Here is a 66,064-nt window from a genome sequence, read left to right as displayed (position 1 = left end):
GGTGATTAAGGATACTGACTCCAGTACTCACCGATATGGTTTCGGAATCGGAACAACTCTAGGTAACGTTAAAAGGAAAGAAGTGTGCGAGACAGCTTTGGAGCAACTTATTTGATTCACAATACTTAGTGACTCCAGTACTCACCGATATGGTTTCGGAATCGGAACAACTCTAGGTAAAAGGAAAGAAGTGTGAGACACAGCTTTGGAGCAACTTAGTTGATTCACATTTCACAACACTTCATAACGGGTTCTCACTCTGCGTGTGTTTCGCGCTGGATGACGTTCGTGCTGAGCGGTGCAGGTACAGAGAAGTAGAAGAAGAGAAGAGGATGACACCATTAGCTAAGCGGGGCCAGGGATGTTTTCATTTTCATCCTTAACACATACATTTTAAACCACAAACTACGGAGTATGTTTTGGACATTATTTAACCATGTCAAAGACGACCAAAATTTTAGAATAACAACATTTCTCGCCCATGAGGTCCACCATCTGATCTGGATACGGCCCGGATCTGGCTGACTTCAGTAGACCGGGGCGGCAGTGGCTCAGTGGTTCATATAGGTTGTCTACAAACCGGAAGGTTGGTGGTTCCATCCCCGGTTCCACCTGACCAAGTGTCGAGGTGTCCATGAGCAAGACATCTAACCCTAGTTGCTCCCGACGAGCTGGATGGCGCTTAGCATGGCTGACACCACTGTTGGTGTATGAATGAATGAATGGGTGAATGTGAGGCAATATGTAAAGCGCTTTGGTGGCCATGGGTGTCACGACACGCACACACGGGGAATAGAGATCCAAAAAAGCAGTTTATTTAAAAGGGTAATCCGTACTCACAACCAGTCCAAGCAAAGGTCAAATTCCAAAAAGGCAATCAAAAAACATAAAAGACAAACACTAGAAATAGGCTCGAAAAGACCACGGAAGTGTGGGGACAATATACAAGGACTCCGTGACAAACACTGAAACAGACAGGGTATATATACACAAGTGCAAACAAGGTGACGAGAAACAGCTGTAATGCAATGAACAATCAGTGACAGACAGGATCATGGGAAGTGTAGTGAGTATGCATAGACACCGTGAAAACTGAGGACCTCTAGTGTTTAACCCAGGGAATAACCAGACACTGTGACATAACCCCCTCCCTACGGAGCGGCTACCAGACGCTCCATCCGACCCGGGTGGTACAGGAGAGACAGGCCAGGGGGGAAAGAGGAGAGACAGACCAGGGCAAAACACACAACACGAGAGTTCAGGAGGGAGGTGGAATGGTGGAGGATCAGGGGGAGGGATGGGGGGCCAGGTCCATGAATGGGAACAGAAACAGGGGGTAATGGTTTAGCCGGGGGCAAGGGCGAAGCAAACAGTCCATCGGGCGGCCAGGGCGAAGCAGACAGTCCATCGGGCGGCCAGGGCGAAGCAGACGACCCATCGGGCGGCCACGGCGAAGCAGACGACCCATCGGGCGGCCACGGCGAAGCAGACGACCCATTGGGCGGCCAGGGCGGTGAAGACCCCTCGGGCGGCCAGGGCGGTGAAGACCCCTCGGGCGGCCAGGGCGGTGAGAGCTCTGGGCTGGACGGAACCAGTGGTGGATGGAAGTCTAGGCTGGATTGCACCACCTCAGGTTCCATGAAGGATCGAGGAGGAGAGTGATACCTGGACTCCCCTCTAGTACCTCCTCTCCTATGACCTCCGCGGTTCCCGGAATATTTTGCCAGCCGGGTTCCCTCGAATGACTCTCTGGGATGATCTGAAGGGGGTGTGGAAGCTTCCTTCAAATCAGCTTCCTCAGTCAATCGGGCCCACAGTGCAAAACACTCAAAGATGTTAATGCGAGGAGGAATCTCTTTAGGTTGAGAATTCCCCCTCTGCTGTTTCTTCCCCCTATCAGTGGCTGGAGACTTAGGAGACCCCATACCGCTGGATCTCTGCATGACGGAGTCCTTGTGTCACGACACGCACACACGGGGAATAGAGATCCAAAAAAGCAGTTTATTTAAAAGGGTAATCCGTACTCACAACCAGTCCAAGCAAAGGTCAAATTCCAAAAAGGCAATCAAAAAACATAAAAGACAAACACTAGAAATAGGCTCGAAAAGACCACGGAAGTGTGGGGACAATATACAAGGACTCCGTGACCAACACTGAAACAGACAGGGTATATATACACAAGTGCAAACAAGGTGACGAGCTGTAATGCAATGAACAATCAGTGACAGACAGGATCATGGGAAGTGTAGTGAGAATGCATAGACACCGTGAAAACTGAGGACCTCTAGTGTTTAACCCAGGGAATAACCAGACACTGTGACAATGGGTCTGTTGAAAGCGCTATGTAAATACAGTCCATTTACCATGTCCATTTACAGTCCTCATTTAAACCATTTAAACCCCTATTTAGTCCCTTCCAGACAACACATTTACATCACCAATGTAACATAACATGTCTTTATTTTCCTTGGCATTTAAATTCAACATCACTGAGCAAGGCAGCAGGCATCATGCAGATCACTATTTTTGAAACAGTTCTGACTAAGTCCAACTAAAATCCAACAAAATAAATAATGAACAAATGAAATATAAAACAACATGAAATTAGTTTATTGGCAGCCTTATCTATTAAGAATATATTACACCAAACACTTTCATATTTTTAGAAAGGATGTGAATTAAAACCACTACAGCAGGCAATAAATTGATAAATTCTGTTAAATTAAAATTTTAATTTACCGAATTATCCATTTGTTTTCTGACAGGGAACACATGGAACGAATCACCGCTCAACATTTTGATTGACAACCTACTAGTGACCGTGTTTACTCCTTTCTTTTCAACCATTGGATATGATTTTAAAAACGGCTGTTGTATTTGTAGGCTACTTCCGACGAAGTGCTGTTAAATATAGGTGAAAAACTACGGCGCAAAAATAATAAATAAAATGCTTTCTTAAAAAGGCAAAAGAACGCATGCATATTTTCTTAATATGATAATTAAAAACAAACAGACTAATACAAATGCGGGACATTTTCTCAGTATGCGATGTGGGGGACAAGGGGTGAAAATGCTGTGCGAAACAACACAAAGCGTGACGGGTGGTCACCCTACTCACACAACAGAAAGAATATGTTGAATCTCACATACATTCAGCGTTAGGAAGGTTACTTTGGAAATGTAATTGCTTACTGTTATAAATTACCCCTTATAAATGTGGTTTGGATTATTTTATTTGGATTACTTTATCAATGTAAATCAATTTCCTTTGAATTTGATTAGTTACTAATTAGATTACACATTTTACCTCAGTAATACAACTAAATACAATTACATTCATTTTGTAATTAAATAACATAATTTCATTACAGTTAACTCACTCCTCAACCCTGTATACGTTTTGTTCTAATATATATATATATATATATATATATAAACAAATGTCCACATAAAATTGTTTTTTTTTCTTCTAAAGATTTACGAAAGTAATTCTGGGAGTCATGTTCTATCATGTTCTGAGTCATGTTCTATCATGTTCCACAAAATTACAATTACAATAAATCAAACTTAATTATTTGTTCTGTGACTAGAGCTTTTAACATTCATTGCTGGGGGAAAATAGTTCCTGTTAATGTAATCTGTATAAGTAGTTCAGACTAATATCATTTATAGAATATGTAATGCAATCATATCTGACATATACTGTAAAGCTTCATTGTTAAACACTTCACTTAAAATATCTATATGAATTTCTTAGAATTTGTTTTGAATTGCAATTCTGCTTCCTTTAATTCAAAATGTAATTCTAGATCCTGTTTTTGACATAAATTCAAATTCAAGAATTGAATTGGAATTTGGGAGTCATTCTCAATTCAATTCTGAATTGTGCACAAGCCTGCTGTCTGAACAGAGAGTGCCAAGAGGTTAGGCTCTTTGTAAACCTCCTTGGAAGATGGCCTGAATACAGAATATAGTTTGGCCTCCTGTTGAGGCCTCCGTTCTTCAGAAGCTCCGGTCTATGACTATATTCCCTTAAAGGTGTTCTTAGGAATACCAAACTCTTGAGCTTTGTCTGTAAAGGGTTTTATAGCTTGGGCTCCTGCCGTAGGGAATTTGTAATGATGCTGGTGTTTACCTCAGGGATGGGGACTCCTTTAAGTCTTGTCTTTATGTCAGCCAATAAGGCACTCATCCCTTCAGCATGGCGGCGTGGGTATTCATTCCCCAAAGTGTCCTCTAGGGGCTGCAGTGCGAGTTCCCTTTCAAAAGGGAACGTCTCAGGTTACACATGCAACCACGGTTCCCCTTCATTGAGAGGCGCTCACAATGCACGCAAATAGCCCCCTCAAGGCTTGAGTGTGCATGCTCCTGACCCAGGCAAATAACACACATATCTAGGTGTTATCGGGTGACCGATAACGCTGACATGGATGAACACACTTGCGAAAGTTTTTAGAGCTAGTGCTTGCCATGGTTGCTTCTTTTAGATGCACGTTCATACAAATGGTCTCCTGAAGACAAGAAAGAGGATGACGTATTTCAACAGGTACCCCTTTTATACTCACGGTCACACCTGTAGTGACGTTATCGGCTGTCGCCAGCCAATGTCAAGTTCATTGTCGTGTTTTTGACTCAGTTCTCAGGGAACCATGGTTACATGCGTAACATGAGATGTTCTTCCTGGTTCTGTTGGCTTTCACACAGCAACATTGATTTGCCAAATCCAGGTGATTTGTTCCAATCACCTGGATTTCCTAATTAGCACAGTTTTTCAGCCAGGAGATAGAACTAATTAGTGAAATCAGCTGGCTGAGTTAATGGGTAGAATAAACATATGGCAGGACTTTTACTTTCTGACCCCTGGAATTGACACCTCTGAACATTTCAAAGAATATACGATTGATCACGGAATGGGGATGTAGTAACATTGCCGGGATCAGTCCCAGAACGCGTCCCTGTGTGAACAAAAGGCAGGGATAATGCCATAAGGGGTGTGTCGTAGGGATGACGCTGAAGCTGAAATCATTCGCCAGCTTAGTGGAACGGTACGCAGTGCGATAGTTTATTATCGAATCAGAAAAAATGCACAAGTATGGTTTCTTGAAAGAGAAATCGCAGATCATAATCAAACTTAAGACGCTGTGGAGACATTACACATCACAGAAAATCACTGCCAGTGTGAATTAACCAAAATCAAACGATTCCGGGACAAATCCCAGGACACATTATCAGTCTATTACTCATACAAAATACAATAGCATTGTACAATTAAATGTACAGCACCGTCATAAATTTAATAAAAAAGTAAACTTTTGTATATTCTTTATTCATCATCATTTAGTAGAAGTAGTTTAAAAAAATTGTAAAAAAAAAATCTTGCTCCGACCAAAGTGGAAGTTCACGTCATAATTACAGCTTCCCCACTTGTAAATAAGAACGGGAAGGTTTGAATGCACCATTAGTACCACTAATCAGTCCCACTATATATATATATATATATATATATATAGAGAGAGAGAGAGAGAGAGAGAGAGAGAGAGAGAGAGAGAGAGAGAGAGAGAGAGAGAGAGAGAGAGAGAGAGCTCAACTGATCTCAGACTAAAAAAACGATCTAAGGGAGGAAACGTGCCAGGTTCTGAAACAAACTGGTAACACTTTACCGAATAACACGAATGTGCGGCAACTATGAATGTGCCGGTGGGCAAATATGTTGTATGCACCCCTTCAATGTCAAATTTGAATAGGAGGAGAACATTTGGCATCTAACTCAAAATAACTGCTTTCAACAGATCAATCTTTATCCATAATAAATGTGTTTATGTATAACAAAGAACATTCCATGCAAACCCCAAAAAAGCTGCATCTAGCTTATAATCTCTTGTTTAGGATAAACCAAACAAACAACAAATTTGTCTTGAAGTATTGGAACACAGTGCAGAAAAAGTGCAGCTATTGAGCTATTGTGTATCAAAAATTTAAAAAAGTTAATGAAAAAATATAAAAAATAATTCAATAAAATAAATAGAACTGTTGAGTGCCTAGCTGTATGTAACATAGGGATCCACTGGAGGCAAGTTTGTAGAACCCAAGTGCAGTTTATTCAGAAGATTCAAAACATAAAACAACATACAAAACAAAGACCAGGGGCCAGGGTGGAGCCGGCAGTGTAGGGGACCAGGGCGGAGCCGGCAGTGCAGGAAGCCAGGGTAGAGCCGGCAGTGCAGGGAGCCAGGGCAGAGCCTGCAGTGCAGGAAGCTAGGGTAGAGCCGGCAGTGCAGGGGGCCAGGGCAGAGGCTGCAGTGCAGGGGACCAGGGCGGAGCCGGCAGGGCATTAAGCCAGGGTAGAGCCGGCTCGGCCTCTGAGGCCTTAATCAGGTACCTACTGCCCCTCCCCAAAATGTTCTTGGCACGAGACTCTGGCGTGGCGGCAGCCATCACGGGACGAGACTCGGGAACGGCGGCGGCGGCCATCTTGGGACGAGACTCTGGAACGGCGACCATCTCGGGACGAGACTTTGGAATGGCGGCGGCCATTTCCTCCGAAAACACATACACGGCAGGCATGACGTGAACAGTTTCTGGCTCAGCAGGACTGATGTGAGCAGTCTCTCAGATCAGGCATGATGTGAAGATCAGTCTGGTCAGGCATGACGTGAAGGAACTCAGGCTCGGCAGAAATTATATGAAGAAACTCAGGCTCAGTCGACATGACATGAAGAAGGTCAGGCTTGGTCGGTACTGTGGAATACTGTGGTTCGTCATCCGCAATACCCACAGTAAATGAGGAACCACTCAGCAACAAGGCATAGTCAATGTATTGGGTTGGTAATCGAGACCGTACCGGTTCGTTCAGCCCAAAACCAAAAATGTCCTTTAGAGCCACATCATTAAAATCTACCTGATGGCTGAGTCCACAAAAGTCCTGAAAATAGGACTCGATGGCCTGGTCGCCTTGACAGAGGTTCAAAAGACAAAGAACTGTAGCATGGCCACCACCACTTCCAATCCAGATGCCAATCCATTCAATAGGTCATTATGAAAGCAAAATCACTAAACAAGACCAATTTTTATTTATTATTTATTTATAGAGGTTTATTAACCTCTTAACACAGTATACCCCATTTCCCCATGATATATACTTACAAGACATTTGCCCACCGGCAACTATAATTACCGCTTGGACTTGACTAAGTATACAAAAAACTATAGATCTCTTGTAAGATTTGTTTTGTTTGGATGATTCTAGAGATCTTCATTAATAATGTAGATACATGTCAACCAAAAATACTTATTAGTAAAATGAAAATTACCTTTTTTTTGGGGAGGGTTTGCCTTCGCCATGTTTCTTGGAAGAAGAGGTAAGTTGACAGCTTCATGTGACAGGAAGGAAATAAAACCTTTTTTTATCCTTTATTTGGTTGTTTGAAGAAATAAAACATGGATAATATCTATAAAAAAATTCTTAAAAAAGGAAAATAACAACTATACACTGATACACTATACACATAGTTGCCGGTGGGCTTAAATGGATTCCAACCCTATAATCAAACACTAATCAAGGTCTTCAGTATTACTAGAAAGTTACAGGTATGTGAGTTTGACCATTGTTGGAGCTGAACTCTGCAGGAAAGTGGATCTCAAAGACCAGAGAAGCCCTGCTTTTCAATAAGTTCCACTCGTTAACATTAGTTAACGACATTAGTTGCATTTACACACAAATGCAATTATTTTAGTCATCCACACACTGGTCGCAATATTCTGATACTCAGTACTATTACCTGTTGTTCCTCTACTCGTGTGATTCTTATTCAGTGCCCTTGCATATGTTGTTAAAACTTCTAATCTAGAACATTGCGTATTAGCATTAGCAAACATCGTAGCAATATTAGGACCAGATATATGAGTAGTCCTATAGAGTCTCATTTTAAACAAGTTGGCCATTACGTCAGTGCTTTACAATACATTGGTATAGAGAAGGTAAAACAACCCTTAAGAGGAGGTGATTATGAGAAGTTGTTAAAAAGAGAATGTTTTTGGATTTATACTTTAAATACTTTGTCACCATCAGGGCTGAATGAGGATTTTGATATTAAGCCTTTTCTATTGTGATTTACTTATTTATTCACCTGCTGTTAATATTATTACTAAAGTTTAACAATTAAGATCTTGTAAAACATTTTTATACAGCTTTATAATGTATTATATCTTACTAGTAAGAGAATGGAATATCGAAAAATAGTATTTATTTATGTTTACAGTGTTTATTTACCCTTGTGGTTTATGTATACAGGTCCTTCTCAAAAAATTAGCATATTGTGATAAAGTTCATTATTTTCCATAATGTAATGATAAAAATTTAACTTTCATATATTTTAGATTCATTGCACACCAACTGAAATATTTCAGTTCTTTTATTGTTTTAATATTGATGATTTTGGCATACAGCTCATGAAAACCCAAAATTCCTATCTCAAAAAATTAGCATATCATGAAAAGGGTCTCTAAACGAGCTATTAACCTAATCATCTGAATCAACTAATTAACTCTAAACACCTGCAAAAGATTCCTGAGGCTTTTAAAAACTCCCAGCCTGTTTCATTAAGGCGGGCATACACTGTGCGAATTTCGTCCGATTTTGAGCCGAATTCTGACTCGTGCGACTCTTTTTCGGGTCGGGCCGATTTTCAGCTTTGTCGCGCGTCGTTTGTCGTGCAGTGTTCGTGCAGTATACAAGGGGAAACGAGAGGCGATTAACCTCTCCCGATCGGCAATCGGATGGTCGGATGAATTTCTGGCATGTCAGAAATTTTGGTCGCTCCTCGTGACTATATCGCACAGTTGAAGCAGAGCTACGAACCGATTGCCCTAAACTCAGTGTTTTGTTCCATCACTGCGCCTGCGCGACAACAGATTTTAACCATTTCAATCTGCAGAAAGAAAAAAAAAACGAAAAAACTAGCTACAAATTATTGTTGCTTACCTCCAGTTTGTCCAGTTATTACCCACGTCTTCCAAGCTGCGATGTAGCACCGTGCCTCTTTTATTAATTTGTTAAACAATGTTTTTGAAATAAACCTGTTTTTATTTTTCATTGATGACTAATTATTGCAGTGTTCGGACATATTATAGACTGCTAATATAATTATATGCCTATTCATTGTAATCGACCTAAATGTTTTAGTCAATTTTCAATGAGGATCCTCATTGAAAATTGTCTAAAACATTTAGGTCGATTACAATTAATTATAGGCATATAATTATATTATTATTATTTTATTATTCCTCGAGGAGTAAGCTTCTATGTAATATTTTATTATCCTCACAGCGCATTGCGGTGATGTGCTGTGAAATTACTGCGTGGCAATTTAATTCTAATAGCAGATCAATTTAATAATAAAATTAGCCTTCCCTAATACAATAATACTAATAATAATTTAATACATAAATTGGAAGTGCTAAATCATATTCATATTCATATTGATAGCTGATGCTTGTTTTGACAATATCTCTGGATAGCCTACATGACATCGTCTAGGCACAACCCAGCACGGGGGTTTATAGCACATATTTCACACGTATAGTGTGAGCAGTCAAGTCGCAGCTCGACGTTCGGACCGTATAGTGTGAGCACATAAATCCCGAGCTTTGGCTTTACATCGCATGCGATTTACTCGTTCAGTGTGAGTAGGTACCTTGCTGAAATCGCAAAACTGCCTTTACTCAAAACTGCAATAATGGGTAAGACTGCCGACCTGACTGCTGTCCAGAAGTCCATCATTGACACCCTCAAGCAAGAGGGTAAGACACAGAAAGACATTTCTGAACAAATAGGCTGTTCCCAGAGTGCTGTATCAAGGCACCTCAGTGGGAAGTCTGTGGGAAGGAAAAAGTGTGGCAAAAAACGCTGGACAACGAGAAGAGGTGACCGGACCCTGAGGAAGATTGTGGAGAAGGACCGATTCCAGACCTTGGGGGACCTGCGGAAGCAGTGGACTGAGTCTGGAGTAGAAGCATCCAGAGCCACCGTGCACAGGCGTGTGCAGGAAATGGGCTACAGGTGCCGCATTCCCCAGGTCAAGCCACTTTTGAACCAGAAACAACGGCAGAAGCGCCTGACCTGGGCTACAGAGAAGCAGCACTGGACTGTTGCTCAGTGGTCCAAAGTACTTTTTTCAGATGAAAGCAAATTTTGCATGTCATTCGGAAATCAAGGTGCCACAGTCTGGAGGAAGACTGGGGAGAAGGAAATGCCAAAATGCCTGAAGTCCAGTGTCAAGTACCCACAGTCAGTGATGGTCTGGTGCCATGTCAGCTGCTGGTGTTGGTCCACTGTGTTTTATCAAGGGCAGGGTCAATGCAGCTAGCTATCAGGAGATTTTGGAGCACTTCATGCTTCCATCTGCTGTAAAGCTTTATGGAGATGAAGATTTCATTTTTCAGCACGACCTGGCACCTGCTCACAGTGCCAAAACCACTGGTAAATGGTTTACTGACCATGGTATTACTGTTATCAATTGGCCTGCCAACTCTCCTGACCTGAACCCCATAGAGAATCTGTGGGATATTGTGAAGAGAAAGTTGAGAGACGCAAGACCCAACACTCTGGATGAGCTTAAGGCCGCTATCGAAGCATCCTGGGCCTCCATAACACCTCAGCAGTGCCACAGGCTGATTGCCTCCATGCCACGCCGCATTGAAGCAGTCATTTCTCCAAAAGGATTCCCGACCAAGTATTGAGTGCATAACTGAACATAATTATTTGAAGGTTGACTTTTTTTTGTATTAAAAACACTTTTATTGGTCGGATGAAATATGCTAATTTTTTGAGATAGGAATTTTGGGTTTTCATGAGCTGTATGCCAAAATCATCAGTATTAAAACAATAAAAGACCTGAAATATTTCAGTTGATGTGCAATGAATCTAAACTATATGAAAGTTTAATTTTTATCATTACATTATGGAAAATAATGAACTTTATCACAATATGCAAATTTTTTGAGAAGGACCTGTTTAATGTTTATTGTAAGAATTCTTTTGTCACATGACTTGAATTATTTGTCACCTGCTTTTGAGTGAGTCTAATTAAGGTGATCACCTGTTTTCTATAAAGAGTTGATTTTATTCCACATGGGTTTTGTGCCTGATGAAGACCTGAAGGTTGAAAAATTGTGCAATCAATACAATTTGTGGAGGTGCTATTTTCAGTGTGTGGACTTCTTTTTACTTTATTAATGTTACCCAAACACCCTCACTTTGTAGATAGTGTAGGCAAAATTGTGCTACATCAATTGTCAAAATTTGATGCAACATTGCATTAATATTTTAAGGATAAAGTAACGCCATAATGCACTGAGATGAGCTCAGTGAAGGTGACAAATGGAGAGCGAGGAAATTTAACTGTATTTAGTAGAGAAGTGTCAATATTTCAATATTTAGATGCATTTAAAAATGCATTTTTTCATCCAATATTTCTGTTTAGATAGTTATGTTTCACAGAGTAATGAATTAACCTCAGATATATGCTAACTTTATAGCTATGCTAGCTGAGAGGTTGTATCCACTTGCCTTCTGAGGGACAGTTAGAAAAAACTCTGCCTAAACAACCCCAATGATATTTATGAGCAGGACCAGGTGGTATCTGCCAACTTTCTTTCTTTTTTTTGGATTTTGGAGAAAATAAATATTCAGAATGGATTTTAAAGGCAAAATAATAGAGATAGGAGTACTACAGCTCTGGGATAAGAAAGAAAAATAATAAATCAAGTGACATGGGGTATGTTTAACTTTGCAAATCCACAGTATGGACCTAATTACAAATATGTTTTACTTTAGACAGAATATTTATAGACAGCTGTCCACATAGGCATTAGAAAGTCAGTTTGAGTACGCAATCCATTAAAACTCCCGGGTGGTCCATGAAAAACGAGAGTAAAAAAATCCACAATAAGGCTGTCAAAGTATAATTATTGTTGTCCTTTCACAATATAAATGAGTCTGCATTAATACAATTTATAGCTGCCTTAATATTTTTGTATTCTTTCGTATCACAATCTTTGAAATGTGTTCAAGAGGAAGAAAGAGAATATGAAGACAATTCCTTAGAAAAAGATAAAAAATAATAATTTTAATAAAAAATACATTTATGTATTTATATTATATACTATAAATTTTGCATCATTATGCTTTTTTACAAATTTAGGATACCAAGTTTCTAATTTTGAAAGCTATTTGGAAAATGGAACTAATGAACATGTGAACGGGAACACAGGCTTATCGGACAACTCACTTTAAATTACAACAGCATAAATGTAAGACTAGGACTAGCTTCCATTCTTGACTGAATCTTCAGATGATCAGCAGCAGGGTGAAGAATGGTGTTGCATCATGCACAATACAGAATTTGCCAGGGTAACAAATACTATAAGTCCTGTTCTCAAATTGCCAGGACAAAGGAGAGGACGGTGGACAGCGTACCATGATGAACACCCACACATACGATATTGAGCATTCATAAAGTAAGGGTGCTACAGTCAACACACAACACAGTTAGACTGACATTCAGTTATACAGGCTGTCTTATACTTTTAACATTTTTGTGGACTCTTTTACAGTTTTTTTGTTATTCGTTGGTCACTGTTAAAGCAGATCTATTCATGTAGAGAAGCAGTTTGAAACACCTTACTGCGGATCTTTAAGATCTTTTGCATGTGTTGTTGCAACAAAACGTTATAATGCTTTATGAAACTTTATAGGAGAAACTAATTGATTCTAGTGCTGTGCCAACCACATTGAAACAAACAAGTTAACAGTTGTGATTTGTAAAAAATTAAAAGGTTCAGTCACTTTAATTGTGCTTTGGAGGTCTCCTGATGCATTTTCAAGCGTTTTGTCTTTAACTTTCAGATTGGAAGCATTGTGCAAATAATAATACAAATAATAAACTGTTTTGTGATTTTACTGCCACGACAGCAAAATCAATTGGTTTAAAATGATTCGTGAGCAAAGTACAAAAATATTAATACTAAAGGCAGAGAGAGGGTCTTAAGTCTGTCAGCATGGGGACAGAGGAGGATAGTTCAACATGAAGGGCTTTAACATAATACATCAGTTTAACATACTGTACATACATTTGAAATAGGTCAGGTTTCAATAACTCTTATTCTGTTACAAGTGACCCACACAAAACAAATTAAATAAAAAAAACAAATGTAAAAGGAACTATTTGAATCAGATGCACATACCTAACCAAAGCATCTGACAATATATTCATACATACAGCTTTCATAAGTCTATCTATTCACCTCTCGTATAAAATTATGAAAAATGACAAGCAGCACCTTGTTTTCCATCTGTTGCTATCCACTGGAAAATAAAAAACGGGTTCCTTAAAATTTGACCTGTGTGAACCTGTATTGCACCCCAGAGAGACATTTGTGGAGGAACAGTCACTGTCTTCTGTCTTATGCTTGTATCACACACACACAGACACACAGACACACAGACACACACACACACACACACACACACACACACACACACGATCAGGAGGTAAAATGTGCTAGGATAGATTCCTGGTTGGCCCTTAGTGTCCCCTCTGTGCTCTCAACAGTCTTTTAGAGCATGAGGATTTTTTCCAATCCATCATCGTCTGCAAAAAAGAAAATAAATAATTGATGCATAGACATTTTGACAAAAACTTAAACTAAACTAATGCACAGGCAAGATAACAATAAAGGACTTCAATACGATATAATCAAAAATGGGAGCGATGAATTAAATTAAAAAATAAACATCATAATTAAAACTACACAAAAAATTGCAGGAAAGCAACTTGTAATGAAGCCCTGCAAAACTAAGTAGTGAAGGTGTAAAAACTTTTTTTTCTTTTACAGGCAGCAATAAATCAAAATGTGCTGACTTTGGAATAACACACACAACACTATTTTTTTTTTTTTTTTGTAGACTGAGCCCCCTCTCGGGATGTTTTCTTACAGCAGAAATGTCTACAACAGATGGACATTGAGTATAGGTACTGAAAGTGATTAAATTTAGTATGAGCATTCCCTGGGGCATAAATGTTACATTTAAGATTATTGACTGAAATTAATTTAGAGTTAATGCACCATCTCTGTACAGGTATCAGGAAAACTGCCTGAAGGCTCAGCAAACATATTTGTCTCTTCTTCCGATTCGAGGGGTTATTTTCTCTGTAGTCTGAGTACAACTCACTCAAATGTTGTAACTAATGGCACATTAATTCCATGAAAGTTTTTAAGCACCATGTGACATGGTGTTGGACAGCATTACAAACTGTTTGATGAAACAGAATGAACATTTGTGAGGTATAGAATAGGCCTTGCCCAGGTATAAAATATGATTAGTGTATGGCAAATCCATTTTTGTCATCTGCTGAATGGAAATAGAATAGTTTGGAATTTGGTGCTATGAACATAAGCTTTCTGGAAATTTACAGACTCATGCTGCAGATGAGGAGTTTATAAGGGAGAGGTTACATATTCAGTAGGAGGCAGCACAGAACAACAAAAAAGAAAGACTGTCCTACCTTAGCTTGACCGAGCCATAGGAGTCCAACAGTTGTGTACTAGCTAACTCCAGATTCCAGTCACACATCTCTAGAATCGTATGACACTCCACCCTCGTCTTCAGCCCCAGACAGAAGAGCTGCTCCACCTGGGAACCAAAGAAGGGGAAAATGAAGAAGAGTAATTTAAGGCATTAGGTTCTAAATGAACATTATGGATATATTTTCAAGGTTAATTACTTACAAATTAAATTACAAATACAGCTGCAAGCAGCAATTAAGGGGCCAATCACAAAGAAGGCACAATAAGTCATGCAAGCATGGCTAAGCATTATGGAAAAATCCATTATGTTTTGCCGGCATAGTCTGAACATGATGCGATTCGATTCGGTCTAAGAAGAGTTTGAAAAAGTAGGGTTTTAAAGAAAATCAAAATGGCAGATAAGAAATTCCGCCAACTATGCAAAAATCGGTATTTATGTTGTCGGCATGACCTAAGGAATCTATCTATTAAGACCTCCAATAAGCTAATTTAATAAAAAGTTATTAGCATTTTTGGAAATGTAATTATAACTTTTGACCACAAGGTGATGTTGCCACGAAACGTTTTGAGTACCTTCAGGGCATGGTGCCAAAGACACATACGGAGTTTCGTAACGATAAGTCAATGTGTTCGTAAAATATAAAATTCTGTGACATAATTCAAAATGGGTGATATGGGAAAATTGGATATCGTTCGACTCAGCGTGTCCATATCTAAATAGAACAGTTTTGTGATTTTTAGCCAAACTGTCCTGAAGTTATAAGCAAAAATGTACATTTTTCATATCTCCTGACCACTAGGTAGCACAGCGCCGAAACACTGCAGGTATCCTCAGGTCATGGTTGTCATAATACAATAGAATAGATATGCGGAGAATATAGCCTTACATTCATTTTGGCAAGCTCTTCTTTGAATTTGTTTTTTATCTTATTCGAAAACAGTTTGACGAATCAACTTGAACTCCATAACTTTTTGTCAGCCTGGTCTAAAGATGATTCAATTTTCGGGAAAATCGGCCAAGGAGGAGTTTGGAAAATACAAAATGGTGGAATCCAAATTTGCTATGGTGACTGTTCAGACTGTCCTCTATCTGTGTGCCAAATTTCATAACTTTCCCACAAGCAGTTATATGGGCTGCCATAGACTCAAGAAAGAAGAAGAAGAGGACCTTTGGTGCTTGGCCACTAATTAGATTACAATTAACCAGCCAGTGAATCAAGACAGCTGTGATGGCTGTTACCTTCAAGTAGTGTACAGCCTTTTGCACATTCCAGCTGTGATTCTGTAAAGCCACCTGACATTCTTCAATTGTTACTCCATGGACAGCCTCCTGCACCTAAACAGGGCAAATCCAATTTATGACGTCAAATCCATAGATTGCCAGTAAGATTCCAGTAAAGGAGTGTTTTGGAATAATCAGAGAGAATAAATGTGAGCCAAATTCAATATTACTTAATTATATAATCAATTTTTTTAACAGACAGCTCTGTTTCAAAACCGTTGAACTACTTTTCTGTGCTACAGCCTATGCTGGCAGTCACTAAGGCCATTTCACAAGTTCACACTTACATATAATCATATAAAGTAAAAAATATGCGTATTGGGCGTGCTGTCTGAGGAGAAGGCTGCAAGCTAAGAATTTCGCCTGAATCCAGAGCAGATGTAATTTGCAAAACAACGCAGAGCATAACGAAAACAATTTTAATTGAATTAAATAACAAAGAAACCAGTTTGACCACTGGTAGAGTGGTGTGGAGAGTAAAGACAGTGTATTTAGCGTTTAACACGATTTAGAATTGTATACGCGTACAAAAAACGCATACAGCCTCTTCCCAAATATAATTACCATTTTCTTCTGCTGTTTTGGATACATTTTCTCAGGGAGCACACTGCTAAGCATTCTGGGACTGTCTTCGCCCAAAATGATATCTTGATATCTATAAACAACTAAATAAGCCTAAAGCATTTTTTTTTTTTTTGCCGTAATGAAGTTATCCATGTAGAAAACTCACTAGGTTATGGAACAGAATTATGGGCTATCTGCTTGCGGCACTATTATTAGATAATTGCTCTGGTCAACAAGAAGTTCTCTCAATTATGATCCCATACTTGACAGCCCAAGTCACTCATGAATCACTATTCTGACATTCAAAAAGAACATGACTGCTTATGTTGGAAGCACACAACTTTTTCTAAAAGTTCTGAAAGAGAACCACCAGTAATAAAAAGGATCTGTTTAATATAAACCTCAAAATCTCTCACCAGTCTGACTCTGTCGTGGTTGCTGGTGCTGTCAGCCCTGTTAAATGAGCCATCAGAGCTTACTCGGCACAGGCTGTGAGAGTTCTTTAGCCCACCTCTAAATCCAGAGCCTGTCAAACTGCTGTTGTTATTGGAGGAGAAATTGGACTTGAGCTCCCCTTGTTGATGGACCATGGGCTTAACAGTGGCTGTGTTTATCTGCTTCTTCTCCTCACCGCTCTCTGCCTTTTTGAAGAACTTATCGTAGCGGTCCAGATACGAAGGCCTCTCAGGCAGGAGGTAGTAATGCGTGTTGCTGACCTTCTTGCCATCACGTACAATAGGCAGAATGCAGGGCCCTTTGGCTTGCTCCTTATCTTTGCCCTGTGCCTGGATGACCTTGGGAGCAGCATATTTGGGATCAGAGGCGAAGCTCTGAGTGGTTGGCATGAGTTTGGCAGGTGAGGTGGAAAGGTAGGATGGGCCGCAGATGGAGGCGGCTGAGCAGAGGCTGCTGCGAGTCTGAGGGGAGCCCACATGTGGACTTGGTGTGCGTGAGCCCGACTGAGAAAGGGGGTCTCGAGGGGGAATCTGGGGTGGACGCTCCATATCCTCAATTCCTGAGACTGGGGAAAGCTCACCAGACCAGCGGGCATAATCGCCACCAGCACGTCGGACTGGACGGGGTGGTATGGGGATTCGTGGAGGTATCTGGGGTTTGTCTTCAGAAAATGTTAGGACAATCTGGCGGTGCGTCTCCAGACAAGGGCTGGTAGAGCTCACAGGTACATTGAGGTGCCTCATACACTCCTGCTGCAACTCTTGGAAGATCTCAGCAGACTGAGAGAATGTGCAGGCATTACTCTGCCTGCAGGGCAAAAATAAATTGTCTTCTACATGAGGTTTGCACTCACTGGTAGGAGTGCAGGGAGTACGTGGAGAGCATGGTTCATCAGCTCCACGTTCCACACTGTTGATAGAGCTCACTTCAAAATCATCCTCATCTTGTGCTACATCGTCATAGGCTGGGGGTGGAGGAAGGGGCCGGGCGTCCCAGTCCACCACTGGGGTAGGGTGAAGGGGACGGGGTAGAGAGCGTGAGGGGCTCTGAGGAGGAGTTCTGTCCAAAATGTTCTCTGCTTCAAGTGCCAGTTTAGCAAGGGTTGGGATCTGGATTTCCATCACAGGAGAGGGTGAAGGTGTGATCGATGGAAACTCCTCTCCAAAGTCTATGAGAGAGACTTCTGTGGGAGTGCTACCCCCTGGAGTCCGCACACCGTATGTCGAACGATCACCTAATTTGGTAGCAGAGACCCAGGTGGCTGGTTTGAGCTTAAGGCCCTTCTTCTTCAAAGAGAGTCGCCGAAGACCTGATGAAGTTTGGTCCTCATCCTCAGCAACAACATCATAGCACGGTTCTGGTCACATGACAAAAACACAGGCAAACAAATTTGAAGTGTTGAGCATGAAATGTAATGTAATGACAGATGAACTGTTATAGAGATAAATATTGAGCATACACGATGAAGAGCCATGAAGGTGATAGTATATGTCACATTCCTTCAGAGAAACTAATAAACACGTGGCATACCCCTTTTTCACCAATATTTGGGTGAGAGCCAGTACTAAGCGATTCAACAAAGGGTCTAGGTTTGGCAGGTCTTGTTGAATGGGAATGCTAATGTACAGACCTCTTTGGTGTATACATAAAAAAATGGCTGTGCTAGAAATATCCGTTCCAAAACGAGTCCAAAAGTGCTATTAAATCAGTAACTAGTAACAAAAAAACAACAACAACTATTTGCACCCACTATAAATCAAGAAAATGTTCTATATTTTAAGGACCAAATGTAATATACATTCAATCTTCATTCCACAAGCTTTTTGCCGCAGGTACTCCAGGCACTTTACTTTCCATGTTTAATTGACAAATTATTCTGTTTACTAATACTATAATTGAATTAAGGGCTATGATTAATCATATGATTTTTTTTACTCTATATTTAATGACAGTTGACTGATACACCAAAGCTTGTGACGGCATTACAGTATCTTTATGCCATTTTTTTTTTATTTTATTTTTTTTATTAGGACGACTCAACAGGGGAAACAGGAGTAGGGCTCAACGCTAAATATTTTTTCGGTCAGGCCAGTGGTTAAAATTTTCAAATGCCCTGTCAAAAATGTAAATGAAAATGTCAAAAATGTTCATCACAAAAATAATAAAAAAATATAATAGTTATTGTATTTGTTGTTTTTAACCCATGTAACCTTGTATTCTGATAAATAAGGCAACGATACCAAAATGGTATAACCATTTTGACAGAGACAAATCAGACACAAGTATTTGTTATACTTAACAAATAATCTGTAAAACCCCTCACCAACAACAAAACAAGGTGTCTGTGACAACCCCCAAAGTAATAGAACCAGGCATCTGGTAGCCATTGTTTTATGACTTAAAAGAATGCAGAGCTCCAAAGTCATTTTAATTAGGCCATAGGAAAGACCCATAGCCCTTAAAACAGAATTTCCTGCATTCAGTTAAAAATTAACAAATCTATAAATGAACATGCATCCAGGACATTGTGTGTATGATTATTACGTTCTTGTGTAGTGTCTCTTGAATGTTATCTTGTTTTATGCATGTTTTACAATAGAACCAACAGTTAATGTAACCCCACTCATATCGTGTCTGCTATCAAATGTTTGCTCATTTAACGACTCACATTTTGGTGGACCCCAACACCTCAGAATGCAGTGTGTGTTTGTTATATTAATCTGAGTAAAAATGGACACAATCTGCCAGACCCTTTCTAGCCATGCTTCATAATGGCCATAAAACCTCCCAACCTTTCTCATTGGTCAAGCCAACACTGAGAGGTGTGACTTTTCCTAGGCTTTATAGAGCATCAACATAAGTTCCTCTCTCTCTTCCTTCTCCTAGTTGCCCTGTGTGGCCTCTCCAGCCCAGGGCAATCTGCACTCCAGCCATGTGCTTCCTCAGGAGAGAGAGCTCTCTCTCAACTATAACAGTCAAACTAACCACGCAAGTATGTCATAATTTCTTTAATCGACGCAGCAGAAATTGATTGCAACTTCCATCGGACCAACTCAAGGAATCATCAAGACCCACTTCAGAACAACAAAGTCCTTCAACTTCAAAGGCAATGCAAGTGTCGCATATTTTAACTAAACAGAGGGTTAAGCACTAAAATCCTCTTAACAAGGTGCTTTCAAAAAATAAGCTGATGGTTCTTTTCATGGTTAAATTACTCTTTTCATAGCTTCATTCCTTGTTTCCGTTTTTGGTTCCATTCTGTCACTTTCCATTTTACCCATGTATTTGTTATTGTGTGCGTGTTTGTTTAGATTAGTTGTGTTTGTGATTGAGTAATTAAACTTGTGCATAATACATATTTGGTTCTGATTCTCTGCTCGCAGCAAAGTTAATGCATGGTGTTGTTAGACGCTCTAAGTGCTGTACATGCCAAGAAATAATTATTTTTCTGTGGCCATGAAGAATACCCTTTTCTTAGAATTAATAATCAATACTAAGTGTTCACTGGAAGAACTGATTAATTGATTGCAATATTAATTAGGCTACATTAAGTTAATCAGATTAACTGATCCAAATATTCATAATTAATCATAAAAAGTTATGATTAATTATTCATATTTCCTCTTTGAGCTAATTTTCTACACCAGTGTAATTTCACAATTCTTGATTCGGATTTCGAGCATTTCGATACAGATTTGCAGATCCTTGTTGAGCACCAGCTCCGTAACCAGCATTATTTTGGTGAAAAATAGGTATTATGGGATCAGACATTTACCAAAAATCATACAAAAAACAGATAAGAACTGAAAAGCTGAAGCAATTGGGATAGAAGCAGAGGGAGAAAGGGGGCAAAAAAAACAACAGCAACATACAATACAGATGTGCAGTAACTTTGAGGAGGGGTGCTAAGAGTGAACTGAACTGAGGGTCCACACTTACTTTTAACCAGCAAAGACGGCTGAGGGGGCCGAGGGGGAGGCTCCTCTGTAGAGCAAGCAACCAAGTGAAAGATAGAAAGCATAAGCAAAGAAATTTTGCAGGTAGGAAAAAGAAAAAAAAAGAAAAGAAAAAAAACAGAACATAACAGAAGTGAAAGTGCCCAAAGCATGATGACCTGTATAGAAGAAGCAGTTAACTGAAAAAAAGCAAACATATTTTTGTTTGGGAATTGAGTTATTTTAGAGTCAATATTTTTAAAGTAGGGTTTTGGATTACAAGGATTCCACACATTTCTTTCTAGCCATTTATGATTAATGGATAAGACGTATTATTATTATCATTATTTTTTAATTAGAGTCAAACTAATACATCATTAAATTATTCAGAGCATTTTCAGATCTGTTTATATGCTGTTTATGTTCTGGAGTTTAGCTCAGCAGCATTTACAAATTTAATGACAGATGACAGGGCTCTACAGTGCAACCATTTTGTTCGCATATGCCCCTAAAAATCGATACGTGCGAACCGGAAAAATGATTAACGAGCACAATGTGCGAGTAACTACAAACTACCATAATCCCCCCACCTCGCCCGCTGCACAGTACACCTCGCTGCAAATCGTTCAAAACACCCCGCCCCGAGTAGCGGGCAGGATGCGACGCAAAGCTGGTGTCAATCATATGAAAGTTGTTGAAACTCTGGCAGGGAAAAAAGCCAACTAGTCACCGGAGCACCGGGAGAGATCCCGGTGTGCGGGTTGCTCGGTGGACGCTTGAGCAGCTCATCACAAAAACAAAGACAGAGATGTCAGCAGCTGGAGCGGTGAAACAGAAGACAGCAGGGAGAAGATAAAGAGGTTTTGAGTTTGCTAGCTGGCTATTTAGCTATATCAGGTGCCTTTTGTTTAAACATGTTCAACTTTTCATAAAATTGACGTGCTCGTCAGTTTCACTTTTCGTAAACTGACCAATCACAGCCTGGATGGGGCATTAAAAAAAGTTTGACGTGCTACAGTAAACTTTCAAATGTTGAACTGAAGATGGTAGCATTAACAAATTAGAGACCAATTTAGGCCATTTTTCTTGCACAAGGATTTAATGAATGAAAACAACTCACAAATATGAAACTGCTGTTTTGTCCGACTGGAATAAATATTATACCTGTGTTGAGCTATATAGCATATTATTACATAAAATTACAATGCATATAGTAAAATTAAATCATGAATATATTAACATACTAACAGTATACTATTAGATTAAAATTTAACTTTTTATCTAATGTTATTATAATAATATAAATACTAATACACACATTTAAAGTAGTTTCTCCTCTATGTTGTGGAAATAGCCTCTGCAGTGGAAAGATGCAGAGATGCTGGCTATCGGCCATTCTTTCGGGCTTGGACTGCTTTCTCAACAAGAGCAAACCATTCGAGAGTTCACTCAAAATTGAGGTGGTCTCATTTAGTGTGGATAGGAGGACAATTTCCATGTTCATATATGCCTACACAAACAATGTCCACACACCATCAGTTAAATGCTCTATGAAAATGCTCTCAGACTGATCTGTGAACCAGATCGTTGAAGAGACCACATTCAAAATAACAATTCACTCACAAATTGAACATTACTGTGGCTAACAAAGTAGTTTTACTTTGAACACTATCTAGCCAATGATTTGTTTGTTTGCGGAGCATAATAATAAAAAAAAAAAACGAAAAAAAACACACACATTCAAAAGTTTCAGTTTTTTCTAAAGAAGTCTTATATACTCACCTAAAGCTGCAATTTTTTGATAAAAATACAGTAAAACAGTAATATTATAAAATATTATTACAATTAATATAATATTAATATTTAAAATAACGGTTTCCCATTTCAATATACTTTTATTTATTATGTTGATGGCAAAGCTGCATTTCCAGCCGCCATCATTCCATTCTTCAGTGTCAGATTATCAGTGTTGAAAATTTTTGTAGCTAAAAATGTTGTGGGAAACAACACTTTGTGTTTCTTTTTTTATAGGACTCTGATGAAAAGGAAGTACAATAGGCCTTGAAACAATTTTAAAATGTTTTGACATTTCCATGTTTTCTATGTTCTATGTAAGTCATTGGCTTACTCCTAGCACGTCCAGGGAGTTGAGTTGGTCTGGCAGAGTTCAAATCCAACCCTAGCACATCTGGAGGATCCATGGGATTCCCGAGATAAAGACTGCAAAAGCAACAGAATGACAGAAGCATTTAGCAGCCAATCAGTGTCTATACAAAACCATTTCTTAAATCTAACACACAAAAAACAACAGAAAACAGACTCTAGAACCCTGCCAAAAGAAGATTTAATGACACTGTATTACCAAAGTTGTAAAAAGACATTTCAGATTTTAACAGCCACCCTTATATTTTACAGGATGTTTTATGGCAGTATTTACAGCTTTGATATCCGTTTATACAGCCAACTGTGTGGTAAAGACAGTGTACTGTGTTCTACTGCCACCTTGTGCTGATGAAGCAAAGTGTTTATATGCTGTCATTATGTGCAAAGACTTGGGCTGTGGCTCCATCTAAGTGAATGTGGCACTTTACTTATTGGCCATGACAGAAGCATTTGTTATCCAGCGTGTGATCAGCAAGGTTTCATCTTTACAACTTGCGAGTTTACACTCGTGCCCACTAAAAACTACTAAGTATTATTTCCTCATTCATCTTAAGGAGCCTATTGATCTATATTATTCATTAAAATGTGATGTGGTTGTGTGAAGTAATTAAAAGAGAAGCATGATTCCAGGGGAGGTTATCAGAACATGAACATGTTTTGCAAGAACACTGGTAACACAAATAAACGCTGTCACTGTGATACAGACCAACATTTACACTAGGGATAGACCAATACATTGGTCAGGACAATTAATCAACCGACGTTAAGCCGATAACCATATCTATGTGGCCAATTAATACATGAGCTTGGATAAGAATAGCTTATCATAAACTCTTTAAATATTGACATTGAATAAAAGCCTTTTTAAGCCATTAGGAAAAAAACACTGGAATAAAAAAGAAGACTCTTTAACCATGTCAACTAGACTGTCCCCTGCGAAGGCCTCCTCGGCCTCCCCCTCCCCTTTCCCTCTGTACATATAAAAACGTTATCAAAATGATTCCCGTTCACATGGATCCGATGTGATGTCACTTTGTAAAGGAAGACTATGTGTCCGCGCACATATGCATATAAATGCACATACCTATAGACTAAACATGTAATATGCATGATCATGCAGTCACCGTTTTCAAAGATTAACGTTTTTGAAGTTTACACGGATATGCAAAACTTGTTTCAAGTTATTTAAAAAAATCCTATTTCAAAGTTTGCGTTCACAGGTCATCAAACACCCGCTGTCGTGTAAATGAATGGCCAGGACGTTGTCGTGTAAGCATCCCTTAAAGGTATTGTAGGTAGAAATCCACAAAAATACTTTTTGTCAAAATTTGTTTAAACTGTCTTTATATATCAATGCATAATTAAAATGTAAGTACTCTGGAAAAGAAATTATAAAAATCGAGTGTCTGTAGTCCTCTTAGGACTACAATAAACACAGCTCATTATTCCATTAACTCCCACTCCCTCCCTACTCGGCTCCTTCCAAAGCCACGCCCCCAAAACAAATGAACGCGCGATCCCGGCCATTCGCTCAGCTGGAAGAGTCGGACGTGTTTACCAGCTTTACCAGATGTAGTGACATCATGTCAGAATCACAAGTAATAAAATAACTAACTTTATCAGTATGAATATAAACAATTAACATGGCTGTTAGTACTCACTATCCAGCTCGCATAACGATACTTGTAAAGTTTAAAATATTTTACTAGCTCGTAACGGAATCAAACTCAATATAAGGCAAAGCTATAAATAGCTTCATTGATACAAGTTTGCCGTTACTATCAGTTACACTGTGATGAAGGTGAATTTGTAAGATTCATAACATAAGATTGTTTACAGATAAACTGAATTACATACACTCAAACACCTTCTCACAACTGCATTGCAGACCCAATAAGATAATATAACACACACACACACAACATATATTGTATAGCACATACAGATACAACATAAATACATATGTAAACATATGTAGAGCATATAACAACAAACCAAACGTGAAAACACGGAGTAGGTAGAGTTCACGGTGAAAATAGGAACACAGTTTAGGCAGAGGGTAAAGCTAGGTATAAAAATAGATCCCCTAAACTTTTTAACCTAAAGTTAGATTCGGCGAAATTAAATAAAACAGCTTTCGACTGCAGATAGGCCTATTGCTTATTTATCGTCTCAAGTTCCTCAACCCTGGCTCACTAACAGTAACGTTATACTAGTCGACACCAAAGTTACACTGTCATAGCTAAGCCAGTACCGTTAGTTATGCTACGTAACGTTAGGTAGCTAATATTAGGTAGTTAGGTGTGCTAGTGATACATGCTTCATGAAAAAATAAATGCCATCAAAATGAAAACAGCAAGATTACCTGTCCAGCAGAAATAAAGCCATCATGGAGTCACTTTTCAGCCCCTTGAGATCACTCAGTAGTAGCCGACGCTGGAAAGCCACGCCGACTCTCTTATGATTTCTTTATTTATCCAAAGACTTTTTGTTCATAGCCTTTTCAAATACTGTCTTCCTTTTTTTAACTTGTTTGACTTCGCTGCCTCTATATGCAGGTAACGTTACTGAGAATTGTGACTGTTCTTTCTCTGCCATAATTGTTTGTTATTACTAGCTTCCGTTCCTTTTCAAACGGGTGCGCGCATTTGGGCTCCTCCTGTATCAGCAGAGGTGGTATCCATGGTAGCGAGGGAGAGTGACAGTCGCCCCAGCCAATCATTTCTTTCGTCCCGAATGGAATAATGAGCTGTGTTTATTACAGTCCTGAGAGAACTACAGACACTCGATTTTTATAATTTATTTTCCAGAGTACTTACATTTTAATTATGCATTGATATATAAAGACAGTTTGAAAAAAATTGGAAAAAAGTATTTTTGGGGATTTCTACCTACAATACCTTTAAGTTAATAACTAATGATTTTTAAAACGGAAATGAATCACTTTAAACTGGACAATGATTTTCATCTAGAGCTGCTGTAGAACCAAAACAATCTTTGTTCCATTCATTTCCTATTATCACTGTAAAGCTGCTTTGAAACAATCTGTATTGTAAAAGGCACTATATAAATGAAGGTGACTTGACCAATTAAAACTCATATTTCAAAGAACACCACTTTGTGAAAATAAAGAGTACACGTGTGAGGTTACATTTGAGGGACTCACTCATCGATTCTGTCAGGAAAGCCCCAGCAGCGGTGAGGATTAGAGTCTCCATGGCCTGTGTGAATGAAGCTGTTCTTCAGTGGACGGCTTATGTCATGAGCAGAGAGACCTGCAACTGACGTGACAGTGTTCCTGGGAAATTGACCAACCTTCAGAGTACGCTTGTTCTGACCTCTCCACCAGTAGTTCTCTGCCCTGCGGGGCACACAGAGACCATTTTTAAGACAAGTACTGGAACAGCTTTCATATGTGGCTGCTTCATTAAAAAGGTGCCGATAGGGTTGTGAACTGAGAACCAGTTCTAATTTATTTCAAATGTATTTTTAAATACTACAACCAACTGTTGGTGCAACCAGTACAGTCTGATTCCTGACAGAGTAAATCATCTGAGCAGATTCTTGTTGGCAAATCAAACACTTATGAATCAGTCTGAGAAGTTATTTAACCAGAACCTTTAAATGTATTACAATTCCCCTCCTTTGGTGTAGACCAGTGGTTCTCTTATTTTTAAAATTACTTAAAATAAGACATATCAAGCATTAAAAAAAGCTAAAAGAACGTCTCAGGTTACGCATGTAACCACAGCTCCCTGAGAATAGGGAAAGAGACATTGCATCCCCTATTGCTATTGGGAATGCCTCTGGCATGACCGGGTTCTGAAGTATGAGTCTAAACACGACAATGAAGTTGACATTGGCAGGCGGCAGCCTATGACATCACCACTGGTGTGACAGAGAGTATAAAAGGGCACCTGTGCAAAACGTCATCCACTTCTTGTCTGAAAGGAGACGTCTGCAGGCATACCGAAAACATGGCAAAGGGATGCAGTGTCTCGTTCCCTATTCTCAGGGAACTATGGTTACATGCATAACCTGAGTCATTCCCTTTCGAAAGGGAACTCGTGCTGCGTCCCCTAGGGGTCGCAATAGGGAACGGAATACCTACACTGCCATGCTGAAGGGATGAATGCCCTATTTACTAAGCTAAGTCAAAGGACTCAAAGGAGTTCTCATCCCTACAGTGCACACAAGCAACGGGATCATAGGCCGGAGCTTCTCAAGAACGGAGGCCTCTAAAGAGAGGAAGCCTAACGGCGTTCATATTCAGAAAAGCATCTAAGGAGGCTAACAGAGAGCCTTTCACTCAGAACTTCTCAGAGAGTGCTTGCAACTTGCAGTGCTATCCTACAGGAGCTCTGGGGGACCGAAGGCCTCAATAAAATAACCCTCTAGCGAGAGAAGGCCTAGCGATGCTCGCAGTAGCCAAAGAGGCTCACAAAGAACCACTTGGCAAACAACCTAGCCAAGTTCTAGGAACGGAGGTCACAGCATAATGACTCTCTAAAGCGAGAGGAGGCTTAAAAACGCCCCACGCTCATGGTATCTTGTAAGGAGGTTTACAGAGAGCCTACAACTCACAAATTACTATCCTAGCGGAGCTCTCGGGAGCAGAGGCCTCAAAAAGATAACTCTCTAGGAGAGGAGGCTAAACAACGCTTGCTGTAGCCAAGGAGGCTCTAAGCCTAATGACTTAGCAAACAAGTTGGCCGAGCTCTAGTAGTGGAGGTCTCAGCATAATGACTCTAAAGTGAGAGGAGACCTAACAACGACCCATGCTCAGGATGTCTTGTAAGGAGGCTCACAGAGAAGCTACAACTCACAAATTGTTATCCTAGCAGAGCTCTGGGGAACGGAGTCCTCAATAAGATAACTCTAGCGAGAGGAGGCCTAACAACGCTCCATAGTACAGGAAGTAACCAAGGAGACTCAGAGAGAGCCTAACGACTCAGCGTTGCTTCCTGGTCGAGCTCTGAGGACGGGGGCCTCGTCATAAAGACTCTCCGAAGTGAGAGGAGGCCTAACTATGTCCTACACCCAGGACAGCTACCAAGAACGCTCACAGAGACCCTAGCTACTTGATTTTGCTACCCAGACGGAGCTCTGAGGAGCGGAGGCCTCTACAAAGCGACTCTCCATAGCGAAAGGAGGCCTAATAACGCTCCATAAAACAGGCAGTAACCAAGGAGGCTCAGAGGGAGCCTACCAACTCAGCGCTGCTGCCTGGTCGAGCCCTGAAGATGGAGTCCTCAGCATAACGACTCTCCAAAGTGAGAGGAGGCCTACTACATCCTGCACCCATGACAGCTTACTGGGCGGCTCACAGAAAGCCCAACTACCTGATATCGAGAGGAGGCCTTCTATGTTCCACACTCAGGACAGCTTCCAAGGATGCTCGCCTAGAGCCTAACAACCTAGAACTGCAGCTCAGGCAGAGCTCTGGGGAGTGGAGGTCTCAGCAGAAAGACTCTCTATAGCTAGAGGAGACCTAACAATGCACCGGTTTAGGTGCATTAGCCAAGGAGCCTAGCAACTTGGCCCCTGGCTGAGCTCATGGGACAGAGGCCTGAGTACTAAGTCCTACGCATGTCAAGGCGGCTACATAATAGGGCCTTGAAGGATGACTCTCTATAGTGAGAGCCTAGCAACACTTAAAGGTAGTAGTGAAAAGGGTCAAGAAAGCCTAACAATTTGGCATTACTGCCTAGTTGAGCTCTAAAGGCAGAGGTCTCAGCATGACAGCTCTCCAAAGCAAGAGGTGGCCTACTATGCCCAACGCTAAGAATAGCCATGAAGAAGCCATGAAGCAACTTGATACTGCTGCCGATGCGGAGCTCTTAGGAGTTGAGGCCTCAGTCTGGTTGACAGCATTCCACTCAAAAACACAAATCCACACAATGCGCGCATTTAGTTCCCTCAAGAAGTAAACGCAAGCTCGTCACTCATGTACAAACAAACCGTCTCCTCGAAGACAAAAAAGACGATGGTGTTTTGCACAGGTGCCCTTTTATACTCTCGGTTGCACCAGTGGTGACGTCATAGGCTGCCGCCTGCTAATGTCAAGTTCATTGTTGTGTTTAGACTCATGCATACACCTGTCATGTCGGAGTCATTCCCCATAGCGACCACTAGGGGAGGCAGCGCGAATTCATTTTTGAACAAAAATCTAGATATTTGTTATGTTAGTTCACCACCTCAAAACCGTTTTTATAAATTTCTATGGTACAAGAGCTCACCTGCCCTCTATGATGGTAATGACATCATTCATCTGGATTTGAAGCTTGTCAGGTTCATCAAAGTCCTGCAGTGCCCTCATGTCCGTAGGCATGGTTTCCACTAGAAATTCCCTTAGAGCCAAAAAGGTTGGCCTGTCAACTGGTTTTTGAGCCCAACATTGCATCATGACATTATAGATGTCCTGAGGACAGTCCTCTGGTTTAGGCAGCCTTTCACCCTCCTTATCTATTTTGTGGAGGATCTGTCAAAAACACACATTAAAAAAAAAATTGTGATTGACCCAGTAAATTAATGTAATAATGGGAGGATTACTATTAAGCAACAAATTCAATATTAGGCTCTAAATATCAGATTTTTGGGGTTAGGGCTATGCGATTAATCAAAATTGAGTTTCTGAAAATTCAGAAATTATTATGAAAATATGATAATCTATATAAAACAATTATTGTGCATAAAACATAAAATTGTTAGGTGACTTGGGCTGTCACGATTTCTCAATTAAAATAGAGTAATCGATTTAAAAAAATCCTTGATTGCGATTTACCCATGTCGAGTAACTGGTAAAATACTGGTAGTGGCCATTCGATGGACGAAAATCCATGAACCGCATAAATAGACAGTTTTCTAAGGCTGCACAGTTTATTAAAACCAGGGCTGCCCCCTAATAATCTCAGGGGAAAAAAAACTCCACAGGAAGTGAGAAGTCACGCAGTCCGTGAGGACTTTAAAAGGCAGGTCCTTGTGGTCAGGAAATCCAAAACTTTACATGGCTGCTTGCTCAAACGTTAACCTAAATAAATGTGCGCTACTATTAGGCGATCCAAGTGTACATGTGGAGTGTGTAAGGCAGCTAAAGTATAGCGCGCTTTACTGCAGGCGTCAGTGCGATCACTTGAATTTTTTCAAATTAAAATACACCATCATTTTGGTCATACAGATAAGAGTAATAATTCATTCGAAAAGGGTCTATTTTTATTTGTGTACACATTTAATATGCGCTTTATTGCATGCGTGGAGGTTACTTGCGTGCTTTTCAGAGTGGCTCCATTCACAGTAAATGTTTTTCCACACAAACTTATCATTTACATGAGTGGAGCACGTCTCAAAATCCATCTCTGCATATAATTTTGGGTTGCTTATAACATTAATCTGGGAATGCAATGTGCGCCATTTCATCAGATTTGTATTTTGTACGACTGTACGAATTCTGAAGCCATCCGATAGCTTAATGTGAGGTACAAATGAATATTTAAGTCATTAAGTTAATGTTAATGCAAACTGCTTTTGTATTCAAACAGCAAGTCAAATGTGGTTACAACAGTTACAAGATAAAACTCACTCCAAAATCAATATTCCCATTATTATACTTTATCTGTAGATAAAGGTCAATGGTTTTGCATAAAAGGAGTTTATTGCGGTTTCTAAACCATATAATCTTTCACCACGTGTCTGTTAGATCCCAACACTGAAGTAGTGAGCACTATCAATTGTTCTTCACACACACAGTAATTGAAATTTAAAATTATTAAAAGAAAAGGCTCAATAAACTGTTACATAGATATAATTCACTAAGCATCTCTTCCCCTTGTGCTTTGAACTTTTCTATGCGAAGCGCTGCGAGCTGTTACTCCATGTTGCTTCAAGCGCATCTTTCTGTGCACAGAATGCACAAAAGAACTTTGTGCCGCTCTGTATTGGAGCCTTTCATATTATAATACTTTTGTGCAATGAAAGATTATTCTGTCCTATCAATCATATGTTGTTGCCTCATTAAAAAGCAGCACTATAACTTTTAAATAAATGTATTTTCATTTCATGGTATATACTGTATGAATATATTTACTTGTTTTTCATCAATGTCTTTTATAACAATACAAAGAGCAATGTGGAACATTTTAGCTTTTATTTGTATTTCCACTAAATGTTCAGATTTTATAAAATTGTGCACTCATTACCTAATTATCCTCTGACCTAATTTATAATAGTATGTTTGCCATATACTATGCATTTAGCCTTCTCTTACTGTAGCAGTTTAAATCTTTGCAAATAAATATCTTCCTAAACTTGTTTTGACAGAGATGGTTGGTTTTTTTCAATTTTTCAATTCCTCAGAAAGTGGCCTGTGTGTGCGCATGATTCTTGGGTGTGGAGGTTTAACCACCAGGGGAAAATAGACCTGCCACCACAGCTGGAAAAAATCCTAGAGGAAACACTGATACTGATTGCAATATTGCCAAAATAATCGTGATTATGATTTTTTTTGCCATAATCGAGCAGCTTTATTTGGGTCGATGGAACATATCTGTACGAAAGCCGGTCATTCATTAGGTTGATGTTTATGACTAACTGAAAGTACAGATTGTATGTGGGGGGGGTTACCTGACTACCATTTAGTCCGAGCCAGGGCTCCTGACCGTAGGTAAACATTTCCCATAGTGTCACACCAAACATCCATGTGTCTGTGGCATGAGAAAATGTGCGTGTCTTCAGGCTCTCTGGGGCACACCTATGTGAAAAGAAAACACCATGCATAGGCATTACGTCAGTAGAATAAAATTCCGTAAATGAACAATCCACTAAGGGGAAAAATGAAATGAGGATCATGCACAGTTCATTTAATCATAACAAGGGTCACAAACAATGAACTCATTCAAATTCAATCTGAATCCTGAGCTCTGGCCTGTCACTGCATATAAACAAAATCAACCAAATAATTTTAAGCTCTCCATATCCCTTCTCTATAGATTTAAACCACATGCAATCACAAACTCTTTCTTTGTCAATATATCCAGCCCTCCAAACCTCCCTCCCTCACCAGGCGAAAGGGACTTTGCGATGCTCTTGCATGACGTAATGGTCATCGTTCTTAGGCAGTGCCCTCATCAGTCCGAAGTCTCCGATTTTGATCAGCTCACTGGAAGCCAGCAGTATGTTTCTTGCAGCCAGGTCTCTGTGGATGAAGCGTTTGGACTCTAGGTAACTCATGCCATTGGAAATCTGGATGGTGTACTGACACAAGGTGGAAATGAGGAAATGGCCCAGGGTCTTTCTCAAACGATCCAGCATGGAGCCGAGAGGCGCAAGCTCAGTCACCTTAGAGAAAGAAAGGTGATAAGTGGGGTCATTAAGGGAAGAGAGGCAGGGGGAGAAAAGGGGACAATATTAAGTTTCATTTCACAACGACTGAAAAGGTGATATGACAAGCATATCGCCACCGGAGACAATGAACACTGCCAATCAGGAATAACTCCAGAAGTCAGTGTCAGCAAATTATGAGTCTGAGAGAGCATGCAAATGTCAGGCCTTATTTTAGCCCACCCCTCCCTTCTCAAGGCCTTGATACTTTAGCACCCTGTCTTTGCCACCAATTTGTTTTAGATGAGAACACGCACGCTCACTCACCATCTTCATGGGGTGTGTGAGGACGACTCCGTAGAGACGGATGAGGTTCTGGTGGTCAAGAGAGTGCATGGCATTGACCTCACAGATGAAGTCGTCCAGAGCATCTGGCTGGTTGAGCACGTCTGTCTTCAGACACTTCACTGCCACATTGAGCTGAGGGGGACATGTTGAAAGAACAACTTTGAGAGCCAACACATCTGTCTTTACTGGGTAGAGCTCAAAGCAGCTGGACTGTTGCTAGCCTGTACACACAATCCCACAAAAATGCTAATGACTGCGTCTACACTCTTACTGGTCATCACAGAGCAACATTTTTCCCTGTGCACCTGCTTAAACTCTGGTGAAAAGAAAAAATTAAATATCAGGCATTATTCATACTGCCTAGCCCCATCTGCATTGATTCATGAATTTATGATAAATAGATCTTTACATTATTAGATGGAATTGTAGGTGGTGCATATCAATTGAGTCTTTGTACACCTGAAGTTCAAAGTAGGTGTCAGTCCAAAACAGTGTCTAATCACTGAAAATGTATATCTCTCTCATTTCAGTTTGTGCAATTTCTCCGGTATCCGGTACCGGTATCACCAGGGGTGGGAGGGATGGGTGGACATTGGAGTGTTTTTCTCTTTTCCACCTCGCTTTTAAATTGCTTATGAATGCCTGTGCGGCTGTGCACATTTTACTTTCTATTAGCGGCAGTTTGGGGACAGGAATTGCTTGAAAGGAGAGTTCATTATTAATGAAAAACACTAACAAAACAAGCATGGCAGCCTCATTCTTGTGGTGCGCTTGAAGGTGTGTGTGTGTGTGTGTGTGTGTGTGTGTGTGTGTGTGTGTGTGTGTGTGTGTGTGTGTGTGTGTGAGTCCTCATAAACCACATAAACCAACGTGTGTGTGTGTGTGTGTGTGTGTGTGTGTGTGTGTGTGTGTGTGTGTGTGTGTGTGTGTATGTGTGTGTGTGTGTGTGTGTGTGTGTGTGTGTGTGTGTGTGTGTGTGTGTGTGTGTGTGTGTGTGTGTGTGTGTGTGTGTGTGTGTGTGTGTGTAAATTAGAAGTGTTACCTCCAGATGCTGCCACCTTCATCAGGCAAAGTTTACAGATTGCCTCAATGTTTGCAGGTTCTAGGGCTGGGTATTGTTAGGAATTTAACAATTCGATTCGATTTCGATTCCTGAGGCTTCGATTCGATTCGATATTGATTTATTAGCTTCGATATCGATTAAATAATTAGCAAATGCACAAGTAATTAAGTACCTGAGTATATTTTTAAATAATGTGTGCAGTATTACCAATGTTTAAGAACAAATTGACCCCAGCATGTTTCCTGTCATGGTTTATTTAGCAGAACAAACTGTACAATATTGTACATGTTTTGAATACAAACCACAACTGTAACAAACAGGTGCTTTATTAACACACCTCTAAAGTGTGTTAACTGTAATAGAAAGTATATTTCTTTCTTCCTATACATTCAAGTTATAAAAGAAATGTAAACAGAAACACAAAATGTGCATACTCATTAAAAAAAAGCGCTTCGTGAGGCACACGCGCTCACATTTGCACACACGCGCAAGGACTCTCGCTCTCTTCCTCTCTGCTGTGCGCGCGCTACGCTGTTTAGAGCTCGCGGGCTCTAGATTTCGGGAGATTTGAACTAATTTGCGTACATCAGGGAGCCGCTATCAATATGCTGGAGACTCCCGGAGACTTATTGTTGTTCTTATTATCATTTGAGGGGGGCTTAGGAACATTTTGGGGTAGCTTCAGCCCACCTAAAATAGGCCTAACGACGTCCCTGGTTGATGGTGCAGGCTTGAACGGAGTGCAGCTGCTGTCCGTCATCTTGGTGTTTTGGTAAAGCGCGTCTTGTACAACGCTGAACGCTCTCACTAGAGTGTTGCCCACAGCGCTGCCACTGGCCGGTGGGCTGAATCGATTCATAGGATTTGATGAATCGATATTGAATTGAGAAACAAATAATTGCAATGCATTGATGTTCAGCTGTTCATTTTCAAGCCTTTTTATTAACATATCTGGGAATATTGATAAATGAATCATGATTCATTTTGTGATTCCAGAAGTTTCAAGTACTGTATGTATTATCCTCAATGTGTGGAAACAATGTGAATGTACCGAAATGTGTCTGTGCATAAACACAATGTGCGATCAGTGCATCGAGAGTGCACACACATGGTTTGTTTGCGCATCTATATAATGGACTCGCGCATGCTTGCTGTACGACTCCTGTACGTCAGCGCATTCGTCTTTGATTGCAATCCTCATCCATCAAAAGTTTACTAGCGAGACGCTGGTTTGCTTTATCACTTACTGGATCATTAGACTGAAAACATTCCAGGCTTAAAATGATCTGATCGCAAACAGAGAAGCGAAATTGGGTTTAAGGGATAGAATAGAAATTTCCACCTACCAGGGTTACAGATACTTGTGCCAATCTAGATTCTCAGTGTGATAAACTCCAGACTTATAAGATCATCTAACTGCATGACAATTTACATTAATGATGCAATTTCACATGCTTCAGTCATTTACTTGCATTCAATTATTTTAACGCGTTAAGGATTTTGAGTTAATCGCATGCGTTAATGTGTTAACATTGACAGCCCTACTTTAAATATTTGAAGTCATCCTGTGGCGTTGGATGAGCGTGTCTCAATGTCCCATGTATGAAAAGAACAGTTGATATAAATCTCAGCTCTGCCCTGTCATTTCTCTGTATAGTGTAAAGGAGCAGTATTTGATCAGCACAGATGGCCACAGGAAAGATGTTCCCACTCAAGTCCCATGTGGAAAGAAACCTTTGGTGTGCAACACACACTATCACTACAGCCGCCAGCTCAGTTCACACGACATCTGACCCCTCATCAGCTCATTAGAGGCCCATCTCTCCCACAAGCCTCCTCTAGAGAACACAGCTGCAACAATGAGACCGAGATCAGCCCTGAAACAGGATGTTCACATGGAGTCTTGAAGTGAAAGGTGGGACCACAAGTGTCTGAAAGCTTGTGTTGATCTCAGTTTCTGATTGCGACAATCAACGTTCCTGGCAAAAATGTACAAGTCATTAGTTTGTGATGTGTCACTTGTGATGGAGATAAAAAAAAAAAAGAAATAGATACTCAAGTATCAACAGCATAACCTGAATCCTTGAGTCGTGTTAATTTCGTTAACAAAATCTATGATGAAAAATGGTCGTCAACCAGCTTTTTTTCCCATGACTAAGACGAGACACTGACAAGACTACATAAAGGTCATTTAAATGATAACTGTGACTATATCAACATATATAGTTATTATTGATAAAAAAAGATAAGGCTAAAATGAAATTAAAAAACAAAAATCTTTATTTTTGTCGGGGATAAAAAAAAAGAGGAGACAAAATATTACATGCTGCTTAACATGAGCGTTCATGTTTGCGGTTGCCAAATGTCAAGAGTTGAAATCCCCCAAACAGAGCTTTTCTGTTACATTTCACTTAGTCTTTGCAATCTTTGGCAACCATGTGCACGCACTCTCTCTGCACTGCAGAATATGAGCAGATGATCTGAAAACAAATTAAATTGTCATTCAATCAGAACTGTAATAAATCCAAACATGGATCTCGACTATATTGTTTGCGATTGTGGTTCCTGAATTTGCTGTTGTTTTAATAGTGAAATTCCTAATAGTAATTACAAACTACATTAATGTTTTTCTGTTTTCATTTTTGAGAGAAGTTTCTTGTTTTACCAGTTTCCATAAATGTAGACCGAGAGTGTTAATTTCTTTGATAAATAGCCTATAATAAATCCGTACAGTAGAGGTAAACAACCATGCGTATGAATTTACATTCTCCTGATTTGTACTTCAAGGTGAAAGTGCAATAATTCTGATAAATTTCTATAATAAATTTCTCAAATGACAACTATCATTGTGATTATAATTTTGAGTTGTTATTATTATTTATTATTATTATTGTTATTAAGTTTGTATCAGTTTAACCATTATGCAGCATGATTGAAAATATGACCAAGTTTTCATTCACTAAAACTAGACTGAAATGCCCAGACATTTACCTCCGGTTTCACAGAAAAGGCTTAAACCTAGTCCCAGACTAAAATGCATGTTTGTGCTGTTTTAACTGAAAGCAACTTGCACAGACATATCTTAAAATATATCAGTGCCATTGTTTTGTCTCAAGATGGACATCAGATTTTTTTCTAAGGCATGTTTATAAAATCTACTTAAATGTCCTAATTGAACTAAGGTCTAATCCTGGCTTAATCTAAGCTGTCTTTGAAACCAGGCTTTTGTCGGCTAAAAGTTGACTAAATAAAAACAGGACAAGAATGCCTAAATAAAATAAAAACTAAGTACATTTGACACAGGGCTAAGACTAAGACTAAACTGAAAGAATTAACACTAATCTTGAGTACGCCCCAGTGCATGACTGAGCTGGTGCCTGAATTCTGAATCTGGTGTTTTCAACAAAGCCCCCTCTGTTTTTTTCAAACACTTTCATCCTTTCTCCCCTCTTCCACTCACCACTTTTCCATTTGGCGTGAACCACTCTCCACGTTTGACCACGCCGAAGGAGCCGTCACCCAGTTTCTCAAAGAGGGAAAGGTCTTTTTCGCCGATGAGACAGGTGAGTGTCTGTTGCTGGCCGTCCAGCGGTGGAGATGTGGGGGAGGGTTTTCGGAAGGTACTGGCTGGCTGGGGATTAAAGTCTCCTTCTGGTCTCTTCCCACTGAAAACCTGAGGGATAACAACAACAACAACAAGGTCAAGATCTAGAAGTGACAAATAAAAGCCCTTATCAACACACATAACAAACCATCTTTTAATTGTGCACAGCTGGCACTGCATGTGGTTACACTTCTGTGTACCAGAAACTTGAGGATTGCCTGGCTAGTCTCTATTCCATTACGGTAATGATAACAACTAATATGGAACATCCCAAAACAAAAATGAAGGACAGCAGTAGAAATCACAACAAGAGAGAGAGACGGCGATTCTAGACAGAGCTACTCTTTCCAATTGCTTATCAGCTCTTGAGGCACTTTGTATGAGGAGCCTGTGGGTCGGCCGAGGAGAGCTGAGCTATCAAGAACCAGGGTGTGGGCTGAGGTAAGCCAGGGGCTGTAACTTAAAGGACAAGGAGGATTGGCAGCAATGGAAGGTGAAGGAGTGAGAGATAACCCTAACCTTAACCCAGTGTTACTCACTGCGCGGCTCGCGAGCCTCCTGCAGCTCGCCAAGCTTTAGTTTGTGGCTCGCATGGCAGCAAATAATACAGTGGTATGATAATGCAGTCAATACAGATATTTCATAAAAACATTAAAAACAAGTAGGGTTATAACATAACCCATTAAAAAACTCAAATTCTCTGCTCTATTACAAATAATTTATATTCAAAAAATACCCAAAACAGCGGCATTACAAGATGGAAATATAAACTATAAAAGATATTTAAAATTGCTCTGTCCTTACGTCCATGACACTTGCTACGTTTACATGCAACCAAATAATGCATTAGCAATCGGATTGACGACTCAATTGGACTCAAAACCTTCATGTAAACACTTTAATTCAATCCAAATTAAATTTCGATCGGATTGAAAGGGGTGGTTTATTCCTTTTCTAATCCGATCGAGAGGACATGTAAGCTCTTGATCAGATTGAAAACCGAAACTGAAAGGACTGCGCTTGTGCAATGACGCTGAAAAAGCATAATGAGGTAAGATGCACAGAACGAGCTGTTCTTCCTGTTGAGTAAAGTGTCACATAAATGTCCCGTCATTCTAAAATTCTCCTTTCACTCAGCATCTGTGAAGTGGAGCAAGACAACGTCCCACCAGTCCTTGTTTCAGATTCTCATCCACAGACGACTGGTTTTGGGCATTTTTACTGCGTGATAAATATCAGCACGGCAAAACGGTTCATGTGTTCATTGTCTCCAAATTATGACCAGTATAAATGGATATGACCAATGGATAAGTATTAAGTCTGCTGTTTAAAACAAATAAAGAACCAATGTAGGAGAATGGTTCTAAGTGTAAACAGCGGGAAACTTTGTATATTTGTCCAGTGTGCATGTCAAAACATTTAGTCCGATTTGAAGCTTGTGACATATAAACACGCACATCAACCCGATCACTTGTTTAGCGTTAATGTAAACACTACATTCAGATTTGAATTCAGTTTGATTGAAACAAAAGTTGTGCATGTAAACATAGCCGTGACTCACTGCGGAGTTGCCAGTTTTGTACGTCTTTCCGAATGTGCTCTTGGATGGTGAGATACATGATGGGCTAATGTATAAAAAAAAAAAACTTAAGATCATTCAAGATATATTCTGGGATGAGCTTTAAAGGTCCCATTAAATGGATTATTTTATTATTTTATAATGTTTCCTGGTTAGCCCTTATGATGTTAGTATGTTTTTTAGATTAAAAATTTTCATAATTTAGAAATAAAAGGCATTTTCCTAGCCTGATTTTATCCTCAGATTTGAATGCTCTTTTTCAAGGGGCGTGTCTGCTGTGAGACTTCAGTGTAAACGCCCACTGCTGTGATTGGCTGACATGCTTGCATATGAAATGGCTAGCATTACATGTGGAACTCTCTCGTAAACTTTTACTATTACAGCTATTATACGTTTTTACTATTACAGCTATCGGGATTTCCGAATCGTGAGTAGTTTTTAAAGTATTTAGACCTATTCCCATCACATAAAAGGTTGCAGTGATGACTGAGCAGATGACACTGTTGATCGCGTGAATAAAGATCTTATCATTACAACGCAGTTTCTGCACTCTCACTAATGCTTTCACCAATGCAAACATGATGTAAATACAGTAAGAGCTTCGATGTGCAGTGTAACGGCATCATTGATTTCATAACGAATTTTGGCAAGTATCCAGATAAACTCGCGCTGTGTGATTGACAACTTGGGCGATTGGAAAGGGATTGTTCTTTTATCGCTTTCTGTATATATTTTAATCACAGTTTAAATAAGATTATTTTCATCCTACTAAGAGAAACAGTGTGAAGTTGACATTTTAGTCACTGGCTTGATTTACTGATTCATAAACAGTATTGAACAATTTTGAGAGAAAGATTATCTATCTGAACATGTACAATTACACATCAGAAATTCACTTAACCCATTGGTTCTTCAGAGGCTCGGATGAAAGAACTAAAAAAATACCATTGTGTTAATTTGTACATCCAAACACTGAGCAACTGCCATGCTTCGCTCGTTTGCAAGCAATGATGTCTCTCGAGGAAAAAACAATATCGCGCTCGCGTAGGTCATTTTCTCATGGGTGGACCAAATTCTTTTTGTGGGCAAAGCAGAGAAAGGGGAGGTAACCTTTCCCCGTATGACGTCATACGGGGAGGATTCAAGATCAGTTCGTTTGAGCATTCATTTTCTCATAGGCAGAGAAAGATAGTCAAAGCTCGGTTTACACCGATTGAAATTTTTAGACACTGGGGGACCATACACAGGCTAGGGGAACTCATATTAATGTTAAAAAACCTCAAAGTGAAAATTTCATGTCATGGGACCTTTAAGGAAATCATGCTTTTTTATCATTAAGGGAAATCATCTAGTCTCAGTTACAAACTTGAATGGTAAATGATAAAGAATAATTGTATGTTCAGGGATTGCAGATTGATAAGCAGACATGGTATTCATGACTGCATGTAACTTTTAATAGTCCTATCAGTGTGGCTCTCATGAAAAAAATTGTGAAGACCACTGCCTTAACCCATTAAAAACAAACAGACATATCAGACAGACAGAGATGATGCTGGAAAAAAGAGAAAACAGAAATAGAGAAGGATAGAACGCAATGTCTCTAGCCTTGAGAGTGAGAGCCTGGATTTGACGGACAGGCTGAAAATAGAAAAATTGAACTGGGACCAGAGTGAATGTAGAGGATCCAGACAGAGCCTTGAACCCCAGACTACCGCGTCATAACCGTACACATAGCAAAGATACATTAGACACTGACAAATGCCTCAATGAGTAACAAATCCAAACACAACTTTCTATCATGGTTTGGGACTTTCCAATGACTTCTACTGTTTTAATACTCAACCAATGATATCTTCTGTCCCCTAAATCCAAAACCTACCCCTCACAAAATCTTTCTGTAATTTTTACATTTTCATTAAGCGAGAATTACTAAGTTTATTAAGCCATTCCAAAGTGGGAACTTGGCTGCTCTCCACAATATAGATGTTTCAGGTTTTACTGTCAATGTAGTAATGCCACCAAAACTCAGTGCACATAAATAAATAAAAAAAACTATATAGAAGTGGTCGGGAACCTGTCACTCTTTGACAGAAATGATCTCAGAGCGGCTCCATTCACAGTAAATGCTGCTACACACGAACTGTTATCATTTACATGAGTAGAGCGCACCTTAAACTCCATCTTTGCATATGTTGAGAGTTCTAAATATTTCTAAATATGCTGTTCACTGTGATTTCAAAATAAAAGTTTAAACCCTTGCTCTGAGTTTGCATATTTTGATTTCTAGTGTCACATATTCTGGTTTAAGAAATTACAGTGGCTGAAACATTTCTATTGTGAAGAAGTGGCCAAACATTAAAGATTAAGAAAATATTTGGGTATCACTTTACAATAAGGTCTCATTTGTTAACATTAGTTTCAGTTTTTTCAGTGTTTGCTAATCCCGACCAATTTGCGTATGCACTGCTGTGCACAACACCAATCAATGGCAAACCAAATATGTTTCTACGCTACGCTGATACTGTTTGGAAATGACAAAACTGTATTTACTTACAGATCTAGTTACTTACAGATCAAAATGTTCTGTTCAGCAGCGGCTCAAATCTGAAAACTTCACATGACACACAGCTCATGTCTCCGTCTCTGTAAGTTACTGAAACAAAACACACCATGGAAAAAAACGTGAAACGCCTATTTGCAGCGCAGAGTTGTTCTTTTGCACAGTATGAAGAGAGAGACAACTAGTCGTCCAGTCCGGTGCACACAGCAGGGGTTTGCAGAGAATGCGGTTGTGACTCCCAAAACTTTACAGGTGAGTTACAGGTGAGATAGAATGCGGTTGTCACTCCCGTAAGTAAGTAAACTGTGTGTGAAACCATATTAAGGAGTCAAACACAGGACTCACAACCATATTCTAATGCTGTGTGAACAGTCATGGCAACCTCTGGTGCTCAGATACAAGGGACTGCCCAGCTAGTTTGTGGAGATGGTAAAAGAAAGAATGCAGTGGAGAATTGAAAATATCAAAGGGACTGGACTGACACACACACACACACACGCACACGCACACACAGAGTCTGGTTTACTATCTTTGTGGGGACTCTCCATAGCTGTAATGGTTTTTATACTGTACAAACTGTATATTAAATCCCCTTACACTAACCCTACCTCTAAATCTACCCATCACGGAACAAATTCTGCATTTTTACATTTTCAACAAAAAAAAACTCATTCTGTAAGATTTATAAGCTTGTTTGAAGTCTCCACCAGGATAGAAAAACAAGCACACACAGTTTTATGCTGCTCAGGTGGAAACTTGAAAAGTCCTGACCAATTAATTCCATAATAAACCATGTTATCTATTGTTTGTTGCATTTTTTTAGTTGTTTATGAAGCTAAATTAAGTTATCGTTATCGAAATATTATTGAAAAAATAATAGTAAAATATTAGTTTTTGCATTGCTCTTTCAAAAATGCATTAAAAAAAATTTCACCTCTTTGGTGAAAAGGGTTTTCCGACCCCTCCAATATAGATATCCATGCATATTAAAACGAAAGCAACATTTGAAACAGGAGAACACTTACTGAGGATATGTGTCAACTAAAAGCATGCCCACACACACTAACAGTAGAGTGAGAAGGCAGATTACTCAGTCTGCTCTTGGTGCCAGGAACGGAAACAAACAGGTGTAATTTTAGAAAGCTCTCATCCAGGCCACTTCCTGTAGACCCAGGCCAATGCTGCAACCAAAGCCTCCACACAAGGGAGGAAATCGGTGTGTGTTTTTTGTTTCATTATTTGACATGTATAAAAGAGCTGAGTGGAGGTTTAAAAAATATTGAACGTATACATCAACCTGTGTGCATGTGCTACTTTCTGTGTGAAAGTAGTACATGTAGTAGAAGTAATGATATACACTCAGATGTGCAAAGATTTCACCTTTAGGGGTACTAAAGCTTTTCACTGGGGCAGTACCATCAAAGGGTCAACTCAGTACCAGATTGACCCTTAAAATGTTCATAGTAGTAACTTAAGGGGACATATTACTACTCAAAGGTATTATTATGCACTATTTAGGGTCAAATAAGGTACAAAGTTGTCCCTTTAAGGGTACTGCCCCAGTGATAAGTTGTTGTACCCCTAAAGGTATATGACTTTTTTCACTTTTTATCTGACAAAAGAACTAGAAAATATCTGTGTGTTTGCTTCAGTTAACACAAGTGTGCAGTTTCTGGTGCCAAAGGTCAAGATGTCCTCTCATCCCACAGACAGAGGAATTTGCCCAGCAAATAATTTAGACGAGCAATCATTCGTCCGACCCTGCGTATATATCACTCCCACATACACAGTTCCTCTCAAAAAGCCCGTAAATGAGCGCACACAGTCTATCATCCTTAAATGTATTTGGGAGTAGGAGATTAATGAAGTGGCAAGTCAAACAGAGAGGAAAGAGACCGATTCATTTTGCGGTCTCTCTAATTATAGTCCTGGCTCTTTGTACACTGTTACAAATGGGATAACACTGAAGCACAAATACATTCTTAATTCATAAGACAAACACAGAAAAAGAAACATTGTAGTTGTATTAAACGAAGCAGAGCAGGGCGGACCGACATAAATAAACAGAAATTAATAAATGTGTGTTATAATGCATTAACTGCTGTTACTATTTATTCAGGTTAAAACTGACTCTGGCTCCAGTGAGGTCTTTGGTCAGCACTAACCAGACATCTAGCCCTATGAAAACAAGTCTCACACCGAGGTGGCGCTATAACCGGCCACACAGAAACAGCTCAGAGCAAAGAATACATTTATTCTGGTCAGTTTATGGTTTGTTATAAAAATATTTTGGGCATAACAAGCCGCTGCTTTTACACAGTCTGATTTAGTTCCTAGCTTATTTTTTCACAGCAAACCAGCATTAAAGGGTCTGCCAACCCTAAAACAGACGCACCAAATCCTCCTCCTTCGTCCTGTCAGTCATCTCTCCTTACTCTTGTCACGTGATGAGTGAAATCTGACTCTTGCAGCACTGTGCAGCTCATGCTGTATGGAGCAGAGCAAACCATTTCATTTTATTATATTGTCCAACTGAACCAAACGTTTTTTTATTTTTCTATAAAAAAGCAAAGCGAGTGTGGGGCGGTGCCGTGTAAAACCAATAACACATACTACCACAGCAAGCCTACTGCCAAGTAGATTCAAATGGTTCAAGCTAAAAGTGAAATAACAGAAATATTTTAAAGCAAGTACAAGGGGTTTTCATGAACATTTAATTGATGACACAAAGAAGTGATTCCCAGAATCAAACTTTCCAAGCCCACCAAACTTCCCTCAAACTCATGACAGAAGGTGTGGGTGTAAAACTAGCCCATTGACATGGTCTTCAGGAAACATATTGACCAAATAAAAAGGTCTGTTAGTATCAGTCCAGTATTAATTATATAGGGTTCACTTTATATAATTAAAATAGTGTTGAAAAATTATCAATGTATCATCCATAATTTATTTTGGCAGAATGCAGTAAACTATGCTTTATAAATTTTAGTCTGACCTACAGAATCAAGCACTAACTTAATTTCCTCTGAATTCTGAATCTATCGTCAAACACGCGCATATGCTTAAAATGCACACACAAACCCCAGAGAAAGGCCCACATTGTGCCGATTTATTGCTTGTGTCTAAGGCCAATTTGAGGCTCTTCCTGCAGCATTTGATGGACCATTAACCTGGTTAGTGCTTTAGTGAGTGAGCGGCAGGCCTGAGTGGAAATTTCCTGCTTCAGCACTCAGTGACCAACTACATAAGATAAAAAACAACAACAAAAAAACATACACACACATAACACATAGAAATTGTTAAGACAGAGAGGGCTCAATTTCTGAACTGCACGGCTCCATGAACAGTGAGTTATCTTTTAAGAAGCATCATGACTGACCTCTGCTTGACAAAATCAATCGCATAAGTTATGTTGTGCAAAAGATGAAAGGCTGCTGAAATAGTCTAGTTCAAGTGCTTTAAATGTGTATTTCTTTCAGGTTCAATAAGACATTTGACAAGTGAGAGAATGTAAAGTGGTTGAGGGACAATGTGAGCTGAATGACCAATGACTGAAGTGAAGTCCTTGTCCGGATGTGTGTTTGTGTGTGGGACCTGACCTTGGACTGGAAGTCTCAGTAATCTGTCAGTACGTGTGAGGAAGGCTGATGACATACCTTGCTCATCCAAGACTTGCGCTTACACATGGTTTTTCTCCTCTTCACCACCTCCCACAGACGTCTTTGCCCTATCAAAGAAAGCAAATGAGAGAATGTTGTTTTATGAATATTGCAGGTTCAAAACAAGTTCAGATTTATCAACAGTGACATTGTGACATGCTGACAATTACCACTGATAAAAAAAAGAATGTATTCGTCAATCAAGCAAACATTGTGGTTAGAGTAAAAGCCTTACAATGTGTATGAAGCAAACCAATGCACTTGAATAAAAATTAAAATGGACATGGACAATGTTTAGTAATAGTGCAATAAATTGCTTACAACCTGTGCAAAGATGTGAAGCTGATAAACCTTGTAATTGTCGAATGATGTGCAAGGACACTAGAAAGGGTTTTCTGTTTATCCACCCTAAGGAATTACTTATTTAATAATGAATTAACAAATGTATCCACATAGTACAGAGTTGTCTCAAGGGAAATTTAGATAAATTACAGCTCAAATAACATTTTTGTACAAGTTTAAACTCTCCAGTGTGCTTTGTCCCCGGAACTCCTTTATAAACGATTACAATAAGTGATTTTGCTTGATTTTACAAACTGAAGAATGAGTCAAATCACCCTCTGTAAACAATCCTGTCAATGCAACTTAATCCAAAAAAATCATTTCAACACTTGACTTCTAATTTCAAATCTATTTCTGCAAACAGTTCCTGTTTAGATACAAAATTTCTTGTCTTTGGAAGAGGTAAATGTAGGGGCTTTTTCAGATCTTTCGATCTAATGGCCGAAATAAGCTCACGGAATTTACATATGATTTACAGAGACGACAGAAAAACATACGGCGAGTATCAGCATTCGTTTCTGCTCTCATAGACGCAAAAATGCTTCGAGTGCGTGTTAGAAATCAGGAATGGTGAGAGAACATCGCAGTACAGCTTGGTACGTTTTTCATCTTTAAATCAAACTTGGGTCTCCAGCCGACAAAGTTTAATCCCGCCTGGCTAGCGCACTTCCATAATGTTTACTCATTAGGTCAGTAGGCGGAGAGCAGACGGTATCTTGTGGCTGTGACCACATGAGTGTTTACACAATGAAAGCAATCCGGTCAAATGCGTTTTTAACTACCTCTGGAAGTGCTCAAAAGTGAACAAGTTCAAAACGTTTTAGACCCCATTTACACCCGTTTTTAGCGTCGTCCACTTGACATCCGATTTACCAAAACGCATCTTAATACCAGGTGTAAACAGGGCCTATGAGAAATTATTAAACCAATTTAGACCTGGAGACCTTCGGATTAAGGTGCTGACTTCGGTAGACAAACAGAGGCGCGTTGTCATTCTTAGATCAAGCTTCACAAAGCTCTACCTTTTGTGAAAAAAATTAAAATAAATTAAAGTGAATCATTAAAGCCAATAATAATTATAATATATTAAAATACTAGCATGTCAACAAGTTAAGTTTAATTTCAAGTTTAAATAAGTCAGTAATACAATTAAGAAAAAAGAAACATTAAAAGTAATAGAATAAAGCTGATTAAAGCTACTAAACGTATTGAGACAACACTGAATTTTTTTTTTTCAGTGTTGCTTTGGCAGATCTATAGTCCGCATTTACATGACTCATGTACAATGATCAGACCTAAAAGGAAAATCATCACAATTAAAATAATAAAAAAAATTGGTTTGCATCTTTGCATAAGTGTCGATGCCGGATCTCTGTGTGAAGTGCCTTGTGGAAAGTATTATTTGTGATAAAGCTACAAGCAGAACACCTTGGTTGGACTCACCGGGCCGGCCCATACCAATCTTCTCCAGGTCCTCATTCTTCACATAGTCAAAGTGTGAGAGACGTGTAACGTTGAGCTCATCACGGATGCGCAGGAAGTACTGCTGCAGTTGCACTTCCATCAGCAGCTCCAGCAGCCACTCAGTGCCCTCCTCACACTGCATACTGCTGCCCAGCTTCTGCACAGAAAGACACACACCAATCAAGTCCACAGAGCGATTCCCCATAGGCAATGACTCTCCCGAAACACCAGAAGCAAACATGTTCAAGACATTCCATAAATAAATTAATTAAAAAATAAAAAATAAATAAATTCCCTAACCACTAAAGCTAGCCAAAAATAAAAATTGGTGTCCATCTTGACAGCAACAAGTGACAAAAGACAAAAAGTTTGATTGAGCATTTAACATGCTATTAAACATGATTCAGCTTAGAGTATGCGGCAACAACAGCTAATAAAAAATTATACAGTTGGCTTTCACTGTTCAACTGTGTTGAACATCTGGTAAGCACACGCACACACAAACACACACACACCTGAAGTTCATAAAAGACAGATGGCATTGGCCCTGGCCCAGGCCACATGTGCTGAGTCGCTCTCTACGCTTTTTAATTCATCCCAAAAGGAGCATCTCCTCACCTCCAAAACCAGCTAACACAGGCCTAACCTTTCCACAGCAGCTGCTGCATCTCCAATTCCACTTCTGACCCAATTAAAAACGTTTCCATAAAAATCATAAGCACTCAATTCCCAAGTCCCAAAGTCCTTATCACCTTTCAAACAATGAACATCCACGCTCCCTTTAAGCTTCTGTTTTGTAACAAGGGGAACAGATGAATGGAACAGCAAACGGATGGAAGACCACTGGCACTGGTGCTTGGAAGCTCTGGGACAACTAAAAGTGTGCTACTGTTTTCCATAGTCTGCTTTTGTGCTTGTTCTTTTTTCTGTTGGAGCATATTGGACATCAGCTGCTTTCAATTTTCAATCTCTCCCTCCCCCTGCACTCCTTCACACTGGTGTTCTTTCACTCTGACACACTTTCTTTCTCTGGAGGCCTTGTGGTCAATCACGTCTTAACAAAATTAAGGCAATAGGGAGGAAGCAGAACAATCTTGCGATCAGAGAGACTGCAGTACCTCCTTGCCTTTTTGAATGACATTGTGCGCTTGTGTGATCATGGAAATTTTACGCTTTTGTTCTTGAGACTTTTACATACAATGCAACTGCATATGGTCTGGGCAGCGAACTATATCAGGCTGTTAAGATTGCATACTGTAAATGTCAGAAGGCTTACAATAGCAATACAATTGTAAACATGGGTTTGTGCTTTGATTGAAATGCTAAATCCATGTGGGAAACTGCTTCAGATGCAATCAGTTCACTCAATATGCAATGCCAAAAAGTGAAGAACAAGCTGCTGTGAGGGACTGGAGGGGAACATTTCTCTTGATGTGTTGAAATTGGGGCTGTTAAATCAAAGTTTTTAATCAAATTATTTACATATTATGCCAATGAATTGCAATTAAATACAATTTCTGAAAAACCTCCTAAATTAAATTAATTCAAAAGACAGTGCACTACTGTGAAAGAAACAAACAAATAATGGGGAAAAATGAATTTAATAGTCAATATATTGTTTGTTTATTCAGTCACTGGCTTACAGTCCACAACAACCCAATCAACTGGGTTGTCAATTTGTCAAAGTTAGACTAAGAGGCTGTTCACTTCACACAGGATGTGTCATTGTGTTCTGTCAGTGCTCTTTTTTAAATAGTTGGTCTATGTGCAGACAGAAGTCTTCAGATGCTGCTGATTTGTGAAAGAGGCGGAAGCTTGCCAATATATGCGTGTAAAACAAGGGGTTACAAAGTCGACAGGTTTCTTGATTGAGTGTCAGGAAGGTTAGAGAGCATAAGAAGGGTTTTGTGGCCAAAGTGCTTCCTCTGTTGATGCATGAAAAGTCATGGGTCATAGGGGTCAGGGCCCTTTTGACATTCATTTAACCATCAATAACTTTCAGAATGTAGTCACACACTGACATTTTTTGTGAGGTTCTCTCCCTTTCATTCTTTCTTTAACTACAAGTATGAGCATTACTAATATTAGAGCCCTATTATTTCCACGATGCAGAGATCAAAAACATCCATACAAATGTAATTTACTGTATATTGCTGAATGTCACAAATTTGACAAATTTTGAAGTAAGAATCCAGTAAAAATTAATCTGAAAACAAAGAATTTAGGAACTCATTTCATAGGGCCCCATAATAGTGATGCTTGCATTAGCAAGTGCCACTGAAAATAGCCAAGTAGGAGTTTATATTGACAAAATAGAGGATGACAAATCCAAATAGCTAAACATCTACAAGCAGCCACATCCCTCCCCACACACTGAACTTCCCAGCAAAATTTCACACTGGGAACAAATCCAACGTCATGTCTAAATATGCCAATAGTTCCTCTCTACTTTGCTTGTTTGCAAACTTAAAGGTCTTGGTGTAAAAGTTCAAATCTCTGAACTAGGGGTGTGCGATATACCGGTAGACAGATAAACCGAGGTTTTGGACCATCTTGCTGCACAGTCACACACTATTTTAGACTATTTTGCTATCTTACCATTTGAATGCGCTTTTAAGCCTACAAGGTATGAGAATTTAAAAAAAAGTTTAAAAGTTATGTTTCATTGAAAGAGAACTCATTTCAGTATGTGCATCTGAGAGATGATTTATATGCGCACACACCTTGAAACGCGCGCACAAAGCCCCAGCTCATAAAGCATACGAGTACTGAACTGAGTTATTTTTGGCGCTTTATTGGGCTTGAACGGTGAAAGACGTCCAAGACAGTTGAAGTACCTGTCAGTGCCAGTGCTGCATGGTCATGAAAATGTACCATTTGCATGTGTTTTTAAGCCTTGCCAATTTAAGCATTCAAACGAAAGAGAACTCGTGCGAGCTGTGTGAGAAATTTTGTAAGCGCACACCCTAAGCGGAGGGTGTGTACTTAATTTTTGCTCTTAATGTTAATCAAACTACAAAAGACAAAGAAATCACTCCCTGATCTTCACTGAATAACTTTAATACGGATTTAACTTTAATTTGTACATGAAGATTATTTGCAATTTATATTAGTTATTTTAGCTGTGGTATCGAAATTGTAATCGAGAACTGTTCAATTTTTCTGTTATCTAAAATGTTGGGTGTCATAACCTTATTACAATAGAAGGATACATGGGTCAAAACCAAACAAAAACAATAATTATTTTATTCACTTATTTAATCATTGAATTCATTGAATTGAATCGAATTGAGATCTAGTGAATCGGAATCGAATCAGGACACCTGTATCGATACCCAACCCTACTCCCTACTCTCACCATGAAACTTTACCAGTTGATTACTCGCATGAATAGGAGAAAAAAATGTATTGCAAGTTTTCTGTAATTTTATTAATTAATAATAAGTATAATAAAAAGTAATTTCACTAATTTGCATATATTTTGAAGCTACTAATCTGACCTCTGAAAAAAAAAACAAGGTTACAATTTATTTTGGCATTTTGTTGATGTATTCAATGAAAGGACATTACTAGAGGGGATTATGAATATCTCCTTTTGTTACCCTGTAAATCAGAAAATACTGCCAATAGCCTTAAAAAAAATGATTTCCGCCCTATTTTTAGGCATAAAATGTCATATAAATCAGGCCAAGAAAGGTATATCAAAAAATCCCTCAGGACAAACCTTCACAATATAGTTAGGAATATGACTGTAAAGTTTGGTGTATGTATGTGCTACAGAAGTGTAAAATCTTCACTCGGAGTGTGAGAAAAAAAATCATTATGAGAGTTTTCTATTGAAAGGCATGAATTAAAGACAAAATATGCTTTACGTGTATGTCCATGCATCACACTGTTTAACATCCAAAACTCATTATTGCTTTATCCATTACTGATCTTAACATCCAAAAAAAAAAAATTCAAAACAGACACATCAACAGTCCATCAGACAGGTGAATATGAATCTGCCTGAGGGACTCGCAACCACTTTAGGATCCCAAAATTACAGATTTGTTTAGTATTATATAGTAATTATATTATACAAAAACTGAAATGTGTTGTGTAATGTAATTGTTTTGTATATACACTCACCTAAAGGATTATTAGGAACACCATAATCTTACTGTGTTTGACCCCCTTTCGCCTTCAGAACTGCCTTAATTCTACGTGGCATTGATTCAACAAGGTGCTGAAAGCATTCTTTAGAAATGTTGGCCCATATTGATAGGATAGCATCTTGCAGTTGATGGAGATTTGTGGGATGCACATCCAGGGCACGATTCTCCCGTTCCACCACATCCCAAAGATGCTCTATTGGGTTGAGATCTGGTGACTGTGGGGGCCATTTTAGTACAGTGAACTCATTGTCATGTTCAAGAAACCAATTTGAAATGATTCGAGCTTTGTGACATTGTGCATTATCCTGCTGGAAGTAGCCATCAGACGATGGGTACATGGTGGCCATAAAGGGATGGACATGGTCAGACACAATGCTCAGGTAGGCTGTGGCATTTAAATGATGCCCAATTGGCACTAAGGGGCCTAAAGTGTGCCAAGAAAACATCCCCCAATCCATTACACCAACACCACCCGCCTGCACAATGGTAACAAGGCATGATGGATCCATGTTCTCATTCTGTTTACGCCAAATTCTGACTCTACCATCTGAATGTCTCAACAGAAATCGAGACTCATTAGACCAGGAAACATTTTTCCAGTCTTCAACTGTCCAATTTTGGTGAGCTCTTGCAAATTGTAGCCTCTTTTTCCTATTTGTAGTGGAGATGAGTGGTACCCGGTGGGGTCTTCTGCTGTTGTAGCCCATCCGCCTCAAGGTTGTGCGTGTTGTGGCTTCACAAATGCTTTGCTGCATACCTCGGTTGTAACGAGTGCTTATTTCAGTCAAAGTTGCTCTTCTATCAGCTTGAATCAGTCGGCCCATTCTCCTCTGACCTCTAGCATCAACAAGGCATTTTCGCCCACAGGACTGCCGCATACTGGATGTTTTTCCCTTTTCACACCATTCTTTGTAAACCCTAGAAATGGTTGTACGTGAAAATCACAGTAACTGAGCAGATTGTGAAATACTCAGACCGGCCTGTCTTGCACCAACAACCATGCCACGCTCAAAATTGCTTAAATCACCTTTCTTTCCCATTCTGACATTCAGGTGGAGTTCAGGAGATTGTCTTGACCAGGACCACACCCCTAAATACATTGAAGCAACTACCATGTGATTGGTTGATTAGATAATTTATATTAATGAGAAATTGAACAGGTGTTCCTAATAATCCTTTAGGTGAGTGTATAGTGTGTAAAGTATAGTATATATGTGATGTATGTATATAATGTCAGAGCGCGTCACGTGACGATTCTGAACGAATCACGTTGTCAGAAATTGGCATCAGCCAATGAGATTGCACATTTCAAGTTAAATCGCCCATTTTACTTTCATGATTGGTTGTTGATGAACAGGAAATTATCATATTTGGATCCGACAGCACTGCAAAGGAAAGAGGGCTTTCTAACGGTGTGTGTGATGACAGGATGCCGGCAGCTCTCGCAGAGCAGCACGATGATTTAGAACGCCAACTTTTGATGAATTTAGGCGAAATCTACACACCCAAACAGACAGTGTAGTAAAAAAGACCTAAATGTGTATTTTGGACTTTTTTTTCAGCACAAGTCTCTCCAGTGAAAAAGATTAGAGGGAATGTGTGAAATAGAGAAAGAGGAAACCAGGCCTCTTTAGAGACTTCTAGAAAAGTGTTCATTGAGATGAGCAGCTGATGATGGAGAGGGAAAACACTTGCCCTTTGGGCAAAGTGGGTCAATGTGTAGTTGCTGCCAGCAACATGTCTGTCAAAACTACATAGTGAAATCTGTTACAACCTTGTCTTTAATATGAAGGCTCGTAGTCTGACAAATCCATCTGCTAATTCAAGCAACCAATGAGTCCTCACAGCCACAATGGCAACGCATCCATAAAATGTCTGGCTCAATTGTGATTTTTTTGTGAGTCTGAACCCCCTGATCTTGAGATTGATGTGTGGTCATGTAGGCTGCATCCAATAACTTTTTTTCAATACATCCTGACAAGTAACATGCTAAATGGGAACTGTTTTTGGACTGTTGTGAGTTTCTGTGAGTATAGTTAGATGCTGTAGTAAATGTCCTTCATGATTCGGAATGGATTATTAGAGTAGATTTTTTACATTTTCTATTTTTTTTAAATGTGAATCAAGTGGCAGTTTGCATTCTTATATTCCATCTGTGAAATTTTTTATCATGTGCACATTTAATCTGGTCATGTGCACATGCATAATATGCATATGTACGGTCATTACATTGTCAGCTTTCATAGTCTTGCACAATGTGTTTTGCATTTTAAGATGCTGTTACATTAAAAATAGTTGTTTTAAAAATAAATATCTTGAGATTTCAGTATTGTGTTTAACTTTGTCTTGCTCCTTTTTGTGTCCAGTTCTTTAGTCTGAGCTACAGGCGCCGTTCCAAAACTGAATTCAGCCTGAATACTGCATGTGAGAATATTATCTTACATTAATATTCATAATTATATGCATCATGGTATTATCATTCTAAAAATACAGTGGTGCCGCTAGGATTCAGAAGCTTGGATATTACCCAAGCACAGGTACACTACAATGCTAGTGGCAACAAGTTAAGCTTGTGCAGTGTGAAGTGTTAGAAAGCTGTTGCCTCTAATCCCAAGGGAACTATATCCATGGCCCTTGGACTAAGGCCACGAGTTACAACCAAGAGTGGTTACACCCTTCACACAAACTTAAGAAAAAACATTACAAGAATGATTTAATAGATGCACACTGAATAGTATACATACATGCCAAACAAAAAAAACACAAACACAAAGAACCTGACTGCTGAGACGGCATACAGTACATAAATAAAGGGTGGACTGTTAGGACAAGTTATGCAATGTGAAGGTCTGATGTATTGTTGGGGATAAGGCTCTGGTATGTTCTGATGATATCCATGCACACAGCTAAGCTCTGGCACATGTGTAAAGGCATGGTGTGGTTTCACACCAACACAGATGCTGAACTAACACTCATGCACATGTCAGTCCTGAAATTCCCAGGTCCATTATTCATACTGAAACCTAGCATGCTCTGCACAAGAGAATAAAAACCAGACTTACTCTGTACACATGGAAATGTGCAAGAAAAGGGAATGATTTTTTGAGCTTGTCAAAACGACGCATCTTGAGTTCTATGAGACAATCCACAAAAAGTGAAGCTAAGCGTCCAAGACACTTTTGTTGGAGAATAAGGTCCGAGATGAAGAGACAGCACTCCAAAACTGTGAGGGTCTCCTCAGTTTGAAGGTCTCCTGAAGTTGAACAGCCCACGTACTACATTCCATTGCGGGCAATCCGCATTAAGCTCCTTTAACCGAAGATCAGTGCTAGTCTGGATAACTTGTATGCAGGGGGGACCGTGTGGGGAAAGGCAAGAAAACACCACAGAGAGAGGTTTTCCAAAGGGAACTGTTCACTTGGCAGCCTAGTTAGAACATCTCAAAACCAAGTTTACACTGAGGCTGTGGAGCGAGTCAGAAGGAGTGCAAGGTGAAGTCCTAATTGCAAAAATATTTTGCAGAATGTACTGGAGTCAGTTTCCTCAGTTGCTAATTCCTCTATCCATTTGCTCAGTCCACCAACCAGCTATTAATAGGACGGTTTCTTCTATTCCCAAATCCCTCACTCAGATGACAGCCCCAGTGAAAGTGATAAGAGAATCAGAAGAGCTGCAAAGCCCAGACAAAGTCGTCCCTTAGTGCTTCTGTGGTCTGCTTGGAAGAGGTACTGACTTTTTTTCATCTTTTTACATGTTTGTGTCAGAGGGGACGCGTTGTTCTGGAGCAGGAGGAGCGTCTAGGACTTTCTCTTTTTCTCTCCCCCTAGTGCGTGACTGTGTAATTCCTGCAACTCGCAAACAGACGCTGGGGAAGTGCCCCTTCTCTTTCCCTCCCTCTCACTCTCGCTCTCCTCCCTCCATCAGCCTGTGCCCGGGACAGAGACTCTTTGGTATTCGGATGGAGGAGCATTTGATCTTGAGCCAAAAGGTCAGATTTAACTGCAGGACGGAGAGCTCATTTCCTGTGTTCCTCCCATATGTTGGGCTTTTAACAAATCCCCCTCCTGAACACCACCATATCCCCTCCTATCTCTGGCTCTCCCCACATCTTTCTTTTATATTCACTCTCTCTATCCCACTCTGCTCTCCACTCCCACATGGCCTGACTTTTCTTCTTTATTTGGTTCGTGGCATTCTCCTTCTTCAATCCCTCTAAAAACGTTATCACAACCTCTAGTAAACAAACACATTCAGAATGTGTTCTCTTTCTTTGTCTAGCAGAATAAACCATGTTTTATTTACGTCCTTTCTCCCTCCTTCCCTCCCTCATTCCCCATTCGTTCATCAAGCCCACAGATGTGCAACATTTTAAGGGATACACAAAATGTACAATGCCGGTTGAACTGTGTTGTTGTTTTTTTCCAGGAGCAAAAGGGAAGATGAGGTGAGCAAGGACAGATGCAGTAAAGCGGGGCCCTGTGTGTCATAAACAGTCTGCCTCCAATTACTGCTTTGAAACAAAGAATTTCCAGCCCCGCTTCAGACCAAGCGGCTAATGTAGAAGGAATTTTCTGGAGACTTATCGAAGTACAAGCTTTATTTAAGCAAGAGAATGGGAAAACAATTTGTAGTGCTGGCACAGCTGTGAAGGAGGGGAAAGTGTGTGTCCCTGTGACTGAGCTCAGACAGTTTGAACATTTAAACCAGCTGTTCACTGTAGACACTGTAGGTGTCGTCGTGTCTGGTCAATTTATTTTACAGAGGTTTTTGTTGTTGTCCCTTGCCAAAGTGACCTGTGACTTACTCATGGGGCGTATAAGTAGGGGTGTTGAAATTGGTCGTTGTAGCGATGCATTGCGATGCGGATGGTTCTGCATCAATGCAGTAATAGACAATAATCAATTACAGCCTACTGACGTTTCTCTGACATCATTCGTCACATACGCGCTTCTTACGCTAGCATAAAATGGCGGAGGGAGGCGAAATACAAAAGCGGAGTAATACAAAAAATGCACCCACTATTTTAAAATGTACAGTGTGTGCGAGCGTGTGCATGTGTGCGTGCGAGGCTGCAAGCGTGAGGGTGCGCGCGTGTGAGCGGTATTGTAACTTAAGTACACTTGACAGTTTCATGCGCTTTTAGTATTTACTAGTGTTTGTTCTAAATGGTCCAATACTCTGCTGTGTTCAGACTTAAGTTCAAACTTAAGACTTAAGTTTGATATTTGCTGCAGTAAGGTAGTGAACTTTCTTGGAGCAGATACAATAAAAAGGAGTTGATATATCAACTGCTTGTATTCAGTGATGAAAATGTAGGTATGTGCAGTAATATTGAAAAGTGAGGATGCAACATATCATCTATTGAATCGAAGACATGATAATTGTAATTGAATTGAATCGTGAGACCAGTGATGATTCACAACTGTAGTATTAAGACAATATTTACTGTAAAGCTGATGTAAAACAAAACGCACTGCGAAAAGTGCCATACAAATAAAACTGATTTGACCTGATGATAGTTCAACAAAAATTAAACATGTTTTCATGAAATATGGTAAACAGAAGTTTTGCATCAAACAAGTTTAAGATTCTGTTTACCCTATTTGATACGCTTCATGTATGTGCGGCGTTGACCAATGTTTATATGCAAAAAAGCCTAAACTAAATATGTTCATCATATAATGTGACCATATCTTTTCAGTACACTTGGATTAAAGTGCTTTATTAATATGGATTACTTGTACAATGTTTTAATTAACGTTTTGAAGCTTGAACATTTCAAATAGATGGGGGAAAAAATGAGAATATTAAAAATATCTTCATTTGTGTTCTGAAAATGAACAAAACTTCTATGAACAACAGACAGAATTTTTATTTTATCTTGCATTATAAAAATGTAAACACCAAAGAAACAAGGTGATGGTGTCATCATCAAGGAACACTTTCTTCTATGTGCAGTAGTGTATGTGACCTGTAGTTACCACCACTGCTTTGCGCATTTGGACCGGGTGAGCCAAGCTCACACTTCACCTCTATATGTAGCACATCACAGAGAAGACAAATCCCCCCTCGCTCTAATGTCTGCCTGCAGGATTCTACGATGGTCCATGTCAAACCAGTATCAAACCTGATTAATGGAATCAGAGCCCGACTCTTTTAAACCCATAAGACTCAATGTTTTTTACAGAAATATTTCTCGTAGTGGTCAGATGGATCACTTGTTTACGGGCAGCGGAGCTCAAATGAACCACCAGAGGGCAGCAATACACAGAAGGGCTAGTGACCTGTGGCATTTGAATGACACCCAGTAACGTCAACACTTCAGACCTAGAAGATACTTTACATTTACTCATAAATTGGCTAAATCAATATGACAGAAAATGCTTTACATTTAGCACGACCCTCCCAATAGCACACAGTGAAGGGATCCCAGATTATTTATTCTCCCCCAGAATGCAGATGAAAAACCCATAATCTTCTCTAAAGTCCAGTAAGCTCATCTGGAAATGTCATGCAGACCGAAGACAGATAAAAAAAAAATTGGACACAGCTAAAAAGACAACACATGCTTCTGTTTACATGCTCCCATTTAGCTTTGTAAGTGATACTGAATATGCAGCTAAATTCTCCAGCACACAGCTTTAAAGATGTTCATAAAACACAGTTTTCTCATAACTTCCAAACAGTATTTCAGAGAAACAATATTCTGAATATTCTGCAATAAATGTAGAGCATGACTTGATTTAATCCACTGGGATTTAATCGGATCAAGCTAGAAAATGAAAGTACTGAATTATAGTTACTTGTTTAACGGCAAGATTAACACTCTTTCTAACGAGTTGTCCTCACAGACAAACACATGCACCAATTCCCCTGTAATGATCCCTATATAACCTCCTTCACACAGGATCCTTCACATATTTTTCCTTCTGAAAAATCTCCAGAAAAGTTCCGGTAACTTGTCAAGCATTGCATGATCTTGTTCATTCACACTACCAGAGCTTTCCGATTTTCTTTCATTCACACATCCTGGAGTCTCGTAAAGATAAAGTGACCTGCTCTTTGTATGTGTGTGTGTTATCCACTTATAAACAACTGCACTACATACTAATGTATTTGGGTGTTGCACAGAACCATCTGCACAGATGGTGAGCAGCTCAGGTTTCATTTGCAGTTATAGTTATTTTATAGTTGCACAGTTTACAAAGATGCTGGGATTAATTCCAGTGAAGATATTTAGGTCTGATTCAGCATAAAATTGTTCTGGATATTGGCCTGCATTCACACAGTGCATTCAAATTATTTATTATTTTATTATTGAATAAAAATGTCAAGAACAGCATTTATTGGAAACAAAAATCTTGGTGCCACTTTTGATCAATTTAATGCATCCTTGCTGAAAAAAAAAATTATTTTTTTTTATTTACCAGAAGTCTTTACTGGCCTCTGACTTCTGAACAGTAGTGCGTGTGTATGTATATATTGTGTGTATATATATTGTGTGTGTGTGTATATACATTATATATATATATATACATTATATATATATATATATATATATATATATATATATATATATATATATATATATATACACACACACACACACATACATGCATACACACATACATACATATATACATACATATGCATACATAATGTACTATATATACACTATACTATACTAGCATAGCAAACAATGCCATGTAAACACCAGATGCTGTTGTTCAGACTAAAAAAACGACAACAACAGCAGAACAGTCTCTCATCTCACCTGCTCTCTGGCCAAAGACCTGTGTGTGCGAGACGGGAAAAGGAAAATTTAGAGCACCCACCACCATGCTAATCAGAGTACCACACATCACATGACGAATCATCCACATGTGGGTTACTGTAACGTCTTACAGACACACTGACACACTTAACAGAAGTGTGAGCGTCTACTTAGTGGTTAGTCAGTGTTTATCCACCTTTGAGCATGCAATTCTGACAGTACACTGATGCAATAAGATGAGATGTGGAATGGACAACAAAACCAATGAAAACATTAAAAATAGATATTCAAAATAGGTAACATCAACAAAACTGTTATCAGTTATCTAGGCAGTCTGTAATACCTCGTCCTCATCGCAATCGCTGGGCAGACGCTGGTATTCTGCCACGTCCCCCATGTTAAGGTCAAACGAAGAGTCCAGCTGTGTTGCTCGTCCACTTCAAATCGACATGGATGTGGCCTGATCTTTTGCGCACAGGTGACACCACTGATTTTTTCTCCTCATAACAAGCTGCTGCTCCTGGTTCCTCTATATATCTGGTCAGTGTGTATTTGTGTGTGATGCCACACTATCAGTTAGAGGAGTCAGTCCATCACATCCATAAGCATTTCCCAACTCTATTGTGTACAAAGCAGAAAGCACATTCTCTCTCACTCAGCTGTTTTTCAATTGGGCTCCTTCATCTGAAACGCTCCATCCCTCCCTCTCTCCCTTTCACAAACAGCTGTGTGCGGTGGGAGGTTTTTTTAATGGAGTCCTGATGGCTGGGCTCATGCCATGGGCTAATCCCTTGTTATTGTTGTTATGTTTTCTGTCTAATTTCTCCCTCGATCTTTAAGCCCTGGCTGCCGGTCTCCGCTGCTGCAGTGAGTGGTTGCCCCCGACAACAGTGGCTACCTCGTCAAGTGCACTCACCAGTGAGCAGTGGGCTTGAGGCTCTCAGCCAATCAGAATGCACGCAGGCGCTGCTTGATGAAGAGGCTTTAATCCGGCAAGCGAGAGCGTTAGAGAGGGAGAGAGAGAAACAAAAATCAGGGCCATCTGGGAACCCATAGTCCATGCATTTAGATGATGAATCCACCCAGAGGTGGTCCGTTTGCTTCCTCCTGTCTCCTAATCTCTCCACATTTTCTCTGAGCAGGCTTAATGTGCGGCCAATCTGCTGTTTTTCAGCCCACCCAACCAGCGGTCTTTGCTCATCTGACCCTGGGAGGCAAAGACTGAACTAGGATACCAAAACAGCTGCTGTCAGCTCACAGCGCTCAGTATTAATGCAGATTTCCCCAGCACATCTGGAGAATAGAGTTAGCCTATGTACGTCCAGGTAAGTTTTTAATGTGATGTTTTCCTCATAACAGAATTGAACACTGCAGTCTCAGTGCAGTAAGCTATGAGAGAAACATTTCACCCAGGTGTGAACAATACAGTACACTCTGTTCCTCTGACAACCATCACAGACACACTGCCAAGCCACTCTCTATTTCTCTCTCATCCATCCAGAAGGTTTCATATGTAAATATCTGGGTCCTTCCTTTCCCGGGAAAGCTCATTTGAAACCACCCCAACTATCCATTCAACGATTGGTCAACAGGATGCCAGTAAGCGCTCTTCAACTGGGAGTCCTTCCCATGATTCTTCGGTGCAGTTCTTTTTCTTTTTATAAGTTCACTAAGGGATGGTTGAGACTGTTTGCTGGCCTGCGACTGCACATTATTGGTCCTATATACATGCTAAACTACATACTACACAAAACAACACTATGTTTTAGTATTTTTATGTAGGAATGCATGCAAAAATAAATAAAAAAAATTCTACATGTTTGTTGTGTATTTGAGTTATCTATTATAACGGAGCTCTGTAATTCAGTTGGTCTCACTGTTTTTTGTCTACAAAAGGGACAAATTGCGGTTTGTTTGATAAGCACTGAAGAAATCTATGAACTTAAATGTCCGCTCACTGGTCTGTTTTTAACTTTCTGCACTTTGCACTTTTTCATAATGCTAGTTAAAAATATTAAACATCCAGACCTCAGTAAAAACATGTTTTGTTGGTGTGTGTTTGTTTATTCATTCAGTATGCTGACAACATCTGCTGAGGCTAAAAATTTCACATTTAAAATGATTGATTTTAGTCTTTAGACAAAATCTTATAGAGTATTAATACATGCATCAATTATGGCAAGAATCGTAATTACAATTATTTTGGTCTATTGAAATCACCCTTTTTTGATTGTATATTTTTTAATATGAGTAATTTAAAATTTCACAATTATCGATACTTCAGCGAAAACTAATATTAGGTTAATGTAAGTAAAAAGTCCTCACGAACATTACATAAGTAAACAGTCAGCAATAAAATAAGAACAAAGAAACTAATTACAAACAATACTGACAAAAAAATACAACAGAATAAAAATACAAATTAAATAAACAGTGCTTTAGGTTTTTCAGAAAGATGTACTAAGTAGTATTCAGATAAGTATAATAGCCAACAACAGAAACTGAATAAAGCAATCAAATGTAAAATAACACTGATGTATAGTTGTAATCGAAATAATTCAACCCCCATTGAAATCAGGTTTATATGCAAAATTTAAAATTTACATACACATCTCTGCTACAAATGAACACTTAAAGTTTTTTTCTAGGACCTACCATTTTCGTACAGTTGCACTGAAAGTGACAGAAGTCTAAATGTAACAACTTACCCCATATGCGGGGTTAACTGTAACAGACAGAGGGGTTAGTTGTAACACTTGTGTGAAACACACATCATTCAGTACTATTGTATCTGTATAGTTTGATATTGTTTGTGCATCTGTATAGATAGATATCCATACATCCATCCCTAATCCAATCATCATTCTGTTATGGATCAATATCATGGATAGAGATATAGGAAAGGGCTGCACAGTTTTGCAATAAATAAATAAATAAATAAATAAATAAAATCATCAAATATTGTAATTGCAACCTAATTACATTTGTGTGTGGCAGCTGCATGTAAAATTATTATTATTAATAACAATAACAGTAAAAATAATAAAAACGAGCTTAAAATAAAATTTTAAATGGTTTATTGCATTAAAAACAGGCTAAACAAGTGATCAATGCATAGTAAACTAAAAAAAATAATAATTCCAACATTGTTTGTGAAAGTCCAACAAAGTTAAATATATAAATAAATACTCAAGCCTCAAACGTTGTGTGGCTCCCGTTTTCATTTGATTATCATTGTACACTTGGCGGCTTAGTTGTAACACTGTGCTACAACTAACCCAGCTGTGTAAAAAATATTTTAAGCCTAGGTAACAGTTGCTAGGAGTTGCTGACATGTTTCAAAACGGTGCTATGTTTTAGCCAACAAGACAGTGATTAATGTCAGATAAAGTTAGATTTGGTGACGTACACACCACACTCAGAAACCGAAAGAAACCTATGGCACTTCAGCACTGCATTGTCATCAAGTCCAGGCGAAAGTCCTTCGTCAGATCTGGAAACGGCCTGGATCCGGCAGGCTGCGGGAAAACCTCGGGATAAACAAAGACACTAAAATTAGCGTAGATGCCATTCTTCTTATGATGTAACGAGTACATCAGGATTTAAGGGAAGTGTTCCCAGTTCCGGCTGACCTAATCTAAGCAGCCTAATATTGAATTATAGAAGTCTATAGAGTGTTATGTGAATGCTAGGTCAAAGTGATGTGTTTTTAGTCTAGCTTTGAACTGAAAGACTGTGTCTGCTTCCCGGACAATGTTAGGAAGATTGTTCCTAAGTTTTGGTGCTAAATAGGAAAAGGATCAACCGCCAGCAGTCGATTTAGATATTATCACCTGGCCAGAACTTTGAGATCGCAACAGACTTGAAGGACTATAATGCGTTAAGAGCTCGCTCAAGTACTGGGGAGCTAAACCATTTAGTGCTTTGTAAGTAATCAGCAATATTTTAAAATTTATACAATGTTTAATAGGGAGCCAATGCAGTGTTGACAGTACCGGGCTAATATGGTCGTCCTTCCTGGTTCTGGTAAGAACTCTAGCGGCTGCGTTTTGAACTAGCTGTAGTTTGTTTATTAAGCGTGCAGGGCAACCACCCAGTAGAGCATTACAATAATCTAGCCTTGATGTCATGAACGCATGAACTAGTTGTTACGCATTTGTCAGTGAGAGCATATTATGTAATTTAGATATATTTTTGTAAGATGGAAAAATGCGGTTTTACAGACACTAGACACGTGACTTTCAAATGAAAGATTGGTATCAAAGAGCACACCCAGGTTCCTAACTGACGACGAAGACTTAACAGAGCAGCCATCAAGTGTTAGACGGTATTCTAGGTTATTACGTGTGGACGTTTTTTGTCCAATAATTAGAATCTCTGTTTTTTCAGAATTTAGTAGTAGGAAATTACTAGTCATCCAATTTTTGATATCAACTATGCATTCCGATAATTTTGTGAATTGGTGAGTTTCGTTAGGTTTGGAAGAAATATGGAGCTGAGTATCATCAGCATAACAGTGAAAGCTAATTCCATGTTTCCTAATGATATCTCCTAAAGGTAGCATGTACAGAGTGAACAGCAGCGGTCCTAGTACTGAGCCTTGTGGTACTTCATACTGAACTTGTGATCGATAAGACATCTCTTCATTTACTGCTACAAACTGATAGCGGTCAGATAAATATGATTTAAACCATGCTAATGCAATTCCACTAATGCTAACATAGTTTTCTAGTATATTTAAGAGAATGTTGTGGTCAATGGTGTCAAATGCAGCACTAAGATCAAGTAACACTAATAGAGAGATACAACCACGATCGGATGATAAGAGCAAATCATTTGTGAATCTAATGAGAGCTGTCTCAGTGCTATGGTGCGGTCTAAATCCTGACTGGAAATCCTTGCAGATACCATTTCTTTCAAGAAAGGAACACAGTTGTGAGGATACTGCCTTTTCTAGTATCTTTGACAGAAAAGGTAGATTTGAGATCGGCCTGTAATTGAGTAATTCTGTAGGATCAAGTTGCGTTTTTTTAACAAGCGGTTCAATCATAGCCAGCTTAAAGGTTTTTGGTACGTATCCTAGAGACAAAGACGAATTAATGATGTTAAGAAGAGGATCTATGACTTTTGGAAGCATCTCTTTCAGTAGTTTAGTCGGTATAGGGTCTAACATACATGTTGTCGATTAAGATGAATTAACGAGTCTGCAAAATTCTTCCTCTCCTATGACAAAAAATGAATTAAATTTTACCTCAGGAAGACTATAATACACTCCCTGATGCGATGCTGTAGTTGTCACAGTGTTGGGTTTGTGTTCCCCAGGTGTCCACTAGAGGTCCTCGTTATCACGGTGTCCTTCACTATTGACTTCATTTCCCAGCATTCTGTCTGTCACTGTCACTCATCAGTTCATTGCACACAGCTGTTCCCCCTCATCATTGTTCCCAGCTGTTCATTGTTAGTCTTGTTAGATCTGTGTATATATTCCCTGTCTGTGTTAGTATGTGTACGGATTTGTTGTTTAATGTCCCCACACTTCCGTTCCTGTTGTTGCTTCTTTCTCGTGTTTTGTCGTTTATTCTTGGACTGTCTATGTTGGAATTTGACCCTTGCCTGGACTGGATGCGAGTACGGATTACCCCTTTTAATAAATACCTGCAATTGGATCTACGCTGTCTGTGTGTGTGTGTTGTGACAGAGACAGAACGAATCAGTCACAAAGAGATCCAGCATGATGGGGTTCCGTATCCTCCCTCCTACCACGGAGAAAGAGAGGATGGGCCGTGTCCAAAATTTGATGAGCTTTCGTCAGCAATGCCTGCCGCTGGGTTGCATAGCCCAGTCATTTTGGACGCTCTCGAGGGGAATGGGATACAGTGAGGCAGCATTTAAAGACATTTTTAATACCTGTCTTGATGACCCATTGCCGGGGTGGGAAATGAAGGGTCTGGAAGTCTTGGTCAGTGGGATGTATTGGAGCCTCGCTATGCCGACGCCGTCACGAGTCCGGTGGTCCCAGTTCCGGTGGTCCCGAGGCCGGGGGTCCCGAGTCCGGTGGTCCGAAGGCGGAGGAGGAGGAAGAAAGAGACGTCCACCGTCACTTCTGCCGATTCAGAGACTGTTCACGCTCCATCTGCCCAGTCAGAGACTGTTCACGTCACATCTGCCCAGCGAGAGATTGTTCACGTCACGTCTGCACAGCGAGAGACTGTTCACGTCCCGTCTGCCCAGTCAGAGACTGTTCACGTCCCGTCTGCCCAGTCAAAGACTGTTCACGTCCCGTCTGCCCAATCAGAGACTGTTCACGTCCCGTCTGCCCAATCAGAGAATGTTCACGTTCCGTCTGCACAGTGTCTGTTCCAGGGCCGGAGCCAGTGTCCGTTCCAGAGCCGGGGGCAGAGCCAGTGCCCGTTCCAAAGCCGGAAGCAGAGCCAGTGCCCGCTCCAGAGCCGGAGGCAGAGCCAGTGCCCGTTCCAGAGCCAGTGCCTGTTCCAGAGCCAGTGCCTGTTCCAGAGCCAGTGCCTGTTCCAGAGCCAGTGCCTGTTCCAGAGCCGGAGGCAGAGCCAGTGCCTGTTCCAGAGCCGGAGGCAGAGCCAGTGCCTGTTCCAGAGCCGGAGGCAGAGCCAGTGCCTGTTCCAGAGCCGGAGGCAGAGCCAGTGCCTGTTCCAGAGCCGGAGGCAGAGCCAGTGTCTGTTCCAGAGCCGGAGCCAGTGTCTGCTGTTCCAGAGCTGGAGGCAGACCCAGTGCCTGTTCCAGAGCCGGAGGCAGAGCCAAGGCCTGTTCCAGAGCTGGAGCCAATGTCTGTTCCAGAGCCAGCGCCTGTTCCAGCGCCAGAGCCAGTGTTTGTTTCTGTGTTTGTGTCTGTCCTTGTGACCATTTCTGTTCTAGTGACTGTTCCTGAGCCGGTGTTTGCAGTTCCTGAGCCGGTGGCTGCTGCTCCAGAGGCAGAGCCAGTGCCTGTTCCAGAGCCGGAGACAGAGCCAGTGCCTGTTCCAGAGCCAGCGTCTGTTCTGGAGCCGGAGGCAGAGCCAATGCCTGTTCCTGAGCCGGAGTCAGAGCCAATGCCTGTTCCAGAGCCGGAGGCAGAGCCAGTGCCTGTTCCAGAGCTGGAGCAAATGTCTGTTCCAAAGCCAGTGCCTGTTCCAGTGCATGAGCCGGTGTCTGTTCATGAGTCGGTGTCTGTTGCTGTTCCTGTGCCATGGTCGCCCTCGCC

The 66,064-nt window shown here is 39.9% G+C and overlaps 1 protein-coding gene across 4 annotated transcripts; it reads right to left on the bottom strand.

The window, feature by feature from the left end:
* Positions 1-13,506: 13,506 nt before the first annotated feature.
* tnk2b (tyrosine kinase, non-receptor, 2b) lies at positions 13,507-59,344 on the bottom strand. Of its 4 annotated transcripts, XM_077194765.1 has the most exons (15): positions 59,195-59,344; positions 46,885-47,077; positions 45,112-45,182; positions 37,173-37,385; positions 32,629-32,781; positions 32,042-32,319; positions 31,606-31,732; positions 29,226-29,467; positions 26,153-26,347; positions 22,952-23,043; positions 20,828-20,872; positions 16,849-18,245; positions 15,827-15,922; positions 14,565-14,692; positions 13,507-13,649 (listed from the first exon to the last, which is right to left on the bottom strand). In XM_077194765.1, exons 1-15 carry the CDS (start codon positions 59,246-59,248, stop codon positions 13,643-13,645), a joined length of 3,291 nt encoding a protein of 1,096 aa, XP_077050880.1. In that variant the 5' UTR covers positions 59,249-59,344; the 3' UTR covers positions 13,507-13,642. The 4 variants fall into 4 exon arrangements, with proteins under 4 accessions (XP_077050880.1, XP_077050894.1, XP_077050887.1 ...); XM_077194779.1 differs by lacking the exons at positions 20,828-20,872; positions 59,195-59,344 and adding an exon at positions 54,140-54,917 and having other exon boundaries at positions 46,900-47,077; XM_077194772.1 differs by lacking the exons at positions 20,828-20,872; positions 59,195-59,344 and adding an exon at positions 54,140-54,320.
* Between the last annotated feature and the right edge of the window lie 6,720 nt (positions 59,345-66,064).

The sequence above is a fragment of the Siphateles boraxobius genome, unplaced genomic scaffold, assembly GCF_051911475.1.
Source record: "Siphateles boraxobius isolate OS27281-9 unplaced genomic scaffold, OSU_SipBor_1 1, whole genome shotgun sequence".
Lineage (NCBI taxonomy): Eukaryota > Metazoa > Chordata > Actinopteri > Cypriniformes > Leuciscidae > Siphateles > Siphateles boraxobius.
This window is presented reverse-complemented; position numbering and strand designations above follow the sequence as displayed.

Excerpts from the sequence above, each read along its gene's own strand:
- tnk2b (XM_077194765.1), bottom strand. The coding sequence starts at position 59,248 with ATGGGGGACGTGGCAGAATACCAGCGTCTGCCCAGCGATTGCGATGAG. Across the intron at positions 31,733-32,041 it reads CGCAAAGTCCCTTTCGCCTG|GTGTGCCCCAGAGAGCCTGA; the intron begins GTGAGGGAGGGA and ends CTTTTCACATAG. Across the intron at positions 14,693-15,826 it reads AGGCTGTACACTACTTGAAG|GTGGAGCAGCTCTTCTGTCT; the intron begins GTAACAGCCATC and ends TTTGGTTCCCAG.